This window comes from Ornithodoros turicata, chromosome 4, assembly GCF_037126465.1.
Source record: "Ornithodoros turicata isolate Travis chromosome 4, ASM3712646v1, whole genome shotgun sequence".
Classification (NCBI taxonomy): Eukaryota; Metazoa; Arthropoda; class Arachnida; order Ixodida; family Argasidae; genus Ornithodoros; species Ornithodoros turicata.
The window spans coordinates 73,065,552-73,137,099 of record NC_088204.1 but is presented as its reverse complement, the minus strand read 5'-3'; the positions used below and the strand labels follow the sequence as shown (position 1 = coordinate 73,137,099).

The 71,548-nt window shown below is 46.1% G+C and overlaps 3 protein-coding genes and 3 long non-coding RNA genes across 8 annotated transcripts; 4 read left to right on the top strand and 2 right to left on the bottom strand.

Annotated features, from left to right (window-relative positions):
- The first annotated feature begins 19,207 nt into the window (after window positions 1-19,207).
- Window positions 19,208-22,347, top strand: LOC135393480 (uncharacterized). The gene is made up of 3 exons (XR_010422652.1): window positions 19,208-19,603; window positions 19,686-19,703; window positions 22,085-22,347. It is a non-coding gene; the product is annotated as an uncharacterized LOC135393480 (long non-coding RNA).
- Window positions 22,348-22,638: 291 nt separating this feature from the next.
- On the bottom strand, window positions 22,639-24,850 carry LOC135392557 (uncharacterized). The gene is made up of 3 exons (XM_064623264.1): window positions 24,755-24,850; window positions 22,992-24,428; window positions 22,639-22,650 (listed from the first exon to the last, which is right to left on the bottom strand). The coding sequence occupies exons 1-3, from the start codon at window positions 24,848-24,850 to the stop codon at window positions 22,639-22,641; spliced, it is 1,545 nt and encodes a 514-aa protein (XP_064479334.1).
- A 905-nt stretch (window positions 24,851-25,755) lies between these two features.
- Window positions 25,756-29,707, top strand: LOC135393479 (uncharacterized). Its single transcript, XR_010422651.1, has 3 exons — window positions 25,756-25,950; window positions 28,820-28,858; window positions 29,487-29,707. It is a non-coding gene; the product is annotated as an uncharacterized LOC135393479 (long non-coding RNA).
- A 2,155-nt stretch (window positions 29,708-31,862) lies between these two features.
- LOC135391858 (uncharacterized) lies at window positions 31,863-47,942 on the bottom strand. Of its 2 annotated transcripts, none has more exons than XM_064622364.1 (7): window positions 47,731-47,942; window positions 45,284-45,390; window positions 42,090-42,288; window positions 40,690-40,803; window positions 37,971-38,068; window positions 34,393-34,594; window positions 31,863-31,947 (listed from the first exon to the last, which is right to left on the bottom strand). In XM_064622364.1, exons 1-7 carry the CDS (start codon window positions 47,830-47,832, stop codon window positions 31,918-31,920), a joined length of 852 nt encoding a protein of 283 aa, XP_064478434.1. In that variant the 5' UTR covers window positions 47,833-47,942; the 3' UTR covers window positions 31,863-31,917. The 2 variants fall into 2 exon arrangements, with proteins under 2 accessions (XP_064478434.1, XP_064478433.1); XM_064622363.1 differs by having other exon boundaries at window positions 40,690-40,839; window positions 47,731-47,938.
- Window positions 47,943-50,928: 2,986 nt separating this feature from the next.
- On the top strand, window positions 50,929-56,122 carry LOC135393478 (uncharacterized). Of its 2 annotated transcripts, none has more exons than XR_010422650.1 (3): window positions 50,929-51,065; window positions 52,413-52,574; window positions 55,649-56,122. It is a non-coding gene; the product is annotated as an uncharacterized LOC135393478 (long non-coding RNA). The 2 variants fall into 2 exon arrangements; XR_010422649.1 differs by having other exon boundaries at window positions 52,387-52,574.
- Window positions 56,123-69,735: 13,613 nt separating this feature from the next.
- Window positions 69,736-70,254, top strand: LOC135392556 (TNF receptor-associated factor 3-like). The gene has a single exon (XM_064623263.1). The coding sequence runs from the start codon at window positions 69,736-69,738 to the stop codon at window positions 70,252-70,254; it is 519 nt and encodes a 172-aa protein (XP_064479333.1).
- Window positions 70,255-71,548: the final 1,294 nt, after the last annotated feature.

The following is a 71,548-nucleotide window of genomic DNA, read 5'->3' as shown; positions in this document are numbered from 1 at the left end:
AGGAGGAGGCGTCAGTCGATTGTAAAATTCTGGAGCCAAGCATCACGGCCTCGTGACAGCTGCCACAAGTGGAATCTCTGTCACATGATAGCTGCCTTGCTGCACTGCACTCGGAAGTCTTCCCAGAAGGATAACCCAGACTCACTCCGGCCATCATGCCCAGCGTAACCGTGCTTACAGGATTCTCAGCAGACGTTGACTGGCGACCACTTCAGGTTGTCCAGGTAATGACTGGAGTACGCTTCTGCGATTTTGCGTAGTTTTGCCAAGAAACCTGCACCTCCTTGAATGCACCCACGGATTCTGCCATCACTGCTTCAACCAGCTGCTTGTAGTCCCCTGCAAGTGCCCGTTTGACAAACGTCGCTTCACAGCCAGAGAGGTGCAAACCTTCGAGTTCACCGAGAGCGAACTGTTGCAGTTTGAAGTCCACTGCTGGAAATACGCCGACGGTTGCAATTTTCTCTCAATGGCATCAAATTTTCTCAACGACTGCTCTCGGCATTCAGTTGGCTGTCCTCGTTGCAAGTACAAAGCTCCTCGCGTTGAAATCCTTGAGCACAGCACCACAAAATGCAAGGATTCACGTGCTGAAGAAGAAATTGACACTTCTCACATCAATGACTTCGTAGCAGACGATATTGTTCAAGTGAGCCAAGAAATGCAGCGTAACAATCATGAGGCCTTGCAAAATAAAGAAAACGCTTTATCGTCAAGCATCACATGCTTAGGGAAGAAGCTGCTACAGCTGAAAAAGGCCGTGGAAAATGCTGTCAATGCGGTGAAACATACAGAAGCAAAGAGCTCTTCGTGCTCTTCAGGTTTGTGCCTCAGGGGACAAGAGAGAAGTGACCAACAAAATGTTAAGTCATGTCGGAGTATCAAATGCTGCGGCAGCGAGGAGCAGAAGAAGTGGAGGAGCAGAAAGCAGCGTGTGGGGCGTCTGGACAAACTACGAAGAAGCACACGAAGAAGAAGAAAAATACGAAGAAGTAAAGTTAGAAGTAAAGTAGTTAAGGCTTTACCTTAACTTAACCTAACCTCACTAGACTGAGGTGATTTAGCCCATTTTGACGACCTTACCTTCCGCAAGACGGCAAGTTTCGAATGCGTTAGGCTTAGCATTCCCGTGTTTCTCCTGCGCTAAAAGTGAATCAGATGGGGTTGTTTAAATGCATATAAAAAAAAACTTCTAGTCCACAGAATTTTATAATTCTTACATTTTTAGATTCGGTATATGATCTTCTTCCACTTCTATGCAATATTTACTTTCCTAACCCTTTCACTAATTTTAAAAAAAGAGTGGTCCCGATACGGAACTACACCCCAAGTTAGTCAGCAACCTTCTTGCCACTTTCATTTTACTCCTCAACGGTGCTAGAAGAACGTGACCTTGGTATTATTAGCATTGGCTGAACCATTGTAAAATCGGTGAATGGAAAATCCCCTTGAGTTTGAGGAGTGGTGCAGCGATACAGATTGGGGGAACACGGATAAACACGAAGAAAGTAGACGAGAGTGAATGGAAAGTTGTCTGTTGAAGCCCACTTGTGAAGATAGCACAGCTTCACTTAATTTTGACCTAAGCACTAGTGAGTACATCATGTTATAGCGCCAATGTGGCAGCTCTATTCATACTGTCCGCACAATACGCTATTCAACCCTTCAAACATCATGAAACGATCAGGATTACCCAACCGGCCATATGAACAATAATTACTGTCAAAGCCGATTAATACAAATTTTTCGCGGTAATACGATAGGAAAGTAAAAAAAAACTATAAGGCTGCAATGAACCTCTCACTATAGCGAGCACTGTAGCAAAAAAAGGTGCATGCGGAAAGAATTGTTAAAAACACGGTGGCATAGATCAATAAGGAAAGGCCCGACAGTGCGGACACGAAGGCGGACACGAACGAAGTCTGACAACGCATGGAGACGCACAGGGACCATGTTCGTATTCGTCGTGCTTAAAGGGGTTGCGACAGGTCATCCCAGGTTATCCCAGATAAACATTACACATTAAAAAAAAGAAACGGTGACTTGCACCGATGTGAACGTGCATTGAAACGTTCACAGCGACGAGGGTAGTAGAAACGGAGAAAATAGGCATCGCGGATACCGACACTCATGCAGCTCTCACATCACGGCCCTCACCGCCGCCATTGGGGCAGCGCACGAGGAGTCACGTGCTTACTGCTGCCAATGGGAATGAACGAAATGTGACGTCTGCGCGTTGCTCTGGAGTGCGTTGGAGGGCCTGTATCTCGCTAAGTACGACACGTAGAAGACTAATTCTTTTTTTTTGTCTGTGTTCTGGCGTGTAATACAACGCGTCCATGATGTGATGATATGAAAGTGCCTCAACCCCTTTAATCCCCATTTTCTTATACATCTTCGTATACGGACACACAGGGGCGGATCTAGGGTTTCCGCGAGGTGGGGGGGGGGGGGCGCTTTGGACAAGTGCCAAGTGCATGCCGGGATTGGTCCACCGAACCTTATGTTCAAGTCTGGAATTGAGGGGGTGTCCACCCCCACCCCCTAGATCCGTGCAGGCGGACGCGCCTATGGGGACGGCAAATCGCCTTCCCTCTTGCATCTACGTGTGCAAACACAAACGTAGGCCTGGGCGTACAACGGCGTGCAAATGGAGCACGGGATATACACGTCCAGTAGTTGGCACCGTTTACAAATGGAATGAACTCTGGGTGGACAGCTGAATGTAAGGCAATTGTTCATCCTGTACGGATTCATCGCCCATGTGCTAGGCACGTCTGCAGCATCGAAGTATCCACGTATCTCACACTGTATTATTGTTATCTCACACTCGCAGAATATTATTTCTCCGTGTAAAGCGGACGAATCGTAAAATTAATTTCTAGTTTTGAGAAGTATGACGCCATAGGGTGTGAGGCAAAAACCGGAAGACGATGTGGCTACACTTGGTCGCCGATGGACGGCGGCAGTAAAAGCTGTGGTCCCGATGACGTACTCATCGAGCCAGAATCAGCAGGCGAGTAGAAGGAAGGCAATACTCATTTTGTTTATTGCGGCTTTTGGGTGGTACAGAGCCGAATTAAGGGTTCTCGTCAACGATGCCCGATGAACTCCGGCCCTGCGCGGCGCTCGTGGCCTTTACGCGCTAAGGCGGCTAGGAGCTAGTGTGTATTGTCATCAAGCAATAGAACTACCTATGGAGGCAGCCCCTTTACCACAGACACTATCTTACACACCAGATAACGACGCTCCAAAGGGAGGAGCTAGTACTCAGGCAGCCCGTTACGCGTTGCTGCCACGATGGTCGTGGTGATGGGTCCACGGACGTGATGACGACGACACTGTCGCTCACCATTAAGGCGCGCAATCTGCAATGCGTGTGGCATTTCCATCTCCTTACCGCAGCTGCCGACAGACGTCCAACTACAGAGGAGTGTTCAGACGTTGAATGGGGAGAGGGCTTGGCCAATCGGAAACCATGCAGCTGTGCGGGTTGCTTGGAAAATTTGTGGACCGTTCGCTCACAGTATTTATATTTTTGGGCACTAAATCTTGTAAAGAGGTTGATTTATAATCAAATATAATGTCAGTCTGTAGTGGTATTACACAAGCGGACAACGGTGAAGATTTTCTCCTGCTTTTTACAGCAATATAACAGTACTTGTTCGAAGGGCAACTTTAACACAATGCACACGAAATAAGAGAGACTGAGTTGCAGTTGCGAGGACAGCGTATATTACACCATGAACGAGTTAACGTACGTTTCTGTGCCATTGCTTGATGCAGGTCCACCACAATTTAAAAACTAGTTCCTGTTGAAAATAACGACGAACAAAATAATGGGCACGGCTTGTACGAAGCCGATGAATTTTTGATTTGGAATTAGCTGTGTGTCTCTTGCGGCTACATCAGTTTAATGGGACGGGAAGCGACGCGACCAGGAGCAGCACCTGGAGCACGTGGAGAGCACCTTCCAGTTTATACGAAACTGGTACAACGAATACGGGGTTTACAGAAACACGAAGAAGCGCGAAGGGTCCAACGTACACCCAATGAATCCGTCATTGCCTGTCGAGATGACATCTGCCCTGCCCTGTTTATCAGACGCTTTACCGTTGCCTATTACTTCTTCTTCGTCCTTTTCTTCTTGTTGTGCTTCTTGGTCTGTCCGGACCACGTGGTCCAGTCACACCACCCGCTGTTTCCTCCTCCTCCTCCCCTTTCGTTGCCGCAGGATTTGATACTCCGACATGACTTAAAATTTTGTTGGTCACTTTTCTCTCGTCCCCTGAGACACTGACCTGAACGGCACTAAGTGCATCTTGTTTCTGTACGTTGCACGCATTGACAGCGTTTTCCGCGACCTTTTTCACCTGTAGCAGCTTCTTTCCCAATCATTTGATACTTGAGGATAAAGCGTTCGCTTTATTTTGCAAGGTCTCCTGATCGTTGCAGAACGAAATCACGCTACGCTGCATATCTTGGCTTACTCGAACAATATCGTCTGCTACGAAGTCCTTGGCGTGAGACTTGTTCATTCCTTGTTCAGCACACGAACCCTTGCATTCTGTGCTGTTGTGCTCAAGGATTTCACTGCGACGAACTCTGTACTTGCAACGAGGACAGCCAACTGAATGCCGAGAGCAGTCGTTGAGAAAATGAGATGTCATTGAGAGGTAATCACCTACAAAATCGCAGCCGTCGGCGTAGTTCCAGCAGTGGACTTCGAACTGCAACAGTTCGCTCTCGGTGAACTCGAAGGTTTGCACCTCTCTGGCTGTGAAGCGACGTTTGTCAAACGGGCACTTGCAGGGTTTCACAAGCAGCTGGTTGAAGCAGTGATGGCAGAATCCATGGGTGCATTCAAGGAGGTGCAGGTTTCTCGGCAAAACTCCGCACAAATCGCAGAAGCGTACCCCAGTCATTGCCTGGACAAACTGAAGTGGTCGCCAGTCAACGTCTGCTGAGAATCCTGTAAGTACGGTTCCGCTGGGCATGATGGCCAGAGTGAGTCTGGGCTATCCTTCTGGGAAGACTTCTGAGTGCAGTGCAGCAAGGCAGCTATCATCTGACAGAGATTCCACTTGTGGCAGCTGTCACGAGGCCGTGATGCTGTTGCCTTCAGAATTCTTCAATCGGCTGACGCCTCCTCCTCGTTTTTGGTTAACCGTCGGTACCGCATTTCACCACTAGGGCACTGACATTGCGTTGCGGTCAGGATCATTCGATAAGTATGCGATATTCGATAAATATGCGATACGATACTTTGCAACGCCACTTGTGATCGTGTTGCGGTATTGTAGTTGTGGTTGGAAGGCCCACAAGGAAGGTACGGAGCGCCCACGTCTCAGCCCCCGGAGCCCCATACGTCGTGAAAGCGTCGTCGCCCAGCTCTGTCACCGAGCCGCACTAAACCGCCTGCGTACTGTTCTGCACTCTGTTCAGACTATTGCCTGTCGGAATGAAACATCATTAAAAATAAAGTGTGTACAGTCGAGAAACTGACGAACGACTGAAGGATAACCCAGACTCACTCCGGCCATCATGCCCAGCGTAACCGTGCTTACAGGATTCTCAGCAGACGTTGACTGGCGACCACTTCAGTTTGTCCAGGTAATGACTGGAGTACGCTTCTGCGATTTGTGCGTAGTTTTGCCAAGAAACCTGCACCTCCTTGAATGCACCCATGGATTCTGCCATCACTGCTTCAACCAGCTGCTTGCAGTCCCCTGCAAGTGCCCGCTTGACAAACGTCGCTTCACAGCCAGAGAGGTGCAAACCTTCGAGTTCACCGAGAGCGAACTGTTGCAGTTTGAAGTCCACTGCTGGAAATACGCCGACGGTTGCAATTTTCTCTCAATGGCATCAAATTTTCTCAACGACTGCTCTCGGCATTCAGTTGGCTGTCCTCGTTGCAAGTACAAAGCTCCTCGCAGTGAAATCCTTGAGCACAGCACCACAAAATGCAAGGATTCACGTGCTGAAGAAGAAATGGACACTTCTCACATCAATGACTTCGTAGCAGACGATATTGTTCGAGTGAGCCAAGAAATGCAGCGTAACGATCATGAGGCCTTGCAAAATAAAGCAAACGCGTTATCGTCAAGCATCACATGCTTAGGGAAGAAGCTGCTACAGCTGAAAAAGGCCGTGGAAAATGCTGTCAATGCGTGAAACATACAGGAGCAAGGAGCACTTCGTGCTCTTCAGGTTTGTGTCTCTGGGGACCAGAGAGAAGTGACCAACAAAATGTTAAGTCATGTCGGAGTATCAAATGCTGCGGCAGCGAGGAGCAGAAGAAGTGGAGGAGCAGAAAGCAGCGGGTGGGGCGTCTGGACAAACTACGAAGAAGCACACGAAGAAGAGGAAAAATACGAAGAAGTAATAATAGGTAGTAATATCGAGTCTGATAAATAGGGTCCTGTCAGTTCGGGGGCAGATATCATCTCGACAGATATCGATGGACTCTTTGGAACACATTGTGCATTCTTCGTGTTTTTGTAAACAGCATAATTTGGTTGCGCCAGTTTCGTATAACCTGGAAGATGGTCGCTTTCTTCCGCTTATCCTAGACGACGTCACTTTCCCTCCCGCTTGAGTTGCAGTAGCCGCAACCTCGGCTTACGAGAACTGGTGAGCCGTTTCGTTTCCTCCACGGCGGAAGAGTTGGGACATTTAGTGTAACATTGTGGTTCCCTTCGTCATCTCCACTTCGCAGTGATTTCTATGTCGAAAATTCATTGGCGCCGCATCAGTAAAACTACTCAGTACCTCAGCAACCCAGTATTTTGCTGATAGCTAGCTCTAAATTATAGTCGGTGTCTACAGAAGTGTACGCGCACCCTTGTCTGGTATTATATAAGTTGTTTTCTTACCTGCAACTCAACCTCTTTCATTCCGTGTGCGTTATGTAGTCCTTCGAACACCTACTAGGTTGTATTGCTGTGAACCGAAAGCTGGAGAAAGACGGGGAAAATGTCTACTTAAAATGCCTCTACAGACGGAAGAAATAGTACTTTTTTCGTATTGCAAATCAATCACAGCAAAACCATCATCACGAAAAATTGAATTTAGTTTATTGAAACACGTGCATATAGCGTGCTTCGAATATATAGGTGCAGGGTTGCTCGGCAAAGCACCCTTGCAAAGGCGAAGGGGCCGTATAGCGAATGAATAGAAGGCATGCTTGCCTGGTGCCGTCGGAACCCTGATCGACGAGCGAGGTTACGTTGATAAGTGCCAATACCGCAAACGGGAGTAGGTGTGGCGTGCATTTTTTTGTTTTTGGTAGTGGGGGCTGCGCACGCTCTATCGTCCTCATAACAAAAATTTGCAGTCGATTACGTTTTGAACACCGTGTACGACTTCGGCCCTCACCGTGAGGATGAGGGGACTCATTTCGAATTATATAAAATTTATCCGGGCTAAAAGCTGATAACAGGCCATAAGGGGGCGAATTATCTCGGGATTATAACGTGTGAGTTCCATGCCTGTAGGCGATCTGCGCCATCTGTTGTGCCTTCGCTTTATTCGCGTCTCTCTGTCGCCTGCTCGCTATATGGCTGCTGTTTCAAAACCCTCGCATCCAAAAGGTCTAAACGAATGTCCGGTTTGCGGTCTCGTGTTTCCGAATAGACATACCGTGCACCTTCACTTACTCCACTCGCGAGAATCGCACGATCTCGCCTGAGGATCTAGTTGCTTGCTTTCTAAATAGATGGCGCGCGAGTGGCCTCAATGTTGCGGCGCTTCTCGAGTCCGCTAGCTTGCTTTGCGCAGTAATCTTTGAGATTCAAATGCTGAAATATAGCTCATCGAGAGCTGATATAATGATATTGCTGATTGCTCAATATAGAGCAGAACCATTAAACATCTCAAATGACCAATATTATTTCAGAAAACATAGTTTTTACGGGTTCGTCATTCAATTTACATTCCTTTAAACAACACGTTTACCGCATATGTTCTAGTAGAAATGAAAGTGGCGCATCCGCTGTGAAGTTAGCTTAGTGGAATTCATTGCCACGTGACCTGATCCTCGCATACCACTGAGTAGTAGAGAAATTGGCTACTCCTGGCTTCTTTCTCAGGTCGCACTGTCGATTTTTGACTATGTTAACCTGGCAACCCTGTTTCGAAACGCCACGGAGTATATGTCAACATGACCAAGAGACATCGCACAGGTGGCAAAGGCGATCAAAGGCAGACACGTTTTCTTTATTGATGCCTATTTCTTCTATTTCGTCGTCGTCTTCGCGATTTGTCCGGACACCACCCGCTTTATCTGGACACCACCCACTGTTTTCTCATCATCCTCCTTTTTCATTGCCGTAGCGTTTGATTCGCCGACATGACTTGGCATTTTGTTGGTCACTTTTCTCATGTCCCCTAAGACATGAACCTGAAGGGCACGAAGTTCGCCTTGATCCCATATGTTGCTTGCATTGACAGCATATTCATCTACCTCTTCCACCGGTGGGAGCTTCACCTCTACGCGCGCCCGAAGCTGTATATCTTGTCTCACTCCAGCAATACCGTCTGCTTTGATGCCATTGGCGAGAGAAGTCCCAGTTTCACGTTGCGCGCATGAATCCTTGCATTTTGTGGCGTTGTGCTGAAACATTGCATTGCGAGGAACTCTGCTCTTGCAACGAGGACAGCCAACTGAATGCCGAGAGCAGTCATTGAGATAATGAGATATCATTGAGTGATAATCACCTTCAAAATCACAACCGTCGGCATTGTTCCAGCAGTATACCTTGAACTGCAACAGTTCGCTCTCGCTGAACTCGGAGGTTTGCACGTCTATGGCTCTGAAGCCACATTCGTCAAAGGGACACTTGGATTCGGCTAGAAGCAGCTGGATGAAGCACTGAGGGCAGAATCCGTGAGTACATTCAAGCAGATGCAGGGTTTTCGGCAAAACTCCGCATAAATCGCAGAAGCGTACTCCAGGCACTGCATGAACAAATTGGAATGGTCGCCAGTCAACGTCTTCTGAGAATCCTTTAAGCACGGCTGAGCGGGACATAATATAAGTGAAGCCGGGTTACGGGAAGACTTCTGGACGCCGTGGAGTTCGGCAGTGCAGCTATCATCTGACTGAGGTATCACTTGCTGCAGCTGTCACGAGGCTGTGATGGTGTTGCCTCAAGAATTCCACAAGTGACTGACGCCTCTTCTTTCTTTTTGGGTGACCGTTGGTATTGCTAGGACACAGAAATTGTGTTGCGCACAGGATCATTTTATCACATCATCAACCTATCACAGGCATTTTAGAAACAAATTTGCCGATCGTCACGGCACTGTTGCGACAAGAGATGTTCTGAGGCTCGAACAACATATAAAGGACAAATACATACAAAGCTTCAAATTGCCTACGAAGTTAACGATGAAAGGTGAAAGTCACTGAAAAGGTTAGCCAGCTGTAGGACTCGAACCCACATCTTCTGGATTGCCGGTCCAGGGCTCTACCTTGTTCAACAGTTACCGCTTGCGTCGATCCCGTCGTATGAGTGAGCCAAAATGTAAGAGTGAAAGGAGGATGAGTGAGAGAGTGGCTGGTTTGTCCCTTCAGATGACGCACCCTTGGAAGTCGGTGAGGAGGGGGGGGGATATGTTTAATGATAACAAAGAAGAGGAACGGAGGAGGTCGGTGAGGAGGTGTGTTAGCTTAGCTCAAGTGGTAGAGCCTTAGACCAGCAATCCAGAAGATGTGGGTTCGAGTCCTACAGCTGGCTAACCCTTTCAGTGACTTTCTTCTTTCACTGTTGCGACGTTTACCGGCAATGCCAAACGTTACGTCAGTGTCCGCAAGACAACAGTTGCATTACCAGGGACGATGCTTTACCCTATTGGTGATGATAATGTGGGGAAATGAAATAATGAGTACTCACTCACAGTGAGGGCCAAAGTCTTATACGGTGCCCAAAACACACACATTCTCTTAGGGCGTCAGTCGTGACGTTTCCCACAGCTGTGAGGCCGACGACGGCCAGCCCTTTCACCATTGCCACCACGCCGAAGTCGCATACGGTGTCCGAAACGCGATCGACTGCAAATTTTTGTTATGAAGAGCATAGATCGTACCCAGTCCTCCACTACCAAAAAAATTGCATTCCACGTATGCTCCCGTTTGGGGTAGTGGCTGGGGTAAACGCAACCTCGCTGGTCGATCAGCGTTGCGACGGCACAAGGCAAAGTATGCCTTCAATTCAGTGGCTAAACGGCCCCATCGCCGGGTAGGTCGTCTTTGCAAGGGTGCTTATTCTGTAAGGGCTATATTCGAAGCACATTATATGCACGTGTTTCAATTAGCTCGATTCAATTTTTTGTACTGATGCTTTTAGTGTGGTTGATTCGTGATACGAAGTAAGTAGCATTTCTTCCGTCTGTATAGAGGCACTTTAAGTGGGCATTTGCTCAGACTTTCTCCAGCTATTCCCACCTATGTTGACTTTTGTTTCACAGCAATGCAACCTACTATAGTTGTTCGAAGGACAACATTTTACATAATACACACGGAATGCAAGAGGCTCAGTTGCAGGTAAGAGTACAACGTATATTGTACCAGAGAAGGATGCGCGTACACTTCTGTACATATATGGAAGCTTCATATCAGCTTCATATCAGACTGATTGCAATTTAAGAGGTAGCAATCAGCAAAGTACTGGGTTACTGAGGTACTGAGTGCTTTTGCAACATGCGTGCAACCATGTGGCTATATTCGAAGCACACTGTAAGCACGTGTTTCAGTTAATTTAATTCACTTAATTTTCGGTATTATATACGAGGCACTAGAATGTTTGAAGAAAGTTTGCTCGGGGAAGTTGGAGGACGGAAGAAGTGAACGGACGGAGCATCCCTTGGTTCACCGTTCAGGGTGTGGCCGGAGCACTCGAAAATAGGTGTATATATAAACGAATGCCATTCTGGGTTGCTAGATCGTGATGATTTCAGATCAGGTTAACTTTGCGCGACCGCCGTCCTAGATGCTGCGCTTGCCTGCTTGCTCTATATCGGGTAAGAGTGGCCAGCCACGGTTGTGGCCACCCTTGGCTGCCGCCCCTTCAACTTGTCGAGCATCCTCGGTACTTGGGACACCGCGGCCCACTCCAGGGCGGCCTTACGTCATGTATTTGGCTCTTTTGAGGCGACAGGCCTAAAGGACTCATTGTGACCCCAACAGCTCTCTCGGACATTCCCACCGTCACGATCAGGATCGCGATCACCGCTCCGATCATCCGCGTGATCTCATCGTAATCGCTCATAATTGTCACCACTCATATTAGACACCCTAGCCATGGGGTAGCGTTCCTCTCCTAGAGTGGACTAGAGTGGAAAACCTTCCCACTTCACCATCAGAATATATATGTTGTTGTTGGTTATGGCTGAACTGCTACTCTTACCTTGTGCTGCTGGCCTTTCTGGCAAGGTTCCCTCTGTGAAGGTATATGCTCTCCTATGCCCTAGCAATACCTTCAGCAATACGTCACCTTGCACTTCGAAGAGAGGTGCGTACGTACAGATGAATTCTTTTTGTATTACTGTCAAAGTAACGGCATATTTCATTCCACGAGGAAGATACTTTCCACTGGAGTGCTTTTCTAAAAAAGACTAACACGAAAAGCGGGTTATATCGAAAACATCCGGAAAAGGAATAACTCTGATAAGAACATTCTCTTTCGATATGCTTCTGGCGGTTCAAGCATACATCTTGCAAAGGTCCTGTTCACGCGCCGCCCCACATTCACGCGTCATATGTCTACATGACCAGCAGGCGAACTACAGTCACTATATAAGCTACGCTTACAGTATCGACACTGAGCTACGCCGGCGAACACGGCGGCCATTTTGTGGCGTACTTCTCCTGGCAGCGAAGTGGCTCCTGTTTCGGTTTCTCTCGGTTATGATACGGTCCCCGCTCCCTCCGGCGACCGTTGCCGTGGAGCTGTGTTCTCGCTCGCGTCAAGCACCGTGAATGCACGACGTATCATAGACGTTTGCAGGACCAACACTGCGATGTGTGTTTGAAACCGATTTAATTTCAATATAACGTCCAGCTTGAGTGAAAGTCTGTAGTGTTTGACACTGCTGTTGCTTGCGATGATTTTGGTAACCTCAACGGCAGTTATACTGACAGTTCGCTTCGTTGTATCTTTCACCTCACGGAAAACCTGACAGAATGTCAAGCCATCCGTAACGACGTAATAATTAGAAACCGTAGACAGCTACACAATTCCCTGCCGTGATTGTACAGCCGTGAATATGGTGTTTCGTTTGTTTTCAAGCGCTTCCAGCATTTGAGTCGCTGCTAAACCCTGCCGTTCGCTCAGTTATTTGAAATTTTAAGGATTGTTCATGAAATCTGTGTCACTCACTTATCCTGTCACAATTAATTAGCAATGCCCTAAATCTCAATTCCTTAATCTGCCTTCTTTCGAGGGGTTAATGTACTCGCTCGATACCAGTTTTTACTTGTTTTATGTTACTCCTTGTCCTGAGCTCTATGATGTACAAACGTCCTCCCATGAGAAAGTTTCCTAGATATGAACTGCAATACCGAGGAACGTGGTTTCACCTCTACATTCTTTTCTGTTTGTGTGGTGTGTGTCAGACTTTATTAGACAGTGTGAACTGTATTGGGGAATGCCCTCTAATCCAGCTTTTACATCAAGGGGCTGTTGCATGACCACTATCATATTGGTAGTTTGAGTCAGAAGGACAGAATGATGTATATTTGTTAATTTGTATATTTAGGAAGGAAATAAAATTAAGTCTGACAGGCAAGTATGTAACTGCCACATGAATAATTACTTCAACCTTCATTCAACCTTCTAATTGCAGGCTTTTGGATAAATGAGCACATGTTTCAAAATATCCATCGCTGGGTTTTGCCATGCAAGTCAGCCCAAATCTAAAACTATGCATGTCAAGATGTACAAACGTCCTCCCATGAGAAAGTATCCTAGATATGAACTGCAATACCGAGGAACGTGGTTTCAACTCTACATTCTTTTGTGTTGAGTCTTTTCTGTTTGTGTAGTGTGTGTCAGACTTTATTAGACAGCGTGAACTGTGTCTTTTGAAAATTTAGGCTGCATATGTCTTAGTGCATTCGTAAGGGTTTCTACGGAACGCAGCGCTACATCTGTGGCAGGCAAGTGGGGTGGCCCTGAAAAGGGCCATTTTCTTGTTTTCTTCTTTTGTCATGTCTTGGGAGCATAGCGTGGGCTTGTTCCATCCATTCAGGTGTTGAGTGTAGAGGTGGTCCTTCCTCATTTTACATGTTCCGCAAGAACTCGCATTCCCACACTCTTGCTGCCACATTTTGGTGCGGTTGCTCTTGACACACTGTTTATCTTCCTCAAAGCTATCCGCGTTCTTAACGTCAGGAACTTCTCAACAAGTTTCTTCCCAATGCTATGACATGAAGGGAAGTCGTGCATGGGTGCAGACTGCAGCACTGCATGTGTAAGTGCTGACACTGATATGTCCAAAATCCTACATTCCTGCTGTCGGAATATGCTGTCCACATGTTGGAGCAAATTCAACACCTTTTTTGATGGGCGGCACAGTGGGTTCTGTTCATTACATCCACGGTATGACTTGTACTGGAGCAAGGCGTCATTTTTGTCAACTAAATCCTCTTCTAGGAACGTCTTACATGTGCCACACAGCTTGTACAAAGAAGCGACAGTCTTGGAAATGTAGCCAGCCACATAGCATAATGACTGTGCTTCTACGTCGTCCATCTGAGATAGTTCGTCAGACACAGTTTCTGTCACTTCGAGTTCTGCACTTGTTTCATCGCTCATGATGTGGTCGCTGACTTTGGAGAGACCCTTTCGAAGTTCTACAAATTCTAGCAGATCTTCACGATCGCTGATTTGGTAACTACCCTTTCGGCTTGGGCGGAAGTATTGTGACAACATGATTAACCTGAGTGTAAGCTTGAATTCCAAGGGTCGTGGTACTGGGTTTTTGGCCCGCACACATGAAAACAAGTTTTCCAACGCATCCTGACCAAGTCTTCCGAGCATCACAAACTTGAAGTTTTGTTTCTTTAGGAGAAATTCTTGCAGCTGAACAGCACTCACTGATGACACCATCACTCCGGCCTGGACAGGTTTGAAACATGGACTCTGGCTTGTTTTCTTTATAGTCACCATGGACATCAAGTGCGCAAATCTGGTCAGAAAGGTCACAGCGTCCTTATGCTTATTCTCTTTCAAGTCGCTCATTGCAGTCGATATGGATCTTGATGACATCAGGGAGAACCACTTGTCGACTTGTTCCAAATACCATGCCGTGGTCAGTGCTGCCTTGTCAAGCTGGTCAAGGTGCACCAAAACTCTAATTGCGGCAGCCACAGCATGGTTGAGAACAGCTACGGCAGAGGCGACATTCATTTTTTCATAATGGCTGGGGTCTAGGTACCTCATCTTCAAGTGGGGTGCGAGCTTGAGGTCACGGTCAGCATCTATTTGTGCTACTCTTCTAATGAAGCGTACAGACACCTGAAAGTTAAAAAGGAAGCTTGAGTACTGTTACAGAGTAAAAAGGAGTGTATCCGAGCCACAACGCATAGCTTCACTGCGACTTACCTCATCACTTGGAAGGTTCTCAGCTTTTACCACGTCTGACGGAAGATAAATGGTTTGTCCTCTTACAAGATGTCCCCGAATATTCTTTAGTATGTGCGGGGGGTCAGCAAGAAAATACAGCCTGCGCTCCGCGTCACAGGGGTGACTGCAGGAAACACTGGGCCCAGATGTCCTAGTAGCCCCAATGCCACAAAGTTTCCACAACGCTTTGTTACTGGGGCCCATGTCCGAGATGATGGCATCAACATGTGCTCCAACTGCCTCGCATTTCTCGATCACTTCAAAGATGAATGCTTTAAGGAATGCTCCATCGATGGAATCACCTATTATGAGAACATGGGTCATTTGTTAGTATTTCATCATGCCAATAATGCAACTGGCATGCCGGAAAACAATTGCTGGCAGGAAGCAAACCTGAGAAATGATATGCCATGACTTGCTTCCACCTAGATGACAGGCCGGCCAGCATGATCACTAGCCCATGTGTCGCTAAGCATGGATTCTTCGTGGCATGATTTGCAAGTGGTGCTGTTGCCTGTCCTATTATAGCTTTTTTTGTTGGGTCAAAATCCAGGCCTGGAGTCAGTTGCATCTCGTCAACAAGCACAGCACAATGCCGTTCTTCGGGACGCATCTGCTCCAGCTTGACTTTAAGTGCTGGCAGCAGCTCCTCAAGAACACCTTTAAGGAAGTAGCAATGTAAAATGACAACGTAATCATACAAAAAGTGTACACCTATAAACAAAAGAAAAATACATGTGTACCAAAGCGTATTCCAATTTCATGCAAGAAAATATAGGATATGCTTTGACGATTTTACCTGGTCCAAACTTTACATTCTCTATCTTCCTTTGCAAGGTTCTTTCCGATGGCAGTGGTACAAGTTCTTCTTTTACAAACTCGTATCCTCCACGGCCACATGCAAGTCGTGTCTTTAGCGCTTTAAGTACAGTTGCATCGTCCCATCTGTGCATAAGAAAGATCAATGAAAACTATAAATGCTGCAACAACCGTTTTCAAAGCTAATTGCAATATTTCCTCTGCCTTGGGGTGTTGTGAACAGACAACTTCTACTGCACCTGTTTGCACGTGAATCACTATTCTCCATACTCCGAAGCTGGTCCGGTGCTAAGCATGTCCTAGGGTCCTCTGGAACAATATGGAGCGTTAACATCAACCCGATACAAACAGAGGGTGATACTCACTCTCACGTGCTTCCAGCTTCTGTTCTAAATGGCGTGCTCTCTTCTGAGCAACATTCAGTCGTCGCTTCAAGTCAATGATGAGCAGCTCATGCTGACATGGGCCTCCATTGCAGGTTAGGCGTTGGTGACTGGGTGGTATGCAGGTATCTCCTGCGCTTTGCATCACCTCCTCTGTAGAATAAGAGTGTCACATACTCAAGAATGTAACGAACTATAACATCAAATCCATATCCTCCGCCAGTGTGCAAAAATTCTCACCGCTGCTAGCAAAAGCTGAGTAGGATAGCATTTCTGTTGTCTCCATAGAATCACCCATGGTTACATGAATCATAGAGACATCCACTGGTTCACCTATGAAAACAATTTTTACAATGCATACCCAACTTGTCATACACACTCAAGGGACAAACACTGCCTTAACATCAGGTATCTGCTATTGAATTTTGGAAGATAGCTATCCACAGGTTGTTCAAAAACTTAATCTTACACTCAAGCAGTGATGACGATGCACTGTCAGCTGTCTCCTCCTGACGCTCACTGCCAACAGATGCACATGCTACAAAAAGAGAGAAAATGTAAGTGTTGCGAAAGAGTGATCTCCCAATTTGTAGGAATGATCCCATCTTATAACAGCGTATAACGTAACACCAACTATAACATCAAATTCCTATCCTTCAACAGCGTACAAAAATTCTCACCACTATTAGTGAAAGCTAAGTCACAGAGCATTTCTGTTGTGTCTGTGGAATGATCCATGTCTGCGTGGGTCACGGACAAATCTGCTGGGGCACCTATGAAAACAAATGTGACTATTATGCTTTCTCTGGGCGGACAGTACAGCAACATCGGTGATTTACTATTGAGTATTGGCAAACACTATTTCACAGGTTGTTCAGAACCTTTAGCTTACACTCAAGCAGTGATGACGATGCACCGTCGGCTGCCACCTCCTGACATTCACTGCCAACAAATGGGGATGCTACAAGAGAGAGAGATATCTCGTAACTTGTAGGAATTATCCCACCTTTCAACATCTTCCACCATCCTCAAAATACAAAAGTACATACCACTTGTGGATAACGCAACTTCTTGCATTTCTGAGAGCTCACCAACCGCCACAAAACCTAAAAACAAAATAATATGTGCGACATCATACCTTGTCCTGTAGGAAGAACTACAGAGACTATTATATAGCAAGCTTACCGGCATGCGATATTGATGGATCTACCAGCTCAAACTGCTCCACAGTAACGTTGCCAGCGTCTGTTAGGGTAGCTAGAGCGACTGTAGGGGCAGCTACAAGGTAATAACAGTAATATATCGTGACACTGTGATCATATTACCGTCATATCATATAACAGGGTAATAATACAACATGCAATGCTATACATAATGCTTATATGCAAAAGCGATACACCAATTCACATAGGTGTGTTGGCGTTCCACTCCCGCCTCTTTAAAATGTAACTCATGTTATACTTTAAGGTTGCCGCACCTTCATTTGCAGCTTCACGAAGCACTGGTGCAGCAGCAGCTGTCTGTTGGAGCATTTCTGGCTGTTTTCTCCTGGACTTTATACCATTTTTGTCAGTTCCGGCAATTGTGGGAATGGCATCCCATTTTAGAAGCTTCCTCCCATCAGCTCTGTTTTGTTCGAACTGACTTGGCTCAAAGTGGCTCTAAACAAAGAAGAAAGTTTATTAGCCTGCAACGTAGTTTGACAGTACTGCAAGTCGCAGCCAAACGGGAGCGTTAGAGTAGATACAGTTCCTTCCGTACCTGGCAAAGCCTCGAATGTTCCGTAACTTGAAATCCTTTTCGATTGACGATCCGCAGCCACGCCTCGAGACGATGTCCATCCTTCTTCCCCAGGGGGAATCGGAAGAGCTTATGGCCTTTGGATGTACTGTTTTTGCAGTACAATGCCGCACAGCACGGCATGGCGTAAGTAGTCGCAGGTGAACAAACTGAGACCTCGAAAGCGCAGCAAACACACGCCACGGAAGGAAAGCCCCAAGATGACAGCGCGCAGTAGGGTGCACACGGCACGCTTTGGAGCACGTGACGCCAGACAACGAATGCACGGCGGCGGCGGCGCGATGAATAGGGGAAAAGCGTGTCGATACTGTAAGCGTAGCTTATATAGTGACTGTAAGGCGAACCGTTTGCAAACAAAGGTATGGTGAGCTAGAAGGTTCTTCTAGCTCACCATAACAAAGGGATTGCTGCTCAGTGCGTCGTGTTCAGTGCGTGAGATGTGGCGCCCTCTCGAATGTCGTCTGCTACTGGCTGAAAACAAATGCACGTGAGGGTGTGACGCACGGTTCCGTTTTATTGTCATTCGTTCCAGAGTACTGCATGTGTTCAGGTTCCGGTATGGATACTCGAATTTTGAGTATCAATCTCAGGTTTCGGACCCTGTTTCTGCTGCTTCTCTCTGTAGGAAGTTTCAGCGTCCATTTGATGTACGCAACATGACCCTGGAGCCCGCCGTGGCATTCCATGCCAGACCAATAATCTGTGTCTCACTGTTTTGAGGAAGAAGAAGATTCTTGCGCTTGTTCAGTGCAGTGCAGCCATTCTGCATTAACGCTTCTCGTTACCGCTCCCGGGTCATTTCCCTTCATTTTTGGTGCCGAAGCCCGGGAAGCGTAGCCTCACTCATTGACGGAAGGATTCCAGGATCGGGAAAATGGTACACAGTAGCGTTAACGTAGTAATGGTTCCGGTTGTTTTCAGCCAGAACGAGAGCTGCGCATGCGCTGTGCATTCTCATGCAAATGGTGGAATCGGATGTCGCTATGTTGTACGAATTCAACTGCCTCGCTGTGGCGACCCCCACCTACCAGCGATGGAAATAAGTGAATGGGCAACGTGATGTGCACGTGACGTTGTGTCGTCCGCTTCTATTGTCGTGTGCGATCTGCATAGTGGCCGCGTTTCGTTTAAATTCAATCACGTCGCGGTTGGGAAGCAAATGACGTTCCACTGTGATGTGCTGGACTTAACTTCGGTTCTGTCCCTGTAGTTTTGCTCAGAGGAAGCCTTTTGACATTCTCGAATCTGTCCGGCATCTGACCTGCACCTATATCATACTCTCAGTTGTGAATTCGACTACCTATTCAAGCACGTGACCATACCTAGCCATGTTGACTTCACGAAACGGATTTGGAAAGGGGCTTCCTTTCAGGTTCAGGAAGGTACTGGTCCCAAGGAGCTTGGCAGCCTCCCAACTGGCCGGGTTGCGCTGTGATTGACACAGACATCAATACAATGTCGGAATCGCAAGGCGCGTGTATGTCGGCACTGTTCCCTTAGAAGTCGGCCCAGGACGCACATTCCTCCAGGGCGTCAGTCGTGACGTTGCCCACCTATGTGAGGCCGACAACGGTGAGCCCTTTCACGAGCTCCCAGTACCCAGGTGCACACGTGCGCTTGGTGCTCTCTTCCATTCCACGCACCGTAGTGGATCATGATCGTAAGCTCTCTACCTGCGCAAAACCACGTCTCGAAATAAGTATTGAACGAGAACTGGTAAAAAAAAAAAGAATTAGGAAGCGTAGAATAACAATATTACACCCGTAACTCAGCCTCTGCAGACAGCTGTTCTCAGCGCCTCTAAACCTCACGCAAAGAAAAAAAGTACAACTTCTCTTCTGCACAAGAAGAACGAATTAGGCAATTAGCAGCCACAGCTGTTGAGTCTGTTACACGTCTTCAATATAACGGGCTACTTTTAGTGACAGTTGCACAAGATGAAGCACCTGACGTGGATTGTATTCTTCATGACAGGCAAGCATAACCTTCGTTTCTACATTTTCGCTTCCACTGAATATTTGTGTGATCTTCTAATTCGCACCAATATTGATTTCAGTTACATCTGTTTTCATAGGTAAGTGGGTCAACTACCAGGAGTGAATCCGTTTTCCTGAGCTTAAAGCATTCTTAAGAAGGAGTTTCGTAGAACAGCAAATCGCGGCACGTTCGGTTTGTTTAACGGCATTAATTAACCTGTTGCGTTAATTCACCTATTATTTAACCTGTGTGTATCAGGTTCAAAGCGCATGATTTCGTGTTTATAAAAATTTCTACAGAACCTGCGATATGGAGCATTGTCTCGCACTGCAGACCCGGGTCGTATAGGGTACTTCTCGGGGAGTTTAGGCCTTCCTGTTTTGTTTCCTTTTTCCTTCTAAACTCTGTACATCTGCGTTATTTATGGTAGGGACTACTTCGATGTAGTATTGTTCTAACAGCCCACAGTGGCGAATTATGAAAATTCGTAATTAATCCTCTTAATTAATAAAAATGGGTCGGTAGTTTAAATTTGGATGTTGTAAAGCAGACTCCCGAGATCCCTGACCCGCTCCTTTATAGGTACCGCGTGTGCATTGTTTCATCGAATTATAATTCATTATAATTCGGTGAATTATAATAAACCTATACTTGAACTGGTAAGGAATTCCAAAGTGGACGCGGTTTCGTTCTGTCATGCCCGGTCACGCACGACATACAGTATTACACTCTTAAAAATGAACTTCACCGCATAGCACGCTCCTAGCCAACCATCATCTCGAATGATATCGTTATCTGCCGTGATTTGTTAACAACGGGAGGCGTACGCCTTTTTTTGTTACAATTATGAACAGCATAAGTGTCACAGAAAGGCGTACGCCTCCCGTTTTCAGCAAATCGGGGCAGATAACGATATCATTCGAGATTATGGTTGGTTAGGAGCGTGCTATGCGGTAAAGTTCATTTTTAAGAGTGTAGAATGGGGCTTGCAAAAAAAAAAAAAAAAAAAAGGAAAATTGAGCTGGGATTCCGTTCGCCCATTCTCTCTATGCGCTGGGGACAGACCGTTTAATGAGAGAATCGAGAATTTCAACGACAATTAAGCTGGGGCCTTTAATTTGTCTTTCTGTGAACTTCAACCTATTGTGTGATACGTATGCTAGCTGGTTTATGAAAAACCTTAATATAGGCCACAGAGTGTCCAAGATTTCGCAGCCATCAGGAAGTTGCACGTCATGCTTGGTGCCGAATATTGCCTTCGAATTTCGGCATTACCTTTCTTTACTCCCTGTACCATGTATTTGCCTCGCGGTAATATATTTGCCTCGCGGTATTGAAGCCAAAGTAGGACTGAGAGTTCTATGCTGAAGCATTCCACCAATCTTGATGCATCGGAGAGTGGACGGCGCATGACGTCACTCCGAATGCAGAAGGATACTCCGCAGCAGCGCTGTCGACGGGTGACACGTGTCTCGGAGCCAAGCGACGTGGGCGCCGTCTAACGTGGAACACAGCGGCTGAGGAGCTACTCCTCTGTACCGGATCCCGATAACGACGAAACTGACGGGGAATATTTGTAGCCCCAGTTGGATGCGAAAGGGCCTGTGCATATGACACGCGTATTTACTGCGACGTCTACGTCACTACGTATATCACATGACATACACTCACTACTCACATGATGTCATTATGTATTGATTACGTATTTACTAAGACTCTCCGTTCGTATCCGGTCCGCATCCAGCTGTAAACATGAGGACCAGACTACTGTTCCGGAGAGGGGTACGATAGTATACCTCTTTGTGTTGTCTCTTGGCGTGCGCGCCACGGTGAGTCCGGTTCAGAGCATCGAGAAACGGCGCAAGAACGCCGTGAACCGCTAAGACTTTTCGTTTTTCGGATATCCCTAGCTGGTGCGCAAGGCGAGCTCGGTGTCCAATTGTGAGGTGCGAAATAATCGGGATAAATTCTGCCGTGCGTAGATTTTGTGGAGTCTAAAGTGCGTCGCTGCCTCTCATTCACAACGGCGTTTATCATCTCTCGGCGCGAAGAAATAAGTAACACTCGGTGTGAAATGTTTATTCTTGCCACACAGAACACCTCAACCCGCCTATGATCAGCGTTTTGACGCCCTAGTTGTTTGTGCACCATAAAAGCTGTAATCATCATCATCATCAACAACTTATATTTAGCCTCGTTACTAGAAAATTGACGACATACCCATGAGAGGCAGAACGGACAGGAGGCAACTGGCAAGCAAAAGGACGCGCGATGACGTATAGGGCCACACAGTGTTGCTCACAAAGACTGCAGGCCAGTCAAAACCATGCGCTTCCCAAATGTGAATGTGCTTCCTTTTGAACATATAAATTGGGGAAATCTCTCCTGATCAATGATTGTAGAATTAACGCAAGTTCGAAATCGATTCGGTTGCGAAGCCTTCCTTTAAACACTCTTAAGCACGCTCTGAAATTGCAGGTGAGACGGGAGCAGACTTCACTGAACCGACAAAATTGCCATGCCAGAACCCCCAGGACGGTGACGAGCTATGCAAGATTCGGTGTGTCATGAGAAACAACCACGGACGCACTGAGGGAAGGTGCGAGGGAGGCTGGTGCATCTGCAAGAAACCCGCGTAGAAGAGCACAATATGTCGCTACAGTTTAAGGCGCCTCTACGGCAAGTCGACTGTGACGTTTGTTGTCCGCCAAAATAAAGTCGCTTAGACAGAATGGCGTAAATGCAGGCTAGCTGGTGGTCGCTTAGACGTTTTGCACGGGTGTTTTTGTATGAGACAATAGCGGGGTATAGGGTAAGGTGGTCGATGTTGAGGACAGTTCAACTATTTCTTTAATATCAGAAAGAGTAATCGCTTAAATTATACCATAATTCGTTATTGGAATCCTCAATCCCTTGAGAAATGATCCACAAATTTTTGTGCTGGTAGAAGATTTATTTATTTCTTACGAACCAAAAATGTAAGCCTACTTATTTGTAGCGACTTACCCCACCCTATGGGTAAGTTGAGGACATCAAAAATGTGCCTGTGGGAAAGTTGAGAACGCATATGAAATCAAGAAAATTACGCGCACCTCCCGCACGTGAAAGAAGCCGAAGTAAAGGTTCCTACGCACACCTCGTGGTACCACACCTTGCAGATTTGGCATTGTATCCATTTGGTCTGCTTCGAGGAGCATGCAGCGTAGAAACTTTTCCCACAAAATCCACAGTCATTTTGGCCGTCCTTCTCTCCTACGCCGCTGCTTGGCGTAGCCTTTCTTCTATTCTTCAGTGTTCCTCCGCTTACGTTACCTCTCCCACGCTTTGAGACATCATTTTTTTCACCCCGTTTTCTGTTGCCCCTCCGTCGGGTGGCTTCGCTTACATTTTCAGGGCATGTGACCACAAAGCTACTCTGCATTCGGCTCCGACGTGCCTGCCTGGAAATTTTCGCTGGTGAAGGGATTACCTGCCTCACAGATGTCGCAGGATCTGGTGGGGTCGTTGGCTCAGCAGGTGCAGAACTCGCAGACGACGACGACGCATCCCCTGCACGCTCTCTGCTCTGGCTGTCTTCCGGACGTGGCGTGCCTTGCAGCGCGGAGCTAGTGGAGGGTTCATCCAGCTGCGCAGGAGCAAATTTGTGATCCGGCACACGCAATCGGTTGAAGGGAAAAATTCCTGTGGCCTCAAAGCCGCTCGAAGCATTAGCAGGGGTCGCTACAGACGCCCATACCTGTCCCAAAATGTGACCAAACTTCGATTTTGTGAAGACATCGTTTGGATGAAAGCGCACCCACTGGTTCAGAAGCTGGTGGTAGGTGTGCTTAAATGGCTTGAAAAAGCACGTGTCCAGTGGCTGCAGGGCATGCGTTGTGTGACTTGGGAGGCATAACATGACGATGTCGTTTTCTATGCAGTAGTTCAGGTCGTCTATGTCCTTAGTGTGACTCACGTGGCCATCCAAGATCAAGAGAGTTCGGCCTTGAGGTCGGTGAGCCTGGAAGTGCTTCAGCCACTGCAAAAAAATCTCTTCGTTGCTGTATCCCGAGTCCGACATGACGACCACCGACCCATTTGGCATGCCTGCGTTGAACTCCGACAATAGACGTTTCCCCTTAAACACAACCATGGGAGGAATGTACATTCCCGCCGCATTGCACGCCACAATGACAGTCACGTTTTCGCCCTTCTCATTCAGTGTTCTTGCGACCACTGTCTTCTCACCTTTTTTTGTGACCACCTTCGGCGGACGGTTGTTCATTGGACACCCTGTCTCATCCATGTTGTAGATAAGTTGGGGGTAACCTTGTAAGTTCATCTCTTCCAAAGCCTTTTCCAGGAGGTCGTAAAAGCCGTTCGCTCTTTCCCTTGTCAAACCAGCCGCCCTAACCCGTGACAATCCCTCAGCCTGACGAATTGAGAGATCCTTGTGACGTTTGAGGAATCCTCGAAGCCAGTCTCGTCCAGCAGCAGGCTCTTGAAATGGATGATTCAGGTTAAGAGACACAGCAAGCTTGAACGCTGCAGTGCGAACATCTTTTGATGTCAGGGGAAATCCTCTTTCGGCCAGTTGGAGCAGCCTTGAGACGAGGTGGGTTTCTTGCTCTCGTGAAAAGACAGGAGGTCTTCCCTGATCCACAATTTTTACAAGAGGCGTCTCTTTTGAACGTTTAACATATCTCTCAAGGGTTGCCTTCTTAATGGAGAAGACACTAGCCGCCTCTCGGTAGGACATCCCGTTCTTTATGGCCGCTACTGCACTGGCGAGTTCATCATTACCGTAAGTGCGTTCACGTACCCGTTTGTACAGTTGAGGCATCTGAAAAGATCAGAGGCAACATCTATTAAGTCAAGAACATGCACAGAAGGCAACAGCAAATTCTCCGTGACACCTAACGATGGACAGTGAAGAGTGTATGAAAACAGCGACTGTCCTCAACTTGCCCCGCAGTGCCGGGCTTCAATTTAGTCTTTTGCTTGCATCGACCACAATGCTCAGACCCGAGTAATGCACATGAAAACACAGGGCAGTGCCACAGCATCATGACGGTAAGGTCATATTTTACTAGTGCGGGAAGAGAACTGAGTAAATTAGAAGTCAATGTTGGCGAAAGTTAGAAATGAGACAAAAAAGACCCCTCTTACCTCGACGACAGCTGACAAACAGCGCCTGACCTCTTTATGAAGTGCCACGTGAAGAAATTCGACACGTGCTTCCAAAGCCCACACAATGGCTGTCATCACCCTGGTGTCACAGACGCAAAACAATCATTCCCAAGAAAATGCGACGCGAAAAACCGAAACTGTCCTCAACTTGCCCCCGTCCTCAAGTAACCCCGCTTTACCCTAATATATATTAATCAAATATATAACAACCAAATATAATAATCAAGACGGCAGCGCGACTTGGACCCATACGGTACTTGGAGAATTCGTGTTTTTCCTGGTTGCATGTCAGTGTCTTTTCTTTTTTTTTTTTCTTTTTGGAGGGAATCACTGTGCTGCCCTAATTACGGGACATATAGCGTAATCGTGTATTCGTACATTTCCTTTGCGAAGCATATTTTCTTTGGAGTTAGCACTGCGATGCAGCAGGCGCTATAAGCAGTATGTACCACAGTGGACAGATGAACAGTGCAGCAGGAAGGAGTGGAATACAGCAATGCGAGAAAATCCCTTGTACCGACATCAGAGGCGACTTGTGCCGACACGTTTGTGTAAAAGTTACCGGGAAAAATATGGAAAGCCTCTGAAAACATATCCGGTGTAAGGATTGGAACCACACCTATACTCCCAGCAGGACGTTGGAGCTGCTTTACTCTTGTTTTCTTTTTCTTTCTTTTTTGTGTGTGTGTGTGTGTTGGGAAATATCGCTCTTCCTGCGCACCCTGGTTGCCGTCACATCGTGACCTCCTGGTGAAAGACGTCACGCCTCAAGTTCGTAGAACGCGACTAATTACGCAATACCAGCACCGCTTTATGTCTGTCGTCTCGTGCATGCTAGCACTCAGGTTTTACGGTCCGGACATGACAGTTCGTTTAGGCATGTCGTTCGTTTCGAATGTCTTTCATTGGGGACGTCAACATCAACGACGCCTCGTTGTAAAAAGGAATCGCTGAATGTGTGACTTGGCCAACGTACCTGTCTCTTTAACGCGCAAGTGTTGCTTTATTCTTCAAGTATACGCAGTAGTATACGTACGTGGCATAATGCGTGACCTGTGTAATGACGTAATTTGATAAAGAAAGACGCATCGTATACGGCTCTCGCTGTCATTAGGAGTGCCACCTGGAATGAACAGAGATGAGGACGGCTTACTCGCTTCTGTGCTGCATAATCGGTAAGACATTCGCTTCTAGGCTGTTTTCTCGCAATTTCCGTAACTGACAACTGTCCGGAACGATACTTAAATTTACTCAACAACAATGTGAGCCCGTACCGCCTGTTGGGCCCTACCGGGACAGGATGAGATACGCACATACAAGTTTCACTTCCCATCACGCAAGTTCACATCACTTCTTGGAGCACTTACACGAAGACAAAGACTTCGGGTTTTAAGATACATTGATCAGCTCGTCACAACGAAATTCCTTGTAATTTATGTACAATACAAATTTGTGCGTCAGCATCCGGCTTACCATGGTAAATTTTGCAAACCATTTTAACTTATCAATCTTTGTACACTCTAAGAAAAAAAGGAGTGAAACGGGGAGTAATTGCAACTTCTACTCCCCTAGTCTGCAATTACTCCCCATTTTAGGCCCTTAACCCAAACATTTAGTCCCGATTGTACTCCCCAGGACTGCAAATTGTCACTAAACTTCGCGAATGGTCTCCTAAATGCAACAATCTACGTAAATATGTGCCCTTGGTTAGTTTGAACGACATAAGCCTGTATAACTCAGACAACGTAGCAATTTTCCAGCCACACAGAGTAAGAAACAGTTAGCGCATCTTTCTTCGCAAATTGTGCCCTAGTATGACGCAAGATTTTATATCACTCGATATATCACCGTTGACGGTTTACTTCGAAGTATTTACATGCATGCGCACCAATTATGTACTTGGGACTCCTACAACAGCGCGTGAAATGCGGTCTTGACTCTGCGGCATTCATTTGCTCCAGTGCATTTACTCCCGAAAGGGACTATTTTTTGTGGCAATGCAATTACTCCTCAAAAGGAGTAAAAGCACTCCTTTTTTTCTTAGAGTGTACGTTGTCCTAATGTACATCTATATTTCACTTTACATCTTACCTCCTATTTTAGCCACTGACACTTTCTTATATGAATCTTGGAGCCTAACTTCCTGTCCCTTCAAGTTTACCAATGTGAACATTTTTCGGTGTCCCGCACATTACTTCCACGTCCCATGGTTTATTTATTTTATTCTTCTTTCGTTTATTTTCTCTCTTTGCGGAATAGCAAGCCGACGACCCGTTTTGCTGACCTTTCCCCATTTTTTCTCTTTTCGTCTAATAAATATATCCTCCCCGCTCTACAGTTGGTCCCACAACAACATATTTGTAAGCTGCCAGTATGACAATGACAGGGGCACTGCAAACTTTCCGCCTTAGCATGCATAGTTCGCGCATTGTTTGATTAGCATATATCAGTGCAAATCGCTCATTCGCTCACAATTCAAGTACGCATCCTCAATATGGGACCCTGCTTCTGTAACACTGATGAGCCAGCTGGAGAACATACAAAGCAGGTCAGCCTGTTCCATCTGTTCAAACATCCAGCATAACTTCCATGAAAGCTAACCTGGGCTTGGCACCTCTCGAATCAAGACGTTGACTCGCTAAGCTGTGTCTCTTTTATAAAACATTTTCTCGCCCAGCTGTCAAGAATGAACCACTTACTCAGCCATCCTATGTATTGTCGCGGTTAGACCATCCTCACAAAGTAACAATAATCTCATGCCATAATGTCATACCACAACTTCCTGCACCTCACGCATCCCACGGACGTCAAACGAATGGAACTCGCCCCCCCCCCCCCCCGTCCCACGTCACAATCAGTCGCTTGGCAATTTTTAAGTCCCCTACAAGATGTGTCTCGCTTACGCAGCTCTATGTTGGATTATACAGGGTGTCCCAGAAAACCTGTCATTGAATTATAATGAAAAAAACTACGCAACCTAGGATCATACGGTTAACGGCATTTGTTCTTATTAGGATTTTGCCACCTCCTGATGTGAATGTCATGCATTGTAATTTTAATTGTGTAAATATTTGCGAACTGAACCCGGAAATTCGCCAAGTGAAGGTCACTTCTGTACCCCACCAATATGAAGAGCGTGCCGAATTCACTCAAATTCATGATAATTTACAGTGATATTCATGAGCTATCCCATCGAAAAAAATAGCCGAACATCATGCTTTTCGGGGCACCGGACCATAACGCGCGATGACTTTTTGAGCGCAATCGCTCACAGCTCGGCGAAAGGAGGTTCCAAAGCCAGCCCACAGAGTGATAGTAGAAAAAGTAGCAGTTCCTAAAATTGGGGGAGGGAAAGCACTATCCCAGCGAAAGTCGGACGCGATAAGCCATGTCTGTGTTATCTCTTTCTGCGATGCCGGGGTGGGCTGGGTTTCCAACGTCCTTTCGTCGGACTGACAACGATTGCGCTGAAAAATTCATCGTGCGCTCTCCTGTGGGAGCTCCGTAGAGCATGATGTTCGGCTATTTTTTGCGATGGGATAGCTCCTGAATATCCTTGTCAATTATCATTAATTTGAGCAAATTAGACACGCTCTTCACATTGGTGGGGCAAAAAAGTGACATTTACTTGACAAATTTTCTTACTTAGACTCTCACAAATTTACATAATTAAACTTATGTTACATGATATTCACATCAGGAGGTCGCAAAAACCCAGTAAGAAGAAATGCCGTTGACCGCATGAGTCTGAGTTGTGTAGTTTTTTTATTATAATTCAACGACACGTTTTCTAGGACATCCTGTATATGACATGTATTTTACTAACCAATTATATCAATTTTTGCTCGTTGTTGGCACTGTTTGTACTTGTTTGTTGTTGTTGCTGTTTCTACTTGCTTATGAGCTTTCCACCAGGTTTCATTTATTGCTTTCATATATTTTGTTCCTATTAACCCACTACCCTTTGTAATGGTATTCTTTGAGGGTATAAATAAACAAATAAATAAATGCATATTCTTGTGATTGTACCCCTGCTCTTTCCAGTAACGGCGAATTTCGTACCCACTGCACAGTGGAGAGAAGGTAGGGCCTTTTTTGGTTATATTGTAGGTTGTGTGCCGCTCGACTTAATTTTTTAATAATAATAAACGCAAGAAAGCCTGGGAAATATGCAGTCCTGATTACAGTGAGCAGCAAAAAAAAAAAAGTATTTTCAAAGTAATATCACATATTCAAGGCACGCTAAGTTCAGGTGGGTTTCACCCTTTCAGGCCGGGCACGTTTGGTCTCCATATGGAAGCTTCGGTCATTTTGTAATTGTAATTTTCGCCTAATTTTCGGAGTGCATAGGGTGTATGTTGTATATGGTAAGATTGTTTGTGAATTGAGTCCTCTATACTTATGATTGTGACTTTTTTTTTTTCTACTGCGAGTCGCACTAGATTTTCGCTGCTGCACTGTTGTACTGAAGGAGCGAGTCTCGTCAAGCCGCCTCCGCGGCTTTTTGGCTTACCCCTTTTCACAGTAATGTGAATAAACTTATTATTATTATTTGACAGTGGTTCATGATGAACAAGGGTCACCTGAGAAATAAATAACTTTGTCTCTAACACCTACGCCTATTAAGTAGCATGACTTTAGGATATATCTCGGGATATTGATATTTTTTATCTTCATTACTGTCCCACTACCCACGTTTCTCTACATGCAGATGCGGAAGATAGATCGAGACTGTATTGGAGCACAATTCCATGCTCCGTTGACGACGGTGGTCAGAAGGTTTGCAATATGTGGTGTACCAGCGCGACACCACCTTCTGCAGGCGACTGCGTAAGGGGCTGGTGTGTATGCGAGCAGGACTGACAAGGCCCCTCTACATTCCTCGCAAATATCACGTCTCTTGTACCAAAATAAAGCCATCACGAAGAAATATTCTTTCTTTCTATTTTCCTCGGCAACATAATGGGTGTGGGACGGATTTGATTGAGCAGGACGTTGAACATCTCATTAACGTCTCTGAAAAAAAAGAAATTGGCTTTCTACTCTTTAAAAAATTTCATCCGTTCGAAAAAATTCACACACATTTTCGTTTTTCCTTCACCATTTCCACGCTTTAAAAAAAAAGGGGGGTGGAGCAGTTACACCTTTTCGGAGGTAAATACAGTCGACCCCCGTTTATCCGGACTTCATTTATCCGGATCCCGCGGTATCCGGACAAAATGCACGGGAACGGATTTTCCTCTATGTATTTTGTTCTCGTTTATCCGGACTTCAGCTTCCGGACTCCAGCTTCCGGACTCGGACAAGAATTCCAGGGAACGAAAGTCGAAAATTCTTGTAATCCAGCTTCAGTTATCCGGACTACCGTGAGTAAGAGGAGACACTGACCCCGCTTCCTCACCTTTTTCGCTGCGATGGGGTTATTCCCGTCACACGTTGTCGCCTATGTTGTGCCTAAAAGGTTGCAATGTTCTATACCTGCTACCTTACTCTCAAAAGAGAACTTCACCGCATAGCACATTGTCCGCCAGCCATTGCCACGGATGATACGGTTACCATCACTCTTAGAAATGAAATTCACCGCATAGCACGCTCCTAGCCAACCATCATCTCGAATGATATCGTTATCTGCTCTGATTTGTTGAAAACGGGAGGCGTACGCCTTTTTGTGACAATTATGAACAGCATAAGTGTCACAGAAAAGGCGTACGCCTCCCTTTTTCAACAAATCAGGGCAGATAACGATATCATTCGGGATGATGGTTGGCTGGGAGCGTGCTATGCGGTGAAGTTCATTTTTAAGAGTGCACTTCTGATTCGGTGAGCGAGGGCGGCGTGCCCCTCTTTGTAGCAATCTGGATATTCGATAATTGGTTTTCCCACCCTTTTACACCCTTTATCAGATGCTATTTTGACCTATAGGTGGCAACTATAGAAGTTACCACCTTTTCGCACCCTTTTTTTCTTAGAGTGCAGGTGGAATGCGAGGAATACAGCACTGCGGAGCCCCTATAGCCTCTAGTTCAGGTGACAACCTTCCTCAGTAACAGTTAGATCTGTGGGTCAAGAGAGGCTTCAAGTACACGTGGAACCCTCAAACAGAGGAAGGTGAATTATTGGCGTTCTCAGTGTCCTCCCACCAACCTGATGCTCTCCCTCCATAGTCATTCTCCTTAGCGAGTATAGCTGCCGATTTTTCGGCACCTATTTTCGGCGCAAACCTATTAACGTACCGAGAATAGCCACATTTTGCAATACATATAAATGCCGAAAAACACCCGCGGGGACTGCCCGGGAGAAATGCCGAAAACGCTGAATCCTAACAATAAATAATAATACAAGTTGGGTGCACGAAAAACATATGGTCTACGTTCCTTTCGGCGCATTGATGCCATTGCTATTTGCAGAAAAAGATCGGGTCAAAACAGCACGACCACAAAAAAACAAAAAACAAAAAAAACGGAGAAAGCAAACGCCGGATTTCACTTAGAAACTCGCTTTCTCCCTAAGCTCTTAGATGCGAGAGAGAACAACAAAGCGCTGGTTTTCTTCCCTTACGTTGAGACACATTTTACCTCATAAAATGTAAATAATTTGTGAAAATTCAATTCTTCCATGGAGCAGCCGGTCGCATTGGCACTAAGTACGTATTCACTATTCCGTTCTTTTTTTTTTTTTTTTAATCTATCTCTACGTCTGTTCTTCGCCACACCCCCATTGTTATGTGAGCGAATGGTTGAGCAATATATGTATTCACACGCTGCTGGTTCGCGAGCTCTGGTTCTTATAGTGATTGCGGCTACGTTAACATTATTGTTGCTGCTTTGTTGATGTTGTATTTCGCGGAAAGAATAATAGTAATAATAATAATAGATTTTATTATCGTTTGGATAGCTTGTAAGTGATGTTCTTCAGTGTAGTGTTATCTTTGATTGCGCGCAGCGAGTATAAACGAATATTATGCAGAGGTTCATACATGGTTGCGACTTCCCACCTTGTGTGTTAGGTCAACATCCACGTAACTTTAATGATGACAAGACGCATACTTGCAGTGCTCAAAACAACCCTTTTTATTATTGAAACCAACTGAAACCAACCCCTTTTGTAATGGCACCGGTATCAGGCGCCGTACTATGTGGCATCTACTTCCAGGGCCTGAATGTGTTGGCATCCTGAAAAACAAAAGAAAGAGGAACAGAACATTCCTTGGCGTGGCTTCTATATAACGACGTGAAGAGAATTACGGTCACGAATTACGTCCGTTTTTTTTTTTCTACACATGCTCAGGCAACGCGACGAAGACAGGGACAGACACAATCAGACAGACAACAACAATAGACTCAGACAGACAACAATCACAGTGTTAAGGCTGAACCGCATGGCACGAAAAACTGTCCGAACCGAAATCGGGACCGAGCTTTTTTCTGTGCATCACCGCATGCTACCGAAATGCCCCACGAACTTCGGCCGAAGACTTCTGGCCTTGGGAACACCGCCTTTCAAGCATCCAGCTCAATGAGATAATCCCTATACTCATAGGGGTTGAAGTCGCACACACGGCCACAGTCGACCAGATTGCTACGTCATCGTTGCTATGGTTCTCCTTCCGGCTGAATAGCCATTGGATGCTTCTGCTTTTTCGGTTGACGTCACTTCCCATTTCGGAGGAGAAATCTGGCTTGTCCAAAGCGGGCCGAATGCGGCCCGGAATTGTGTTCTCCGAAAAAAGTTCGGTCCCGAATTCGGTTCGGAAAGAATTCGGACGCTTTTCGGGCCATGCGGTTCACGCTTTACACTATAGCAACTGAATTTGTCAGAACAAAACTGCAACGGCTAATCCCGTAAGTGCCAGTGCATAAAAGCACAAAATTGCTAGGTGGAGACTGGAGACATCCTTTCCGGCGCGGGCAGTAGTTGAAGCTACACTGTCATTGATCTCTACTAGAATAATGTGAGCCAGCTGTCCGTAACCCATTCTCTTATTCAGATTGCTTTGGTGGCAAGGGGACTTGCCGGGGATGTACCTCGAGCTATAGTGATCGAAATCCCCGTTGCAAAATAATCTACCATAAATAAATGGTATTTGACTATAAAATGCACAGTTGCGCGCAGAGGCCTGCCAGCAGCGAACTTAGACTAACCTGGACATCAAAATACAAGCACCGAACTTGTACTAACCTAATAATAAATTAACCAACGTGCTGTTCCGAGTGGATATGCGATATATAGTCACGCGGATCGCGGTATGAAATGCCTCTCACTTTGTTTATGCCCTTCCCAGACCCGTTTTCTAGCTCACGCGTGCACAGCGCGTGTTATGGATTTCGATTCGAAATTCCAGTGTAGACTTCCGTATTCGATTCAGAAACAGAAACGCATATAGAATTATTACTTGCGGTATTCGAAAAATTTGAATATTCTCGTATGCATAGCTAAATCCCAACTCGTACACGCCCACGTAGCAGAGGACACGGGTGCTTCCGGCTCTCAACGGCTGTCGTCTGCTATTCCTCGTCGTCTGCTAAATTTCTCGGAAAAGACTCCGCTGTTGAGAATGAAACTTTCACGTACTTCGTTCTGGTAATCAGTACAACGCGCTTTCACTCTTTCCGGTTTCTACTTAGATTCTTCTCTTGCTACCTGTTCACGCAATGTGCCAGTCCGAAAAGCGTCCCCCGCGTTTATTGGGGGGAAAGATACGACGTTCGATGTTCCGCCACCAGGGGCGACGCGAATATGGAAATGGTCCATTGACTGTTCTATACTATTGGACCTGACTTTTCCCACTGTACCGGAGTATCTGCCTCATTTGCCTTGGGGAACAAAAACAATGTGAAGTGACCGGGTGATGAATAACAAGGATCTAGTAACGGTTCGAAACACTTAAAAAATTGTTTGAACGAGACTCTCGTATAGCAGTCTACACTTCATCAGGTTACAAGAATGATGGTACAGTCATAATGTATAGCATGCAGACAGGGCAGGAGGAATATACTAATACGGCAAGTCAAACGAAAAACATACAGAAATACAAAAACGCAAACAGTGAAAACTCTGAATGCACAAAAGGCAATGCCCCAAGGGGTAAAAGCCGAAAAAAGAAGGTATACGTGGATTGAAATCACTATGACGGTATTGGATATGGGTCTCACGGGTAAAGCGGTAGTTAAGCTTGAGACATGCGAGACCGGGAGGTACCCGGGTTTGAATCGCGGTGCCGGCTGTGCTGCCTGGGATTTTTGCTGGGTTTTCCTGAGACGCTTTCAGACGTATATCGGCACAGTTCCCTTAGGAGCCGTCCGAGGACGCACATTTCCCCCAGGGCGTAAGTCGTGACGTTGCCCACCTCTGTGAGGTAGAAGGTAGAAGGTGAGAAGGTATTCTGGCTAAGTGGCAAGTGGGCAATTACGAGGAAGTGAGGATTGGGAGTTACATGGCGGCAAAGTATAATTATGCTTCCGTTAGGAATTGGAAGGACCTGAGTGCGTACTTAGACCACCTGGTTTAAGGATACAAAATTCGCGGATTTTACGTTTGATGCTATATTAGTGAAACCAGGCTCTAAGACCACAATTTTTGAATGCCTTCAGTCGGTTTCAGAGGTAAATTTCCCTCACCGCTGTTACAGATGTCACCTGGAGGTTCTTGGTAGGTCTGATCACGTAAGCATCCTGGGGGAGGTCCTTGCGCGCGATGAAGGCCGTGTCGCCATTAGCGGTGATGGCATCTGCTCCACGAATGTGGAACTTCCACAACACGGTCTGTTCCTGCGACGGTGCCGGAAAGGTCACTACCTGTTGATTGACCTTCATCTCGATTCTGGAATGGAATTTAATGCACCATTTAGACGGGAGCTGTGACGTAGCGCACTTGATGAAGGCACTGTTGAAAACGCACTTCCATTCAACTGAATCCTTAAAAGCTCGATAACCCCTAACTTTGCCCACTGCACGACACAGCACTGTATATTAATCACTCACTCACTCACATGACGTGTCGGCTGCCTATAGTTGCACTAAGCCTTACACTCTTAAAAATGAACTTCACCGCACAGCACCCTCCTGGCCAAACATCGTCTCGAATGATATCGTTATTTGCCCTGATTTGTTGAAAACGGGAGGCGTACGCCTTTTTTGTGACAATTATGAACAGCATAAGTGTCACAAAAAAGGCGTACGCCTCCCGTCGCGCGACGAACTGACCGTCGCGCGACGAACTAACTGGTTGTAGACGTCAGTCGTAACACAACACAGTTCACGCAACGTCACCATTCATTGTTGGGTTTGAGTATACAGTATGCTGCCGCCTTCGCAGTACATATCAGGAACGGGCTGACGGTTCTGCGCACGCCCACAACAGAAAGAGAGCTTCGCGCGGGGCGCAAGAACCGCCGCCGCCATCCCTTACGTACGCGAATGCGATAGCGTACGATGTACTAAAACTGTACCAGAGCCGATTATACGTACACCAAGTTATGACGTCGCTGTGTTGTCCACCGATTGGATCATATTTTCGTATCTAAATAAACGCCATCACTCCCATCCTTTGAGGAGAGCCCAAATTTCTGCCGAGAAGAGTTGCTCCAACGCTCGCTTTCCGCGTGCCACGGCACACCTCCCGTAAAGATGCTGTATTAATTCATCGAATGCGACTCGATGTTGATTCTACAACTCAGTGGCGCTACCGCTTCAGACAAGTTGACTACAGCACTAGGGCGCCCAAGGGTGCCCTGCAAGAGCTACAGCACATTCTTCTTCATTGCCAACACTATACCAACCTCCCGAACCGCATCCTCCGGATCTCTTACCCAGCTCTCTAACTCTCGCCCTTTCTCTCTATCAAGTCCCCAGATCCAGCTCACCAACCCTACGCCCTCAAAGCTCTTCTGACATTTATGGACACTATGGGACACGGAACCTTCAGATAAAGGGGCTCATTATTTCATTCCCTACGTCGCCATAAGCAATGACGTAGAGTATCGCCCCTGGCGGTGACCAACAACACGTAAGTAATGATGATGATGCATGTTTCCTCGCTGAGGCGGCATCCTATCCCCATTGCTTGAAGGGGACAAGATGTCGAACGATTATGAATTTTGAGAGTTCACGAAGGAGCCCTGTTGCTGCTATGAAAGTGATGAAGGTTTGAAGAGCTGGTAATTGATGCGTGTGGTTGCACGGAGGCCCAAGCAGTTGAGGAAGGGCAAGTGAGGGTGTTCCAGTGGCACTGGAGCACGTGTCGTTCAGTGGAATAATGCTGAGAGTCGATGACAATGTGCTGGACAGCACTTGGAGTATTACAGAAAGGGCATAGCGTTGTGTGTAACTGTAACCTAGCATGTGCTGGAAGTATGGGGTGAATGCGACATTCGAGCGAAGTCCACGGACGACAGACATAAGGGTCTGACCAAGGGCAGACGGCATTATGAAGGGCAGAGTGGGATATACTGCATGGAGGAGGGATCCTTCCGACGCCATTGATGGGCGGCCTTTGCTGATGCAAGCACCGGCAGGTAAGAAGAAACTCCCCAGTCTTCATTTTTGAAAATAAAGCTGCTGTTGTTAGGACGCGCGCGAGCATTGGGTTTGGCTTTATAATGTCGTCTGCGTTGCCGTTTAAGGTTATCCTCAGAATTATATATATATACAGGGTGTTTCAGTTAAATCCCCGGGCTAAATAATTCGCGAACGGGTGCACCAATCCACGAGCTTTCTTTTTTACAAGTATCTGTCCGATACCACCTACAAGCTGCACACCGTGTGAATTAGTGGGAGGCGCTCATTATTAAAATAAAAATGCAAATGAGTTAAGTAAAAAAGTGTAACTCCTAAAGCAGGGCGCTGTCAGCATTAAAATGGATACTACCCCTTTTGGGCCCTTCAGTGGACACCTTTTAGAAAAAAATCTGCCACCGAAGCGGGTCATTTGTTGCAGTAATTAATTGGTTTCGGTTTACGTATTTTTTTCGCGGCTGGTCGCGGCGAAGCGCAAAAAGGCGTATTTCATTGGTGTAATTTATTGGTGTAATTCATTGGTGGAAGGACGTAATTTATTGATGGGTAAGGGAGTGAAAGAGCGTCCTTTTGGGCTTCGCAGCGACAAGCCACGACAAAAATACGTAAACCGAAACCAATTAATTACTGCAACAAATGACCCGCTTCGGTGGCAGATTTTTCTCTAAAAGGTGTCCACTGAAGGTCCCAAAAGGGGTAGTACCCATTTTAATGCCGACAGCGCCATGCTTTAGAAGTTACGCTTTTTTACTTAACTCATTTGCATTTTTATTTTAATAATGAGCGCCTCCCACTAATTCACACGGTGTGCAGCTTGTAGGTGGTATCGGACAGATACTTGTAAAAAAGAAAGCTCGTGGATTGGTGCGCTCGTTCGCGAATTATTTAGCCCGGGGATTTAACTGAAACACCCGGTATAAGTATGTTAAGAAAACATCTTGTCCATGTATTATGTGTCGCTAAAGGAATTATGAACTCTACCAAGCTATCGCGTCGTTTGTGTCGGTTCCAAACGGCGATTTCAACTTGCTGGCTGTGACACCTTTTGTATAGATGAATCTGATAGGTCCGTATCTACACTACATGTAGCACGCTGCTATCCAACCATCATCCCCAATGCCTACGTTCTTGCTCCTGATTTGTTGATAATGGCAGGCGGAGCGTATTATGTGGGCTCATTATGCACTGCATTATGGGTACAAAATAGGCTCCGCCTCCCGTTTTCAACAAATCAGGGACGAGAACGCTGTCATTCGGGATGACATTTGTCTAGGAGCGTGCTATGTGGTGAAGTTCATTTTTAAGAGTGTAGAGCACAACGTTCTGTGTACCACCGCGTTGGCGTCTGATTGGGTGCTACAATTCATAAAATGACGTAACAATGGAGAGAGGTATCTGGATGGCGGTGCGTCTACCCGACCGTATGCGAAAAAAAGTGCGTTTTTGTATCAACACTTTACACGTAATGAAGGAGAGGCATTGAACAATAGATTGCAAATGGAATTACGAAACGTACAAAGGACAATGTTACACCCGTAATTAAACACCTGCAGATAGGAGCTCCTGCCTCCTTTAAATTTTTGGCATTCGCGCATGCTTTTTGTGAGCTCCGTCATCGACCTCGTCTCTGTTCACACTTTCCCAGGTATCGCCAAAACAGTACGAAAGGCGAGAATACTCACTTGCCACGTTTGCTGCTGTCATTTTCCGCGTAGTTGCCCTTAATGACGCAGGTGCTCCCAACATACAGTTTAGCTGAAGAGTGCACGCAGGGTCTCTTCTAAAATAAACAAGTATGGGAGTAAGAAAATGCGCTTTTCCTTCGTTTCAACCATAGAAATCAGAAGGAGAGAGGCTAGAAGAAAAGCTGAAAGAGAGAGTGAAGGGGGAGAGCAAGGGGGAGAGCAAGGGAGTTGTACGGAGGTAAGACTCTCTCCCAATGTCCGAGTCCGGTGGACGCCATGATCGATATTCTGGGTTCGGCCGGATTCTGCCACAGTCTTTCCACGTGGGCAGACCCGGTGCGTTCGGCGCAATGGTATCCAATCCAATGCAAGTCACTTCCGCTTCCGCTTGGCTCCGTGTGCCATGCCGTGTGCGAAGCGTGTTTGTTTGTCTGTAATCACCTGGATTCCCTAGGGAACCAGTATCGTACGGTTTAAACCTTGTGATGCGACATGAAACAACGGCGCACGGAACTCGTAGGAGAGGCACTGTTCGTAACGCGCTAGGCCTACCGTATCGATCACGGCGGCGCTCATATTGAGATGCCTCCCTTCGGGCTTGGTTTCTAGTTATTATGAGAGTTCTATATGGTTTCAACAGAGCTCAACAGGGCTCAGTGTCAGCCCACATGCATGCCCCTTACTTGCCCCGTGCTTACAACCAGGTTTTTATATGATTTGCACGTTTCACTTGCATGAGCATCGCTTACTGCTGGTAAAGTTTTTTTTACCCACTTTGCCTCTCACATATAAGACGCAGGGAAAGACGTGCCATCTCTTAAGCAACTGAAGGCGATAGATAACCGCCGAAGCGCGCAGACATATCTGCAGTAGTTCTGCACTGCGCGTGGGACGTAATTTGCAGGACGCTTCGTTCTATTATGCTTACTTTCTGAACATGGGAGGTCCTTAGTGTACCAGTCATTTGGACTTCATCTCCCCCCTCCCCTTTTGCCGGTGGACTTCCGGTCTCCGCCGATACCTAGGTCGATTCCTAGGTGGATACGACACGCTTAACTTTGGGAGCAACTTGAGTTACAATACAGGATCCGCCAAGATAAACTTCGGGGTTTGTAAAGAAGATAACGAAGCCAGTCTGTATGGCTGCTCTTCCGCTCCGATGCCAACACATGGATAAAAGAAATGCAAACCGTGTCGGGAAGCTAAAGTATACAGGGTGTTTCAGTTAAATCCCCGGGCTAAATAATTCGCGAACCGGTGCACCAATCGAATAACTTTCTTTTTTACACGTATCTGTCCAATACCGCCTACAAGATGCGCACCGCGTGAATGAGCGGGAGGCGCTCATTATTTAAACAAAAATGCAAATGAGTTTCGTAAAAAAGCGTAACTTCTAAAGCAGGGCGCTGTCGGTATTAAAATGGGTACTACCCCTTTTGGGACCTTCAGTGGACACCTTTCAGAGAAAAATCTGCCACCGAAGCGGGTCATTTGTTGCAGTAATTAATTGGTTTCGGTTTACGTATTTTTGTCGCGGCTGGTCGCGGCGAAGCGCAAAAGGACGTAATTCATTGGTGTAATTCATTGGTGTAAGGACGTAATTCATTGATGGATAAGGGAGTGAAAGAGCGTCTTTTTGCGCTGTAATTTAAAAAGTAAAGTGTAATTTAAACCCAACTTCCAGTTGGGTTTACATTACACTTTCAATTACTTGTCCCCCTATGCCCCCCCCCCCCTAGGGAGTGCCCTTCAGCATATGCTATATTGCAATTGATTTCATCTCGGAAAAAATGATTGATATATATTTTTTTAAAATCTGTTCACACTTAGCGTGGACACTCTGTATATATACATACAGCTCTTTCCATTTGGACACGTTTCCTAATGCTAACGCATTAAAATATTGTAAAAACTACAGATCCGAAGCGTTGTTTCGGCTCAGCATTACATACATGATATCTTGTGTTCTCATCTCCTAAAAAGAATGCCGTCTGTGACCGGCATCATTTTATACCTGCTGAAAGATATTTCGGCATTTCCAGAGTTCATAGGAACTTTATAGGATGATTATAGGAAGGAGCTTACAGTACATGCCCTTGGAAGTTACATGTGTAGCACACGATTTTTGTTTCTGGGCTGTAGCCATTATTTAAGCGTCTTTAAAGGCAAACTCCCAAACGTCAAATCAAAATCCCCACTGCCACCGCAAAACTGCACTCGGGACCTGCGCTGCCCATTCCTGAGGCGGAGTATGCACAATGAGCTTGGGCTAGCGTTGGAGTTGGAGTTGGAGTTGGACGGACTAAAAATAATATCTTGAGCTAAACTACAACTTGTCTGTGTTGGTCCAGCAGCATGGGCAACGTCGTAAAGCACGCTTCACCTCACGCGTCAGATGAAGCCCACTTTCGGGAGGTGTCGTCCATAGTCTGCGAATAGTCGGATATTCGGAAATCCGAATATTGGGTATTTGATTCGCGAATAAAATACTTCGAGTGATTGATATTTGATTCGAATTCCAGAACTCCAACATTCGCGCACCCTCAAAAATGAGGGATTCCGTGAAATTCCGTGCCAAACGGAGGATTCCGCGATGAATTCCGGATTCCGTGGATATTTCGTGGAATCGCGGAACCGTGGAAAACCCGGGGCCTTAGTCATGTCATGCCACGTCATTGCCTATACATCTCTACAGGGTATGAATACCGTGTCTTACATTTTTGAATAACACGGGTAACTGGTTATCGGGGACCATCCAATGAAGCTCCATGAACCTGACGTCTGACGACGGAGGAAAGATGACTCGATCAACGGTAGAGATCTTGTTTACCTGGAGTGAAATAATCTGTTTACCATTGTAGCGTGCCTGCGTGAAACAGAAACATCATTAGAGTTCGTCTCGTACAAACGGCAAAGTGCTGTTGGACCTTCGTCCCGTGTTGTTCCGTTCCTCCTTTTCCCCTCAAGCCCCAGGTTTTACTGTGCCATGAATCTGGTGGTTGAAATCCCGCATGACGGGGCAGAAACGGGGTTTATTAAAAATTTCCGAAAAATAAAGCGCGATTTTTTGTAGTCATCTTTCTTGTCAGCTGCGCAGCAGCGTGTCGCAGGTTTATCCCGTCAATATAGGTCCCCATCCTATTTCCTTTATTCATTCATCTGCATATATATACGAAATTTGGGCACTCTTGGTTACTCCGGTGTTAACTGAAAAATTAGTGCAACCGATGGTATCCACGGGGCAAGACGCGACAACTTAATTTATTTATTTAAATGTAACGCTATTTAAGTTTAACGTAATTTAGAAACTGATACGTCAACGTTTAGGTGACCTTATGCTTATTATAGAAAGATTATTTTTTCTTTTTCTTCTTTTTTTTTTTTTGCAAATTGCTTAGGATTGTCCTCCAAATTTTCCTGCGTCCGAAGATATTTCCAGCCAAGCAGAAGCGCACTGAAACGCGAGCGAGCAGCAACACATCAGAATGGCGGTGCCTTGTTTGCGAAGGGCGGTGGAGCAAGATGACACCGGGTTCTGTGTGTTTTTATCGCACATCATGTAGGCGGTGGGCTCAAGGGGGGCTGTCTAGGTGCTTAAATTGCAAAAGCGAATGTGTATAGTGATTCATTAGCACGGCAGGTGTCATCTTACCCCAAGCGCTGTCTCGTCTTGGCCCGAGGTTTGGGGCAAGATGAGACAATCTGCATTTTTGAATTTCTCGTTCTGTGTTTATTCCAGAAGCGGTTACGCCCGTTCTGATTTACAGACCAGAAGCTGTAGACCTCTGAGAATGTGCCTTATGGACGTCCCTTTCTTTCTTTCTTTTTTTTCTTTTTTGAGAAATCAAAAATTCCACATTCAATTGCAATTTCCTCTCCTATCTTGCCCCACACTTTACCTTATTGCAATCTGTGGCATCAAATAGCTTCGTCCTCTCGGGACAGTATGATGTTACGTTTTTTGTCCTATCTTTCTTTCCTTTCATTATCTTTTTCTTTTCAGAGGTACTGTATAATAGGGTCTCCCTCTCCGCATTTCCGTATCCTGTACTGCGCAAAATCCTTTACTAAATAAGAAAAAAAAAAGAAAGAAAGCTGAACCCAAGTCTGTCATACCTCAACGGTATTGCCGCTTGGAAACATCACCTCCAGAAAGAAGTACTCTCCTTTCTTCGGGAGTTCAGAAAACGTGTTAAAGTCCTCCGAGCCAGATCCCCCTGGCGTAAAGGAAAACCACTGCAGCTCTCCAGCTGGGTTTCTTTTGACTCCAAACCCCGCGTATATCTTGCCCGATCCGGCGTGGCGCATGGCGAACCTGAAACAGCACGTGATGAGGTCTGCTGCTCAGTTTGCACGCATTACATGACAACTATTCGCTATGGGCTCTCTCTTTCTCTCTCTTATGCCTCTCTCACGCGGAAAATAGAATGGCGTTCCCAGCGAATGGTATTCGTTTGTATTATTGCATCGAGCCACGCGAACAGACGAAAAAGGAGCCTATGGAGCTATGCGCAGGTACGTTCTCTCTATTGATTGTGATATACAGGGTGTCCCAGAAAACGTGTCATTGAATTATAATTAAAAAAAACTACACCACCTATAGTCATGAGGTCAATGGCATTTGTTCTTACTGGGTTTTTGCCACCTCCTCATGTGAATGTCGTGCAACGTCAGTTTAATCATGTAGATTTTTGCGAGCTTAAGTCGAAAATTCGCCTAGTATAAAGGTCACTTTTTTACCTCACCAATGTGAAGCGCGTGTCTAATTTAGTCAAATTAATGATAATTGACAGGGATATTCAGGAGCTATCAGAGCTATTGGAAAAAATAGCCGAACATCATGCTCTACGGAGGTCGCACAGGATAGCGCACGATGAATTTTTCAGCGCAATCTTTGTCAGTCCGACGAAAGGAGTTTGGAAAGCCCGCCCTCCCGGACATCGCAGAAAGAGATAAAACAGACACGGCTTATCGCGGCTGACTTTGGATAATGCTCTCCCTCTCCCAATTTTAGGAACTGTTACTTTTTCTACTATCGCTCTGTGGGCTGGCTCCGGAACCTCCTTTCGTCGCACTGAGAGCGATCGCGCTCAAAAAGTCATCGCGCGCTATGGTCCGGTGCTCCCAAAAAAGCATGATATTCGGCTATTCTTTTCGATAGGGTAGATCGTGAATATCACTGTGAATTATCATGAATTTCAGTGAATTCGGCACGCTCTTCATATTGTTGGGGTAAAGAAGTGACCTTTACTTGGCAAATTTCCGACTTAAGCTCGAAAAAATTTACATAATTAAACTTGCGTTACACGACATTCACATTAGGAGGTGGCAAAAACCCGGTAAGAACAAATGCTATTGACCGCATGACTCTAGGTGGCGTAGTTTATTTTATTATAATTCAATGACACGTTTTCTGGGACACCCTGTATATGGTGTGCTGCATAACAAAGTTACATTTTTTATTTATGTGGCTTATTGTTACTTATGTGATTTATTTTAGTGTTGTTTATCTAATTGCTTGGTACTTTGCGTACTGTTGCGTTTATACTGACCCGTATTTATTACATTTGTGTATTGTTGTTTATGTGTAATAATCCACTCCCCTCTGCAATGCCTTCGGGCCTTGAGGAGTAAATAAATAAATAAATAAATATTATAAATAAATATAAATTTCTTGAAACTATCTAAACATCACATTACCGCGCAACATCGTTGCATTGGGAAAGACGCAAAGTTGGCCAAGCCAAGACAAGTAAGGAGCTTCTGTGCGATGTGTCAGCAGCACGGGTGCGAGAGTTGACTGGTAACGAGGGTAAGTTCTTTAAGAAACAGTGTTACGGCTTCCTTCCTCCGTGACAAACGTAATAAAATTCGCGATAAAAAAATTGAGGAGACTTTTCATTCGTGTTTAATTAATCGGAACAGTTTGCCGTCGTTGTATTCCCTACACTCTTAAAAATGAACTTCACCACATAGCACGCTCCTAGCCAACCATCATCCCGAATGACAACGTTCTCGCCCTAGATTTGTTGAAAACGGGAGGAGGAGCCTGTTTTGTGCCGTGCATAATGGGCACAAAATAGGCTCCTCCTCCCGTTTTCAACAAATCAGGGGCGAGAACGTTGTCATTCGGGATGATGGTTGGCTAGGAGCGTGCTATGTGGTGAAGTTCATTTTTAAGAGTGTACCTCTCTACTGACGAGGGGGGAGGGGGGGGAGGGAGACGCAGCCTGCGCGAGGAAGAAATGCGAATGAGTTCTTACAACAAATACCCCCGTCAAACCGAATATCGTTCGTTTGTATGGATTCGAGTTACACGAATAAACGAAATGTCATTCTCAAATGACGTCAGTGTCGACAGTTAAGACACCAGGGCGGAACATGTAAAGCAGTATGCAATTACATTAGTTATATCCTTATTTCTTTAGCTCGAAACTAGCGAAACATGAGAGTATTTCACAAAATTATTTCACTCAGAAACCTATATCCGCGCCGCACTTCGCAACGTGGCCCACGACTGGGAACGAGGGTGGTTCTTCGAAAAAAAAACAGTATTTAGCCTTCTTTCCTTCGTGTCAAAAGTTACCAAATTCGCGATGAAATATTGGAGTACAACTTTTCATTCGTCAAACAGGTTATCGCTGATATTTTTGATACATCTCTACTGCGAGGATACGCTGTCGGTGCGAGAGCGAAAAGCGAATCAGTTCCCCGAACTCATTCGCTGGGCGAATATCATCCGCACGTATTGTGACATATGACATATAACATAACCTTGGGTTCACACACACACACACACACACACACACACACACACACACACACACACGCACACGCACACGCACACACACACACACACACACACACACACACACGCACACACACGCACGCACACACACACACACACACACACACACACACACACAGGGGCTGCCTACACACAGGATTTCTCTGGAACTGTGGCGAAAGCGTAACAAATACAGAACCCATTTCATAGTCCTCCTATTAAGATATAATTAAAAAAAGAAGGAAATGTCCTTCTACTAAGACCCTCCCAACTCTGTAGGGCATGTCTCATGACACTGACCAGCGTTCCTTTGAAGCATAGCAGTACGCGGCACTAGCTTGTCAGGCCTGTACATTACGGAGTTCATCCATCACCTAGCCCGCATCTACGCCGTTCCTCTCTCTCTCTCTTTTTTTTTTCAATAAACATGCCCCCCTCGCATGTACGCCGTTTTGTCTGGACATGGGACGCAGATATTGAGCGCGATGATACTACATACTATAGTGTAGGTAGCTAGACTTACTGGGAATCGTCGTTGTTGCAGTAAATCAGCGCAGAAGTGTGGAGCCCGATGATTCCGGTTTGTAAAATGTTTGTCGTATAATTCACGGCGTTTGAATTCAGTGGAGTCTGCACACATATGAGGGAAAGAGACATAACGTTAAAGGGGTACAGAAGGCCATCTAAAAAAAAAAAAAAAAATCAGACTAAGACATCTGATGAAAGTGTGTGTGTCATTATACCGAACAGCGCGAAAGGTTTTGATGTGTGCAATTTGTTTCCCAGAAAAAAAAAAAAAAAAAAAACTCACATAAACATAGCTCCGCGCGTTCACCCTTAACGCGCCACTCCAGCTGTAACGAGGATGAGGAGGTATGATGCTACGTCACCGATGACGGTATAAGGAGAACTGGTCCTGGTTCGCCGGTCAGTGGGGGTCAGCGCCTCGTCCCTTTGCCGCCGTAAACCTGTTTTGCAAGTTCTCCCGGAGAATTGGGGATAGAAGGAGCGGCCGAAGCATTACCGAGCAAGGAGAAAGGCTTTATCAGAACCCCGAACAGCCGAGTAGTAGACGACAGCGGAGTAGCGGACAACATTTCCCTAGGCCAATCAGCGAGCGTTCTCCTTATAGCGTCAGCGCGAGGTTCCACGCAGATCACAGGCTGGTACTGCTCTTCACCACCGTTGCGCACGGTCGCTTTTTGCGGCGTATTTTAAATTCAATTTCTGCGATAATTATGACTCTGCGATGTAAATTACTTCGCATGGTGCATCTTACTGGCCTACTTAACAGTTTTATAGGAAGAAAACTGGGTGTTAAAAATGACTTCTGTGCTACTTTAAGTACATAAAAACACTAGTGGCAGGGACCTCGGTGTCGACCACTGGAGAAAATGGAGTGCTCTCGACAGCTTTGAGGCCCCAACTCTTTGCATAGGATCTTACTCGCATTTTGCTTGGGTGCCCGGCAATGTTTTTACGCTTTTCCATTGTAAAAGTCTCTATCTTTGTTTGATACGGACAAAACTTGAGTTCGCTTCCGTGTGTTGGAACTCAATCTCAGCACCTAATAGTGAAACGATGGCGAAAGTATAAAGGTACATTATTGAAATATTTCATGATGGGTACATTGGCCGTACTGCGTACGTAATGCATCCTACAGTAATGCACAGCACGTGTATGTACTGTAATACATTCCTCGTCACTATCTTGGAATTCACTGGCATCAGAAATCAGACATACTTCTCCATTCTATGCTTTGTACTGATTTGTTTTCATTGAGCGGTAACCGGAACACATTGTATGACTAGTGCATTTCTCAGCCGTATACGATTCATGTTACTATACTCACTTTTTGCTCCCCGAGAGTTGCTTTTACACTTGAAAATAAAACGAGGTCCTGGAACTTAGTTCTAACTCTGGGACCTCTGTCAGTATATAATCTACGATCCGTATTACCATGAAAACTTTAAATAAAGTGAAAGTGAAAGTGTACTATGACTACAGTAGCCCGCTGGATATGCACGCTGTACACTCGTGCGTGTCGCATAGTCCGTGTTCCTTTCAAATCAAAGGAACACGTGCCAATGAACATAAAATACAGCAAAACGAATTCCTGTCAGGTTGTGTCCCCCTTTTACAAAATTTAACAGATTGGTTCGGAAGCATTGTCTCACTCCTGCTCAGTGTTGAAAAAAATCCGGATATTTTTAAAAAGATAGCCCACGTGGGCTTTTTTTGGACAGAACCCGGATATTTTTGAGTATTTTTGGAGATTATAGACAAGCCTAGAAATGTGAGACAGAGTAAAAACAAATGTATTTCGCTGTCCTTCTTGATTTCGGGTGGCCTCTCAGTTTCGGTTTATGGAACTGCCTGTCCCAGTAGCATCGAATGAGTTTTCATTGTTTTCCGAAACGTGGAGTCCCATGCACGCGTGGGTGAATGGTGTAGACGCTACACGCCTGCATCGGCTGTCCTTTTTTCAGTTACGACGCCTCCAGGAAGCAGAAGAATGCCTCACCCTGAGTGGGTAGAAGTAGAAGAAAACGAAAAAAAAAAAGTCAAATCTGAAATGTTAAAAGGGTCAAGTTACGGGGTTACAAAAAAAAAAAAAGTTTGAAGTTAATATTGCGCGTACCTGGATTTTTGTAAACAGCCAACACTACAAGTAAATAAGGCGAGTGTTTTCCATGTGTACGTTGAATTAAGGTTGTCGTTCACATCGCGTCTGGACAGCATGTCTAAAAAATCCGGATTAAATAGTGTGGATAAAATACATAAAAAAATCCACCGGATAAAATCCATGTGGATTAAAGGTAAACACCCTTGCTCCTACTCAAGTTACTGAAAGTCGAGACAGTGATTCTATAGGTCACGGGATATAACAGACAATAACGACCATGTCGGTGGACACTTTGCAACATCCCGGACTTAGCACCACTAGGAGCGTTGTTGGAATGAACTCACGATAAAATGATGGTGAATGCCATTCTGAGCATCAATTTCTAATTTCCTTTGGAGCACCTCAGTCGAGATTTCGGCTCGGCCCTCATCCAACCGTGAAAGCATCTTGCGGGCTGCGAAGCTTCGCCGTGCTTAGTCAGAGAGGAATTGCGAAGCGTCAGGTTCCCCCCTCACTTATATTGGTTTGACGGCTCCGCAACATTCAACGTCTGGTTCGCAACGGTTGTATTGTTCTCTGGGCAAGAGATACGCATGTGGAGTGGGTGTGACGTTCATATCCACCGACAGATCGCCGTCCATCAGGCAGTGAGGGAACGGCGCGGAAGGAACCGGTGGTTATTGAAATCGAGCGCCGTCACTTACGTACGATGATGTACACGTGGCATGGGCGATTGAGCTTGAGACAGTGATTTGCTACTGAGCTGCTGCAAACGCTACTATTTTTGGATCCATAGACAGAGAAGAGTGAATGTATGATTTTAGTGTCTCGCTTCTGTTAGCAAAGAGAATCTCAATGTTAGGTTTATGGCATATTCAGAGCAGAAATGCTCTTCGGATAACCTATACTATGAAACTGGGGTGTCGTCTGAACTTTGGTAGTTAAATGTTTTTCTTAAGCTGTTTTTTTTTGTGATAAATATTGAAGAGTGATATTAAACGGTAGGAACAACTTATTTATTTACACATGGTAAACAAGACTTTCGTGCACGAGTCTGCACTTCTTCAGGTTACCTGCAGTGTTAAGTGCAGACTCGTGCACGAAAGTCTTGTTTACCATGTGTAAATAAATAAGTTGTTCCTACCGTTTAATATCACTCTTTGATTTTCTCACCACCGGCAACTTGACATCGCCTATTTTTTCTGCCTTCGTATCTTCTTGATAAATATTGAATAGAATCATTTATATCTATATAGAAGTGTAGTGCTGGTTTCGCTCGGCTGTTATCGTAATGAGATCAAAGCACGATTATTTGTTCACTTTGTTCCAAGTGTCAGCTCTCTTACCTCTACATTAGAAAACACGAATGTGCTTCGCGGATACATTTAACTTACATGAAGTACTGCTGTGTTCAAGAATCTGGAATAATTCGGTGAAACAGGGGGGGAGAAAATACATAATACGGGTAACCACGTAAGATCTCTTGAATATAGTGAGTATAACGTCACAGTTTCAAGGGAATAGCTCCTAGGGTAACTCAACGCGCTAACTCAAGGAGCCGAGCGCCACGGTCACCGCCTCTATATGTTTCATTGCTATAGACTGCGATTTGCTGCCGTACAGGATATTCGTACGGCATATGGCTTAACTTTAAATGTCAGTGAATTGGAAATTTTGCCTGTACCGTCACAAAACCACGGCGCTTTCAGTTGATAGTTACGTTAATTACGGACCGGTTGTTTGTCACTCAACTCCTGTATACACAGTTTTATTTTGCAATTAAACGCTTACGCAATATTCAGCTTCAGGGATTTTTTCCGCTGCAATTAGACATAACCTAATAAAAAAAAACACGTTGAACATTAGAAGGAGCTCATCGTGTGCGTGTAATAGAATGTAGGAGTGAGCACGGCCCTACAGCAGACGTTCGAATAACACCGAGCGTAAGTATTGCGAGAAGGAAAACTGAAACTTTCTTCCAAAACCGCACCGAAGGTCCGAATAAGCAGGCTAGTGTTTCGATCGTTCCTAAGCTACAATTGGGCATGCCTATACCATTAGTAAGAAACTTGTGGTTTGGTCTACTTTCTCTCTTTTTATTATTCATTCCGTTTACCATCTCGCGATCCGCAGCTCGACCTGCATGATGAGCCAGCCCACGAGCAGGCCCGTTGAGTGGCAAAAACTACTTACCGTGGCAAGAAAAGGTTAAAACACGCGATGTGGGCAAGAGGCAACGAGCAGAACAAGAAAGAAAATCGAAACAGCTAGGCTAAATCAGTGAGCTGTGCATCGCGCTTGCGGGCGCCGTACGGCAGGCGTGAATCACGTGATCCTACGTTCCACAGCAGCGCCCTTCTCTCCACTGGCGGAGCTCGCGAGCACTAGTATATATGTTTCCTTATAGAAAGGATATGGCCACTGACTTCTTAATGAGCTTTTGGTCAATTGTCCTATCCTATTTACGTGATGTTTCAATCCTAACATTGAATATAAGGACGTGTATCCGTAGGACGGCCTCTGGACGTCATCGTGCTGTTTGGGAATGTATTGCCAACTAGCACATGTAATAAACTCAGTGGCCTATATCTACGAAGCCTGTCAGAACTGTCCTAAGCCTGAAGACACCTAGGCCGGGAAAATTAGGTCGCCAGCGTAGGACCAGTTTAAGATAAAGTGGGAGGGCATTGGCAGAACTGGTTGGCAGGTGGAGTTACCGCAGTACGATGGCCTAGCTCACCGTAGCCGCGGAGGCACGTCCTCGTCTTCGTCATCTCTGTGGCAGGAGCAGATAGGCCGCCAGAATAGTATCGGTAGCTTCCAAAGCCACATTTTTATTGCTCAACCCCCCCCCCCCCTGCCCGTCAACCCCGTCAGTCTGTTGCATCATACTTAGGCTTAGAGATTATGGAACGCCCCCTCGTTAGTAGGATTCCGGGATTTTACATTTACGTATTAAAAAAAAAAGAAAAGAAAAACATATACTGGCAATATATAACCGAAATCGGATTTATCCGAGAAACTCAACGTCTGAAAGTTCCAGTAATCGAGGGTTCAACCAGACAAGCCATGCTCTAAAGACTTGGTGACGGGATTCGCTGCCTTTTGTTTCGAAATAGCCTCGCATTACTCTCGCACTACTCGCACTACTCGCATTACTCTCGCACTACTCGCATTACTCTCGCACTACTCGCGGGTTACTGGTCCCCATGAACGGCAAGGGAGAGTAGACCTCTTGAATCAAGTTCGTTATGCAGCGTGCTTTCGCGGAACAAAAAAAAAGAAAGAGAGAGAGAAAACGAAAATCATCCGCGTAGTCCTGGTGAGCTCCATCCTTGCCTACTGGAGCCACCTCGACAGTAACATCGATAGAACAGCCTAAGTTATAATTTTAGCACTGCTGGAGGTAGCGTGGGGGGGGGGGGGGGGGTAGCGTTGGGACGTCGATTTCAGAGCAATTCATTTTTCCTAAAGGTACCTTCTGCTGAAGACGGAGAAACTTGCATTCTACATGAGGAAGAAGAAGAAGGTGAAGAGTAAAGTATGACAAATCGACGAGGGCGGCTTCCACCGGGCACAGCGCATTATGGCAAGTTTTCGACATCCGACAGCTTGATCGTATACGCCCAGTGAACGTTTCACAAACGTCATGGTCCTCTTCCTGAAGACTATACGCAAGGTTCGACATACCTCTACTGACCTTCAATACACAGCACATCCTTCAGCATTGCCTTACTTAGACTCAAGAAAGACATAAATACAACAAAATCATCGACTGAATCATCGGCAACTGCACGCAAGTGAATGATGTTATTGTATAGCGGCTCCATGCCACCAGAAAGACGTGCAGCTGATCGTTGCACACGCAGTTCTAATCTCATATGACATAGCTACATAAGTGCTATTGTGCGTGCATATTTTCCGTATGTGCTGTTGGAGATGTGATGCTGTCTTGTGAGTGCGCTAATATGCTGCGTGAGCTTACTCCGCGATATCGTGATCGGGAGTGTGCGAGCAGCGATGTTCATTCGTTGTGATGTCCATCACTCGTGGCATGGTAGTCTGCGATTCTCGGTTGACCTTTTCCTAAAGCGCCGCATAAAGCCTATTCCTTTCGAGTGCGACATGATGCTGAATTTTAGTGCATCGTACGCAATCGCCTTTGGGCACGTAGGGGATGCGTTAATGGTTCCCCAGGCAGCACACAATATTGGACCCATATTGGCTGGGCATTGGCGATACCGGTCCATTATGGGACTGGTTTTGCCAGGGTTTTCCTCATATTGGTTCAAACTTGGTAACATGGGCCCCATATTGCACTCCCCATATTAGTCCCATATTGGCAGCCCATATTGGATCAATATTGGTAATCCTGGCAGCCCACACGGGTTCAATATTGGATCAATATTGGCGTGCTGCTTGGGTGTGCGCACGCGCAAAACAAATATAATTTCACGCAGTGCGCAGAACCGCCACGCTATCCATTACGTACGCAAAGTTGATTGCGTACGATACAGTGGAACTCACTTAGTAGCGACGTTTAGTATACCGTTAGTAGCGTCAACGTCAAGTTTCCGTGCCTAACGGAACCAATGACAGCGTGCGTGACTCAGAATCTTGTCGGTTGATTGGGTGCGGACGCGATCCTACCGGGCTCCCGGTCTTTGCGTGCGCTATCGCCTTTGCGTACGTAAGGGATACCGTTCGTGGTTCTGCGCATGCGCAAAACATAAAGAAAGCGTTGCGCAGAACCACCACACTAGTGAGTAGGTACGCTGCGGCGATGGAGTACGATGTACTAAAACTCAGTATTGGTTCTGATGGGCTGTTTGGTAACTTGACGGTGACGTTACCAACAGCGTGCTAAGTGAGTTTCAGTGTATCGTACAGGCGTCATATCTGCCTTCGCATGGGCTCGTAGTCCAACCGATCTCGTTCGCGTCATATCAGATGATTGTGACTCAGTTATCGCGGACTTAAATAGCGAGCTCTTATTTCAGGTCTGAAGGTTATGTTTACCCTGCAGCGCAGTTCCTGTTAGCCACACACACGCTAAAACCACCAAGCCTTGTCGTACTCACGGTTGCATGTCCTTGCCGCTGGCAGCATCGGCGACTTGTTTATCGTGTCCTATACGTGTATCATCGATTTCATGGCGGTAGCCGCTGGGTGGACCGCTCTATTATTTGTGAGTATACTATGCGTCGACCCATATACATTTGCATGGCATAGTCGTTTCAAATGCTCATCGCAGTAATACTTTTGATAGCATTCACGATTTTCTTCGCTGTTTGTTGTGGCCTAGTTAGGCTACCCCGTCTCTCGTTAAGTCTAGTTTCCCAACTACACATCGAATTAATGAAACAAGGGTAAGGGTGCAGGCTAGCTGCATGGTGTATAGGTCCATGAAGAAAACCGAGAGATACGGACACAGAAGACGCCACAAGTAACTTACGTGTGTTGGTTTCTGTGTCCGTGTCTCACGGTCTTCTTCATGCATACACATCGAATTACTTGTGGAAAAAAAATGTGAGAAGCCGGTGTTCAGAACTTGAGTAACTGAAAAAATACTATGAAGAAGCAGACCAAAGTTCGTTGACCTGTTGCACGGAGTGCACATTCCCTCAATACCATAGAGACTACGAAACGACGAAATCGAATGCGTTTCACTGCTAGCCACGTATTATCGACGCAGAATGTCCATATTACCGCGTTCCGTACTAGATCCTGTGTTTCACAGATCCAGTGCTTCGAACTCCATATGTTCCAAAGGTCCAGGCGTTCACTGTCTAGGAATTCCGTTGTTTCAACCTTCTACTCGGTCAAACTCGCAATGTTGCAAACTTCAGGTCTTTGTGCTTGGAAGTGGCAGTGGTTCAAAATCCCAATCTTTCATGTCTGGAGGTATTTGAAGCAACCAGCCCTAAAAATTCCAATGTGTCAGTCTGCCAGCGTTCCAAGCTTTCAGTGTGTCAAGTGTCACTGTTTGAATATCTCAAACTGTCTATGTTTCAGACTTCGGGTGTTTCCAACTCGTATAGCGTTTCAGATACGCACAGTTCGTGCATAGAGTACAAAGCAAGTTAATAATGAAATCGCAGCAATGGACGACGGCATTATGAACATGTACAGCTCGCGTCAATGTTAACTTGAACTTTGCGCGAGTGTGTGTCTCCCTCTTGTCCGTGTGTGTTGCGCCTTAAGATTAACTTAACTTAACTTGAACACCGTTCCGGCCTGCGAGGCGGGAAGAGACCTACCCAGTCAGCGCCTTGCAGAAATCAGCCTGTTCATAACGACGATCATCCCTCTCACTGGAACGACATGACCCAAGCACCCTCCGCCGTTATTTCTTCGAAGTACTACCAGGAACCGCAGGCCGGAAGGCGTTCAAGATAAATATGATGCGAGCTGTACCAAGTGCCTCTATACAGCCCGGTGTTGGCTACAAAGCAAGAAGATGACGATCACTTGGAAAACCGATATGATATCCAGGTCTCGCTAGATAGAATACAGCTTCTATGAACCCCGTCTCTGTGCCGGCAGAGGTTTCTATTGAGGCTGACATTATGACGTCAAACCGAGAGTGGCAAACTACGTCGATACAGTCCTCCCCTCCTCCCTTTAGACAGCCAGAGTTCAGTTTTGAGCTTAACATATGAATGTATTATGGATGAAGGAGAGACACTTATTTACAGGGAGGACACTTATTTATTGAGAGTGCGTAATTATCGGTACTGAACGGAGTTTCTTCCGTGCGAAGACAAAATGACTCGAGAAAAAAAGTCAGAAAGGCAACAAACAAAAAATTAATAAATAAATAAATAAAAAAGAAAGAAATCTGGTGCGCATTTATTAAACTTCGGTTATGAGTTTTCCCTGTAACGCCTGGTTTGGTGTGGTGGTGTTACAACGAATGAAGAAGCAAATAGACGATAAAAATATTGAACACAACACCGGCAACACTGTCATCTCCGTGACGCGAGCGATCCTGGGTGTTGGTAGTATAGATGCGCGATCGTAAACGAGTATTATTTACGACGCGCGCATGGTTTTTTGTGTGTACTAATAGTTTATTCATAATTTCATATGCATATTAAACTACATAGCAGATAGATAGAGAACGTCTTTCAGAAAGTTATAGATTCTTACAAAGGGCAACAGTGGCTCATCACCCAGTAGTAGAGCTGGGTGTAACGGCAAACTGTGCTGATAAAATTCATGAAAATGGTGTTGACGGTGGGGCTCAGGTAGCGGGCATTGAGCTTGCAATGACTTCAACTTCTATCACGGAGAGGCGAATATCGACAGAATTTTGGCGGACGAATATCATCGACTGTAAAAGAACCGCCTACGCACCATCACTGCGTGGAACAACTAGACGTGTCCCACTCGTTGACACTCGCAGCCGTAAATGTACGCTCCGTACAGCTCCACGTGGAAAACGTTGCACACGACTATGTCCTCCGTAAGACATCACTTCTGTGTCTTTCCGAGACGTGGATGGAGACGGAGAGACCGATACAAGTATGGACGGCTTCACGGTGGCAAGGGCAACCGAGCGGCCGGAGTTGCCATTTACCTGCGTGGCGGAGCACTGGCTACACCACTTGAAGTCACCCTTCCTGGAGACGACGTCGGAGAAATCTGTGCCGTGCAACTTCCCACAGGGCTCGTGGTGTCTGTGTGCTACTTCTCGCTTCGCGCCGCGCCGGAACGCAATCGCGACTTCGTCGTGTATGTACTCGCGTCTTACAGCACGCACAAGCTTGTCGTCGTCGAAGACTTCAACGTGGATGTTTCACTGGCCAAGAACACCACTTTCCTAAATGTCATATGTCCGAACAACTGGACCTTCCGCTGTGCACCGACATCCGCCAACCCACAACTAGACACGGCTCATGCATAGACTTGGTGTTCCAGAACAGCGCCCTCGTTCAGGACACCGCTCACCTCGCCAACCATTTCAAGCGCTCACAAATCTATACTCATCGCGCTAAAATAAATTTGTATACACACTTTCTTCCGGTCTCATTTTACCACGCGCACAGGTGACGCTGAATTTCGCGTTACACGAGTCGTAACCGTCCTATAATATTTTTGGGTTAAACAGGAAGCGACGTTCACATCTCGGAGCTGTAGACCAAGATTAACACTTGTGAACAGAGTATATATAACCTGTATTATGTATACGCTGTAGGTTTACAATTGACCTTGCAGTTCCTTTAAACCTGAACCTTCAACTAGAACACTCTCTTTCAGGTTGTCTATATTTATCACCGCTGCTTTCACGTCGTCCTTGAAGAATGACAGCAAGCCTCACTAAGAAACAAGCGTCATGCCGACATTGCACTATATACGCCTTCGAGGCACGCCTGGAACGCATCCTTCATAGCCTTCATTAATTTTGCGCAAGTAACGTGGAATGTGGGAACTGAAAGTAGGATGTTTTGTTTTGCTTTTTAGTTGGAAGCTCGTGCGTGACTGCGATGTCCTAAGTAATAATGGATCTCGTCTGTCTAGCGGGGCGTCTTTAAATGACTGTTAATGATTTCCAGGACTCTTTTGCTCCATTTCGTGAAATACGTAATGAACGACGAATGTACGCGTATATGCTCATTAGGAATGGTGATATAGTCAATTATGATGGAATGATCTGAACTTAATGCAAAGTTATGAAAACGTTGTTTTGGGAATAGGAGTGAGTAGAATGTGGTATAAATACGTGTTCCGGCATCTTCTGTGGTCCTTACTGCACTGGTGAACATATGGAGATTTAGAATAAAGGGCGCAATTTTATCGTACCCAATACACGAAGTACGTATACGGCGAATGGAAAAGAAGATAACGGGAGTTTTGGAATATGGTTTCCCCACCTACGCTACATCGTTACGTGACACCCGGATACCGTTGCTTTATAGCAAACGAGTAGCGGCTTTCCAAGCTAGACGCGCGAACAGGCAGTCACGCGCTGCTCTTTCAAATTTCGCGGGTTTTTCTTTTTTTTTTTTGGCAGACAAAAAGAAAATCGTAAAGGATACCGCGTTGAAGACTCCTTATTCAAAAATGTCTCGACTTGCTCTACGACCTGTCCATTGATGCTTTTGTTCTCGGGTCACTAATTAAAAGGTTTGCTAAATAATTTTAATTAATTAGCTGATTCGCATTAATGGAAAAATACTGACTATCAGCTTCGATGACTCTCACCAACAGTTGGTTTCATCCACGAATATACTTCGTTTTTTTTTTCTTTCTTTTTTTTAAGTTGGCGACCGTTACGTAGGATACCCTATATACAGGGTGTACCAGAAAACGTGTCTTAAATTTATATTTAAAAAATTATAATAGAAAGCCTACGCTACCTAGACACATGCAATCAACGGCATTTTTCTTGCTAGGTTTTATGTCACTTCTTGATGTGAATGTCATCTAATTTCGGTTTGATTTTGTCAATTGTTACTGTTTGCGCTTCGAAACGCCCGCTGTTTCGGCTATTTTTTTTCCCGATAGAATAGCTCCTCGATATCTGTGTCAATTATAATGAACGTGAGTAAATTCGGCACCCGCGTCACATTGGTGAGATAAAACACACACACACACACAAATAGAGATACGATGATGAGATGGGGCTGATGCCGGCCAGCAGGCTGGGCGCTGCCCCAGTGCCACTTGTACGTGATGAGAGATGATGATGGATATGATAAGGGGTCCGGTAATCAAAGCAGGGTGGAGAGGCCTGTTGAAGAAGTCCCAGAGGTGACGCAGACCTTGGCGTGTATGAGCTGGACTGGACCATGGGCCCAGCACCTTGCCTATGGGAAAGGGGCGATGATCGATCGCATGCAGTTCGTGCTGCAATATCGCACGCTCCCGCTGGTAGTCCGGGCAGTCCATAAGTAGGTGGTGCAGGTCTGCACGCACACTGCATGCTGCACAAAGGTCCGAGGGCGCACGGCCTAGACGCTGTCTCATAACTGGTGTAAATGCAACATTCAGCCGCATGCGGTGAAGCAGGGATGCGTAGTGTCGCGGGAGGAAGCGACAGTGAAAGAGAAGGATCCACTGCGTGGAGCAGAGAGTAGGGTGTAATGTCATGCAGCCACTGTGATCTTGTCTTGTCTGCAGAGAGAGCACGGACGAGGGCCTGACGATCACCTTTGGGCAAGATGATAGAGTGGGCTGAAGCTATATGATGACCCCGCAGGGCCGCCCGGTCGGCCTCTTCGTTGCCGGTGAGATAAAAAAGCGACCTTTACTTGGCAAATTTTCGAGTTCAGTGCGCAGAAATTGACATAATAAAGCTCAAATTTCACATCAGGACGTGGCAAAAACCTAGTTAGAACAAATGCCGTTGACCACGTGATTCTAGTTGGCCTAGTTCTTTCTTCATTATAATTCAATGCCACGTTTTCTGGGACGCCCTGCATATGAAACGTTGCATTATGCCCCGCGTGTCCAGATCTGCATACATTTTTCTCTTCTAAACTACAAATGCCAGAGAGGCTATATTTTGTGCGCACCCATCTAGTTCAATGAAATCTGGGTAAACAAACAGAATGTGAGCTTACTTCGACAGAGTAGACTCGTAAAACGGCGCTGCACCCACAAAAAAAAAAAGAAAAAGAAAAGACAAATGACGGGGGCCTATGTTGAGTTTCACATGCGTTAGTTTTTGGCCAATTGATGAGGGAACATCACCGAAGACAACTTAAGGTATCGTCGACTGGCGGTACCAATGCTACCAGAGCGGTCCTACCTGGAGGAAGACAGAAGATTGAAGAAAGAAACAACTGCCGAAGCTGTTGTTCAAGCGCTCCGTTTTCACCAGACGCAGATAGAGCACTCTAGAACGATAGGTGGCTGCCAGTCGAAGATGCCATTAGACTCGAACATCGGATGGATTCGCACAACTGGACTTGCAAAGTCATGCGTGACAAACGTTTTGTCTAGCATGAAGCAGTTGCCTTGCGCTACTGCATTTCTTGATCCCGGTGCACATCAACGGCTCTTATTGCGTTGATTCCTTCCCTATTTCTCTGTGTTGATGACTGCCATCAAGATGCCAAACATGCATTAACTCTCTCTCTCTCTCTCTCTCTCTCTCCTTCTAACACACTGATGTACAGTGCTCACAACTTCCAACCAATCCCCCGTTACCGTGACCTCACTCCGATAAGCGCCTTACACTCTTAAAAATGAGTTTCACCGCATAGCACGCTCCTAGCCAACCATTATCTCAAATGATATCGTTATCTGCCCTGCTTTGTTGAAAACGGGAGGCGTACGCGTTTTTTGTGACAATTATGAAGAGCATAAGTGTCACAAAAAAGGCGTACGCCTCCCGTTTTCAAGAAATCAGGGCAGATAACAATATCATTCGAGATGATGGTTGGCTAGGAGCGTGCTATGCGGTGAAACTAATTTTTAGGAGTGTACACGTGGCGAACATTGCAATCAGTACCGGGTCTGACCCCTGTTCTTTCGAGGGGTAGCAGGATGTTGACATGCTGTCGCTTGTTGTCAACACGTTTCAAAACAGACTCGACAAAAAACAAAATCTGGGGCAATGTTCGGGACGACCTTGGCGAGTCTGTTTGTCGAGTCTGTTTCTACACTTGTTGACAACAACCAACAGCATGTCAACATCCTGCAACCCTCTAAAAAACGTGTGTCGGACCCGGTACTGATTACGATGTTCGCAGCCCATCGGGCGCTGATGGGAGCGAGGTCACGGTAACGGGAGATTGGTTGGAAGGTGCGAGCACTGTACACGCAAAAGGCTGTCTGTATGCTCATGAGCGACGTCGCAGTGGTTGGCCTGGGTATTAACTTTACCCACCCGAGGGTTCTTTAAGAAATGGCGAAATCTCAGGCACCCAGCACGTCGTGTTTGACGTCCCTCGTGGAAGACGGCGTGTCTGTCAGACTTGTACCCTTATACCACCAAGTTGCTGTCTTTCTCGGCCGGGTTCGAACCGGCAACCTTGGGCTTAGTTTGCGCACATGCCACCAACTGATCCACCCATGCCGGTGGTTTGAGGAATCCAAACAAACCTTGTGGTAGTCCGTCCGGAGTCCCACTATGATCCAACTTCCCGACCTGTGAAATCTCCAGGCTGAGGTCTGGAGAACACTGGTTCAGCAACCCAAATGAAATACATGTTGTTTATTCTATGCACATTATTCTATGTTTATTCTATCATACACATGAAACATGAGCCAGCGCTCCGAGAAACCTCTTTGCAAAAGCCCGTTGTGCAAAAACCCTTGCGTGTTTCCTCCAGTCACAGGCCATTTTAACGAATCCAGTCACATACATCGCGTCGCACCCCGTATTCTTCGGTGGTGGTGGTCGTGGTGGTGGTTGTAGTGGTGGTGGTGGTGGTGGTGGTGGTGGTGAAAGGGCTCGCCGTTGCCGGCCTCACAGAGGTGGGCAACGTCACGGCTGACGCCCTGGGGGAATGTGCGTCCTGGTCCGACTTCTAAGGGAACTCGTATTCTTTATTCTTCATTCTCGATACAACCATGCAATGCACCAATACGCGCCCTGTGACGCAGGAACACTGCGCCCCCTATTAACGGTTAGAGCTCACTCATGAGCTTTCGCCTTGAGCTATGCTAATCTCGTAACACGATGCGTTTCTTCATACATATTAACGCAGTTCTGTCCTCGTGGGCTTTCAGCCGAGAAGAGTGTCTCGTAATTTAATTCTATGCCCTCGGCAATAACAAGCCGGTGGGTCTCTGCTTCGTCCAGCTTTTACTATGAATGCTTTATTTCGCTTCGTACTGATGCTATGCGAGAATATCAAAGAACAAAAATTGACGAGACAAAACTTAGGGAATTCCTCCCTAAACCCCGTGTGGGTCAAGGATATATGACTTGCCTATTCCGCATAACTTTGGGAGTACTACGCCGAAGTAAAAGCAATGGAACGTTTATTCATCTTTCCATAAGGATACCCTGCAATTCTTCTGCCTCTTGTTTGTTTGCTTGCTTGTTTGTTTGTTTTTCTCATTTTTCTGGCTCTGTTGATGCACCCACAAACGCGTTTTGGAATAGCCGGTCCTGACTGGGTCGGGGCTAACCTCTCCGTGTTTTTCTTTCATATCCAATCAATCAATTCTCAACAGAGCTTCTCCGTTTCGTTGCCGTGCTGTCCTCTGGACGAAGTGTCGGCCTAGTAAGCCTTCCGCGCGAACGAAATTTGTCCATTGCAAAAAGGGGACCGAACAAGGTGTAAACATTATGTAAAATTATGGTGCCACTAGTATTTTGCAAGTACGCTGTGCGGATGGCCATATTTCTGACGATTACGAGAGCGCTGGGCCGCCCACCCGACACGATCGCCCATGGAGCGCGCCAAGCATTGCGGGAAAATCTGAGGAGCGCGTGACGTCAAATATCTCTCGCGCTCCATGTGCGGCTGCCCGGCACAAACACGGCGAATTCTGAATAACGCCTGAAGATGTTTGATTCGGAGATCTCGTGGAAGTCTGAAGACAATATATCCTATGAGAGATGGGTTCGTACATGCTTCTTCGTCTCCGTTCTTTCCCCGTAGCAGGAATTAGACGTACGCCGAAACACCAAATGAAATGAAGCGAAATGAAAGTCAGGAACTCCAACAGGAGAGCCAACGTGCGTCACTTCCGTGGTCTGCTACGGCGGCGCGGCGACGCTCACCAGGGGCTCAGATTACTCCACGGCCGAATTTTATATCGCGATTGTGGCGGCGTTTCAACTAATATACGCAAATCTAAGTCGAATTACACATCGCAATATGAGGCAAATAGCTTTGCAGCCTATTTTCGTTTCCGTCGTCCTTTAAGTGGTTGCTTGCACGCGTGTAGGCGTGCATTACATACCTCACTTGTACATACGTCACCTTCAACCCTTCATCCTTTTTTCTTTTTACTATAGCCGTGGCGATGCCTACCCGCATGTGGCCAGCAAAGGCAAGCCTATCTCGACATTACCCCCATCGCCCCACCCCCTCACACACACACACCGGATAGCGACAAAAGCAGCATTGGTGATTTATTCAAGCGTCCAAACGACTTCACATGCCCCAGGAAACGACACTGTTTCGACCTATTCGGTACGCGTAGAATTCTCAAATATGGAGCAGGCAGGACATTATGCTGCCTTAAAAGCCTCATTTGCACCAGACAGCCTTCCACTTTTGACATCCCACTGTCAGTGAGCCGCACAGACAGATCAATCAATGTCTGTTAAGTCAAGGCACCTTTTCGTGGGCAGGACGAAAAGAAAACATATCTCGGAGAAGCGGTAGACTTGCTACAACGTCTGATAAAGAAACGATAGATTAAAAAAAACGAGATATATTACTAATCAAATCACTCTTGATCATCTACAACGCATTCATTCAATCATGCCTCGACACAAATAGCTCTCTGCCTTTTTCCAAGACTCTGTCAGAACGAACTCTTTTCTGCGCTCGATTGTCTCTACGATAACCCACACACAAGTAGGCCGTTACCCCAGAGAGGAAGAGTCCTTGCTCCACAGGCTTTAATTGAATGTGGCGCGGACTCCACTGCTCCTCTTTAAGATGGGCCACCTTTCGTCACCAAACTGCCCCACCTGTCATGTTGAAGGAGAGGTCCCGCACTTGCTGCTCCACCGCACCCGTTACCGCCAACGTCGTCTTCTCCTACGGTCGCGCATCGCTCGCCTCAGGATTTCGGACTGATTGATTGATTATTTAAAAGAAAACCAGGGAGAAATTGAACTTGTCTCCTGACTAGTTCGGTTACTCCCAAAACAAAACAACAAACAAACAAACAAACAAACAACCCAAAACAAACTTTTTCGGAAAACAAAGGATTTCGGACTTTTCCCTAGCTACACTGCTACGCCCCACACAACATAGTCGGGTGACAAAGGCACTTGTTCAGTTCCTACGGATCTGTGGCCTTCTGGGTGAATTTCTGGGTGGGTTTCCTTTTCGTTTGTTTTTCTTTCTTTTCTTTCTTTTTTTTCTTCTTTCTTTTCTGCGAATAGCGAGCCGCCGTAGCGCATGCTTACCTTTCCCACCTTTTTTTTTATAAATATAATAAACATATCTCCGCCCCCCGCCTCGATTTTTGTATCGTCATATATGGCATTACATACAAAGCATCCTTACACCCACTCCAGATGACAGAGAACACCGCCATTCGCACCATACTTCGCTTGAAAAAGGGCGAAAGCTGTAGGTCTTCATATCCACTACTGAACATTTTACCACTGAACAAATCAGTACTGTTTCGGCCAGTGTTGTTAACACATAAAATTCTTAACAGGAAAATAGTAATGCCACACGTTAAATTAATTGTCCAGCATAATATGGCCTACACACGGCTCTTCATTGTAACATCATTTATCACTTCAAACGTCCAGCACGAATTATGGCGATTTTATGTTCACTAACTACTCCGCTAAAACATGGCATTCATTACCATTACACATTAGGAGCATCACGAACTTTCCAGCATTTAGGTCTGCCTTACTGTAGTCTTTAAGACGGCGTTACATTCTTGAAATTCTCATTTGGTACTCTCTCTCTCTCTCTCTCTCTCTCTCTGTTACTTGCTATTCAAATTTTGTTAATAATAGGAAGTCCTGAAACTAGCTTTAACTATAGGACCTCCATCTGTATATGCACAGTATGTATTTTGCTTGAGTAGCAATGAACTACTTCATTGATTGATTGATAAAAAATCCTGAAAGCTCAGAAGCAGCCGTGTTTTGCTAGCTTTCCACCGATCGTTCAACACTCCAGTGACGTATAGACGAACGTATAGAGGAGCAACCAAACGATCACGTTTAGGCTTAGCCATAAGCAAGATGGAAAGGCCAGAACGGGCATACCGCTCCGTGCTTTCTCAACGTAACGCGATATATTAAACGACGGCAACGGCAAAGTTGTTGCGAAAACTCATTTACCCAGTGAACGTACTACGTGGCCGCTTTGATTTCTTGCTTCTTCAACAAAGAATCTCTCGGAAGCAGTTTCCATTTTCAGTTTTAACTTTCTATCGGTGGCTTTAAGATAATCTTTGACGTCAATTCTCCGAAGGCCATGTACCGTGCGAGGACAGCCCATAAGATTTGATATCGATTTCTAATCGAAGCTTCGTGACGCATGGTACTGGGATCGATTACGGCCATTGCATTCTGTTCTCGGGAAAGAAAACACGATCCGTTTTAAATACGCATGATCGGAAAAATGACCGCTTCAGTCGTGCATATTGTATAATGGAACTTCCGGTACGTCTTTTACGTTGACTGTCTTCAAGTTTTTGTACTATTCAATGGTACTCAGACAAGGCTATTGCTCAGAGTTTTTGACATTACTGAAGTCCCTATCTGTTACACGGTCGGGAAGGTCTTGCGTTATAATCATCCTTATACGAATAGTTCTGGTTTCGTTTTTCGTCCATAAAGGTGGTTCAGGTGCAGAAGATGGAACATGACACATTATACGTGCACAGGACATGAACTGGAGAACAGAAAAAAAAAACAAGATTAAATAGAATAAAAAACTCACAAGTATAAACGCCATTAATGTCTAACAATTGAAAAGGAAAAAACCAGACAGATTTGCGTTTGTGAGCGTATATAGACGCGACAGTATGTGAGCAATATCGCGTACGCCAGACTCGGTTAAGCCTAACCAGCCGAAACATTAGTCTCAAACCGGATGCGTGATGATAAAAAAAGCACATGCATATTTCAACGCCAGACGCCGGACGTTCTGAGAAAAATGCGTGTCATGCGAGAATTCGGGATTCGATGCGATTTGCATAATCACGCTGTCGTTGAATGCGCAGAGCTGAAGGCAAACAAAAACGAAAAATCTATTTTAGCCTGACAGACGGATACAGCGCGAGGCACACAGCCAGTGCAAAGTGAAGGGATACGACTGTTGAAAGTGACAGCCAGTTTATTGTGGCTAAATGTACCGTACGCGCCCCTGAATATTTGGTGCAGCACTTATCTGCTGAAACCGACGTGATGCAGAGAAGTGACATTCATGGCGGACATGTCACTTCCTCTTATGTCGCGAATTCAGGGCACGGACGTAAAGAGGCCCCTACCCATTTGGAAAAATGTTTGCCTGATCTGGCTGCTTTGCGCAAAGTCTATACTTTCGGGAGACTGTGGCGCCTAAATTTGGGTAATGACGGTTTCGCTATTTCCTGGATCCCGGGTGTTTCTCTTTTTTTTTTTTCAATCACGGGGTTTCGGGATCCTCGGACGGGATTTCGGAATTGAGACGACACTGAGAATGCGCGCGCATACACAACATTTGTGCAGTGACTCTGACGTTTCCTGTATCTGTCTTTTTGTATGTGTATGCCTCCTCGCAGCACTCTGTCTCTACATATGTCAATCAAAACCCTCGTCATAACTTCTTAACATAACATATGCAGCATGTTCATCGCACATTTCATCCGATGTTGTACATATAGTCACCAACATCCTTGCATGTCGTCTAAGTTTCGCTTGGTTTCACGTGTTGAATAGATTTTCCTTAAACAATAACTTATTGATTTCCATTGTGTTCTAGTACGCAACAGTTTTTATCTAGAAAGAAGTGTTTTGTTCTATTATTATTATTTTTTTTGCGTTCTTCTCAAATAAGAGGCTCAGTAGTTTTACGAGCAGTCGTCACGTGTAGCGCCACTCGACTTACTTGGTATTTGACGAAACTAAGCTTCCACCTACAAAACTGACTACCAACGGATAGTTACAGTAATAGTTCCTAGCGTTACCGCTTCTGACTCGAGGGGAGAGGGAGGGGTACACCTTCTTGTGTGAATTATCATACATCCAAACTGACACTCCCTCAAAAATCCCTCTCTCTTCTAATCAGAAGCGATAACGCTATCATTCGTGGCAAGGGTATAGGCGCAGGGCGTGCTATGCGGTGAAGTTCATTTCTTAGAATGGATATACTTGGGTGTTTCATATTAAGTTGAAGGAGACGTGTGTGTAACCCCTTTCGAAATGGCCCTCCAAAGTTTTCAGTATTATGTTATACATTTCTTGCACCTAGCGTCCATGTCATCTTCGGCACGCAATAAGTAACAGGAGGGAGCTGACTTCTGTGGGAAGTTGCTATCCTTCGCCTGTGTACATGTCGTAGAAGTTAATCCGACCCCTGCGGTCACCAACCTCACTTCACTTTTTTCGTTCTTCTGTCGTTCATGAGCACGACGCCACACACGCTGTTCGACGCAAACGGTACCCATCGAAAGCATCTCCATCAACGAAAGACACTCCGACGCCGTCAACCACCGTCCTCCCCCATTTTCTCCGCGCCTCAGGACTCATGAACAATCAGCAACATTGCCACATTGTTGTACTCATTTTTACTTTTCGTGCTTTTCAAGTTTTGTTAATGCATCGCAAGTCGGCTGTCTGTCTGGCTAACCATTTCTTATTCGCCTTTTCTTTTTTAATGAACATATCCCACCCTTTAAAAGCGCAAAGAAATCACGGAGATCCTGCGCGTGTGTCACAGGTCACAGGTAATAACGATCGAAGCCTACTCACCGCATCGCGAAGGGAAGGAAAAAAATGCATAGTGTATTACATGATGCTTCTGAGGCAGCTAAGATCAATCAAACCTGTGCAAGAAATTCAACAACTCGTAGTTATTCCGCACTTGCGGCTACAGCCTCTTCGCAGTATTCCACCCGAGTCCTCAGATCCCGATTTTTTCGAAAAAAAATCCAAATTACTACAATAGAGGAAATGCCGAAGCCGGATAAAATGCCGAAATCTCGCGACCTTTTTCGAGCAAATCCCGGGATTTCGAGACGTCAATATCACCTGAGATACCAGGATCTAGGGATATCCCGGATGCCAACACTATACTGGCTACTTTGCGGACACCTTATAGCAGCTACATTTGATGCTCCTGCGCACCTAAATGGTGAGCAGCTTTTTTTCGTCGTGCCGCCACATGTAATGGCGAATTCCTGTTCTGTGCCCTTTTATGAGGAGCTTACTTGAATCGGCACGAAGTCTTTCGGATTGCTTGCCCTTAGTGCGCTGTAATTCCAGTACCCCGTTGAACAGCCCTCTGGTGGGTAAAATTAATCTTGTGATCACGTATGTCTCGCGACGTAAAGTCACGGAACAAATCACCACCAGTTTTCTCTTTCGTTTGGCACTGGCCACCACTGTACAAGAAAAATAAAAGGGGATAGATAGAAAACATGGGGGAGAAATTACGGCTCGTGGTCCCCTCGATTGCCATTATTCCCCATTTTGGTCCCCACACCCTGAACTTTACACCCCAACTCCATAGCACTACAAATGTTCCCTAAACTTCACGTAAAATGGCAATGTACCTAGTTCACAAATGGACTGAAATTATCCTTTTTTTTTTAGACTGTAGCCTATAGTCTTTGTTTCGCATGGAACCTATCGACGTGGCTATACGCATCTCGTTATGTCGTTTTCTCCGAACATATTGCGCACTTTTAGGACTCGAGCCCAAAGTTTTTTTTTTACTTAAAATTTAACTATGTGCTCATTCGTCATTGTGTATCCGCACCTCTTGGCTAAGTTCCAATCGCTTTCAACGCGGCTGCCTTGTTAGACCACCGTTCACAGTTAATTTTCGTTACGTGTTGCATGCCACACTTAGTGCCACTATAGTATAAGGTGGTACGAGCCCATGATAATTTTTCGAACTCCAAGGTCTAAAAAAGTAAGAATGCGCCATTGAAGAACTGTTTATTTTGTATATCAATATTTTAGCATTCGTTCCATTTTAACAAAACGCCACTGGCAGTGAAATAAAAAGCAGTAAAAGTTCAATGCGTTTAGACACGCGTATTACCTACAGACACCCCTGTCACCACGACACACTGTAATCATCACCATTCAACTGTGCCAGGCTATTTCCGAGACTGTCACCGAAGTTTGTTCCTTTCCGGAGGACATGTCACACTTGCATAAAACCATGGTACATACCATGGTCTCGGTACACTTCCCCCATCTATGTGCGTGCGCGGGAACTTGAGCGTCGTCAATAGTTCCGCTATTCAACGCGGAGCGGCTGCTTCGGCTACACCTCTTATTATTCCCTCTTCACGCAGGTTTGGTGGCAGGTGAGGATGGGCCTACCGAATCCTCGAATCCTAGGCAGGGATTCGAGATTCGGGACTCCGAATCCCAGAGCCCAAAACGGCGAATCGAATCTTTCGAATCCACCAAAAACGTGTGTTTGTTTCTTCTTAAAATTGGCGCCTCCGGAGTACCACCGAAAGCCTGATTGGCCGGCGGACCCCGGGCCCATCAATTTAAAGCTTTCAGCTGTGTTTGTTTGTTTGTGTGTTTGTTTGTGTGCTTGCGTGTGTGTGTGTGTGTGTGTCTGTGCGTGTTTGTTTGTTTGTACTGGGTTCGAATCCTGGTGCCGGCTGTGGTGTCTGGGGTTTCTTCTGGGTTTTCCTCAGACGCTTTCAGATATATGTAGGCAGTTCCCTTAGAAGTCGGCCCAGGACGCACATTCCCTAGGGCGTCGGTCGTGACGTTGCCCACCCCTGTGAGGCCGATAGCGGCGAGCCCTTTCACCAGATCACCACCATCACCATCACCTCGTTTGTTTACATTGCTCTGGACTGAAAGTGTTCAGGCAGCAACTCTTACTTTACAAGTTTAAAAGTAACATGGTTTTGCTTCGCTAACATCGTTTTACGAAAAGAATTCAGACTCGAGAATTTATGTATTTCCTGTAGTCGATGAACAGCACGGGAAATAAATTACATTTAGGAAATAAATGGGTATATGTTTTCTCCTGAAAGTGAACTATTACGGTTATGGTTTATATGCGGTTCTCCCTATCTACGGTCTTCTTTCACCTGAGAATCTACTTCCTCTACTGATCAAGTCGCCGAGTGTCTCCTTCATGAACCTCGTGCAGCGATATAGGGAGGCCATACAACAAGCATTCCCGTATCAATGTCATGTACAGCTATAGATATGCGTTAATCAGGACCGCCATTACAACTCCCCCTGCTGTAGCTTACATTCCGGTCCCGTCCACTACGTCTTATAGATGACACAGCACCGTGCACTGTGTGAGCCGCTCTTTGCACCCATCGAAGACATGGTTGTCCTTTTGGATGCGCAAGATCGGACGACACCGCTGGGAGTACGTGTAGAGGGACAGAGGGGCGACAGAACCGCGACCGGTTCGTGAGCGCTGGGCTCGTAGTGTTGTCGCCAAGGAGACTGCGGGGAGGACCATCGTGAAGCACGGGGAGACCGGGAGTAAAACTCACTGTGGCCTCCGTGCGTGTCCCCGGTGGAACGTTGGTCCCGGAGCCTCTTGACCGCATCTGGACGAGCTGCCAGTGTCTTGTATGGAAGCCTGGTGGGAAGGCGAGGCGGGCAGGGTTCTTGGACCGCAAGCGTAGCAGATGCGTGTGGGGCGGTCGACAGCGGCGTACCGCGACCGGTACAGGAGCGTGATGCTCGGGAAGGTGCCGCTGGTGGAAGCCCGAGGAGTACCATCACGAAGCGTGTGGCGACGTGACGTGGAGTGTGGGACCATTGCGACGTGAGCTGGGTAGATGGGTACGACCACGGTGTTTCGCGGCCGGGCGTTGCGATGAGTGGAGCCGCGTTGAGTTGACGTCGTCGCCTAGCGGTTCCTCGGTAGAACGTTGCACCGTACCTTCGGAGGTGGGCCTGCAGTAATTTGGGATGGTGCTTGGCCGAATTATGCCGAACATGGTGTTCGTTGTTCGGGTCACCAAATGTAGAGGACGATGGTCTTCCTCTACATACGCTCTTGACCCTCACTCGTTGTGGGGTAAAATTTGCCCTCTCAATAGAATTCGCCACGTGTGTCCAGATTCATCCATTGCGTCAGGGATGCAGATGGTAGATATTTGAAGCACATCGAGTTATGCCAAAGAGTCATTGCCTGTCAGGCTCTCCGGCTGCTGAATAATGACGAATACATCACGAGCACAAAAAAAGAAAAGAAAAAATACACGTACTGGTTCGAGCCCTATTTGTCAGCGTTGCCTTCTACGCTATGTTCAAGTTAAATCAGCACTGATCAGTTAGGAACAACTGTAGAGACAAACTAAAAAAGAGACAGAAATAAAGTAGAGTGGTTGTTGGGAACAACAATTCATCGAAGTTGCACGCGCGCCATTTGCCGAAACGAAGCAGCCGCATCGCTAATGTCAATAAGCGCTAGAGACGTTGCGCTGCACCTGCTTCGTTCCATTGCAAGCGCGTCTGTATAGTCCAGAGGGCGCTCTCCAGTCTCGCCTTATTTAACCTGCACTCGGGACACCAGCGCTACATAATGCCCCGTCCAGCCATCCTTGCGGGCTTCGCATCGAGCGTGTACTACAAACCCTTCGACTTCGTGGACGACATCCCTGAAGCGCGCTTCTGCCAGCTGTGCGGAGTGCTGCCCATGGCTATACACATGCTCGAGTGCACTCATGGATTCTGCCAAGTGTGCTACGCTGCGCTGCCCCAGAAAGCCCTCTGGTGCCCATTGGATCGATATGACTCTGACCCTGCCAATGTAAAAACTTACGTCCTCAGCGAAAACAAGCTCTTGCAGTATGACGTGCGCTGCTGGAACTCGGGAGACGGTTGTCTCTTTGTGGGTAACTATCGCGCGATGATGGCTCATTTCTTCGCCTATTGTTTTCAGCACTCAGTGAACTGTCCTCGTTGCGACAGTAAAGTTCTTCAAAAAGAAATGCTCCAGCACTACAAAGGGGAGTGTCGAGGTCCACCTGCTCAGCGACGACTGCTCCCACACGACAGATTCTCCTGGGGTGCAGCTCCGCACATTGTGCCGCACGTTTAGAAAAGGCTGACGATATTGCAAAACGTTGTTCCACATTCGTCTGATCTCCGTGTGTATAACAAATGTAAATTACGCAATATATTATGCCGGCTTGAGGGCACTCGGAAAGTTTTGTTCTCTGTCGATATTCGTTTATATACAGTGGCGAAAACGGAGTATCGAATTACGGATATCGGGGATACATCAGTGAAACCAAGTGCCATTTCATTACAGGTTATTCAGGAACCTTCTTGCCACTTTCATTATACTCCTCAACGGTGCTAGAAGAACGTGACCTTGGTATTATTAGCATTGGCTAAACTATTGTAAAATCGGTGAGTGGAACATCCAAGGTATATCTAAGCAGGTAGCGCAACTCCCATACGCCCCTGTGTCTTCAGAATGACGCCGTGATAGAGACGGTCAGCGCCATCCATCCGTTGCGCGGACTACTACGATTGTAAATAAATGACGTCAGAGGTGACGTCAGCAGTATGAATAATAAGTAGTGCATAATTGGCCATTGCACGTTTACGTTCGCGCACTTCGTTTTGCGTTGTATTCCCTTTTCCTCACCCGTGCAACAGTACCAGACGAGAACAGAGAAAAAATAAATCTTATCAGGTTTAATGAAACATATCAATACGAAATACATATAGTTATCACATATATTGACAACTCCAAACAGACGGGTACCGTGATGATCACACAGAAACTAGGAAGGTTCACTTAAGCTCCATTTCTCACCTAGAGAAATACGTACACGCAGTGATTAGACGTTTGCATTTATTCAATGAGTGGCCATCGCAACAAAACATGACATCGTTGGTGCACAGCTGATTCCTGCTAACACTCACGCTATCATGGCCGCTCGTCCCACGAATTCTTTTTTTTTTTCTCGCGGGCCAGCAACAGGGATGCATTGTATTCATCAGTGTACACATGTTAATCTTGGCCTACAGCTCCGAAATGTGAACGTCGCTTCCTGTTTAACCCAAAAAGTATACGAACTCCGCATTACAATGCACGGACACACGGCACGGATACACAGATGCACGGATAAACACGTCCACTGTGATACATGCGTAAAGGAGCAGGATACGGAAATGTTCTCGGGTGCTAAGATGATTTCGTAAAAGTGCACGAGTGGGGCAACAGAAAGTTTTTTCTACATTGAAACTACTACATTTTCTACATTATGAATAACCTATTAGTGCGCACACAACCCATGCCCGCGTTCTAAAGTTTTTCTGTTTACGATCGTACCTCTACTGTCAACACCCAGGATCGCTCGCGCCTGTTGCTGGTGGCCTTG

Excerpts from the sequence above, each read along its gene's own strand:
- LOC135392557 (XM_064623264.1), bottom strand. The coding sequence starts at position 24,850 with ATGACAGCCATTGTGTGGGCTTTGGAAGCACGTGTCGAATTTCTTCAC. Across the intron at positions 24,429-24,754 it reads GTTTGTCAGCTGTCGTCGAG|ATGCCTCAACTGTACAAACG; the intron begins GTAAGAGGGGTC and ends TGATCTTTTCAG.
- LOC135391858 (XM_064622363.1), bottom strand. The coding sequence starts at position 47,832 with ATGCTTTCACGGTTGGATGAGGGCCGAGCCGAAATCTCGACTGAGGTG. Across the intron at positions 42,289-45,283 it reads TGCAACAACGACGATTCCCA|GTTCGCCATGCGCCACGCCG; the intron begins GTAAGTCTAGCT and ends GTGCTGTTTCAG. Across the intron at positions 34,595-37,970 it reads GACAGCAGCAAACGTGGCAA|AATCGAGATGAAGGTCAATC; the intron begins GTGAGTATTCTC and ends ATTCCATTCCAG.
- LOC135392556 (XM_064623263.1), top strand. The coding sequence starts at position 69,736 with ATGCCCCGTCCAGCCATCCTTGCGGGCTTCGCATCGAGCGTGTACTAC.